Below are 72,089 nucleotides of genomic sequence, written 5' to 3'. Positions count from 1 at the left end.
ACACACACACACACACACACACACACACACACACACACACACACAAATGAATGCACACAAGCAATCCATGTAATGTCCCACCTATGTCCAGGGATAAGGCAAACAACTTAGCCAAGACAGAACCCCAGACACTGAAGGCTTCTCTGGGAGTGGACCCTGAGGTGCTCTTCTGATCTTTTGTTAGAAGAACATACTCTATCCCATGGTAGACACACAGAACAGCCATTCCCATTTCCCCCACTGGTATTTAGACCTCAGTGCATCTCTGGCTGCACAGTTCCACCCTATTTCAATTCTGTTCCAATTGCTGCACGTCACGACCAACCGTTTTGTTTTGTTTTGGTTTTTGTTGTTGTTTCTCTCTTTGTCTGTTGTCCCCTCGGGACATAATGAAACTTGCAAGGTTCAACAAAATTGAAATCATTCTGGAACCTCCCAAAAGTTAAAAGGGTCACAAGACCCTTGCCATGGTTGCCAAAGGAACAAACAGTTGCTGGGAGAAGAGGCTCTTCAATCAACCTGCAAGTTCACAAGGAGCTTTCAGGAGGCAGCTTTCAAGAGTGGTTGACCATATTGAGGTGAGCTTCTCAGTGATGAGCTACCTTTGAAACACCTGTGTGCCATAAGTAATCCCTCATCAATACTCCCATAGCTAACCCAATAGCTCACTGGTTTGCCAACCTAACATCAGTAGAAAAATTTCATTAGTCTGGGAGAGCTGAGGTAGCATTTTTCATAGGTTTGTAGGGTAATAGTAGTGATGATGTCAAGGAAAATTTAGAGAGCATGGCTTCTTCTTCTCCACAGTTGTCCTGAATTTTTAACAATTTCCCTAGAGTCTTCTCAAATAATGTTCAATGGGTATAAAATCCATATACTTACGATAGTAAATCCATATTGGAGACAAGTCTCCATATCCTCCTAGAAGCTGGGGAGCCACCTCCAAGCAACAAGAAGGGTTTTGTTATCAGGGAGACCTGGGTTCAAATTATATATCTGCTTTCTAGTCTACACATTAAAGCCACACACAAATGAAACAGAATGGCCTAGTGTTCACATCTAATATCAAATACAATGATAAGGTTGGTTTTCTTCTCCAAGTCAAGAAGACACCAGAAACTTTAATCAGCCAATGGGCAAGGCAGACAGATGCTAGGAAATTGTCAGTTCTGAGTCCACAATGGGCTTCTAACAAGGAGTGGGTTATTCAGAATTCTAAAACCAGAACCAAGAAGCCCATGTTCCATCAGGAGGGCTGGTCCTGGAAAGGCCAATAGTGGTGTGGAGAAAATCTTGAAGTTGTCATCCGGATGATGCAGAACAGCTGTTTGCCATTTCCCACAAAGCAGCGGGAAATTGGTTTAAACTGCAAGGATTAGAGTTCAACATAAGGAAAAAATTCCTGAGAGTAAGGATGGTCAAGCAATGAAATGATTTAGCATGATGTAGAATGGATTGCCCAGGGCTCTTTGGACATTGTTCCCCACTTGTCAAGAGGGGGGATGGGGTAGAACCTTCCTATTGGATACCTCCAAGGATAATTTCCAGGTCTCCGCTTTTTAATTAGTTCAGCATGCTTTTGCATTAATAGCATTATAATCCTGGTTGCAACTGATTAAAAAACAAAAATCAATTTCCCACTCAAATCCCCCCCAAACAAGGTGTCTCTTGCTCTCCCATGCACAACAAAAGCCATGCTCTGCACATTTTCATTCATGTGCTTCTAATTTCTTCAACGAAGTTTTCAAACCAAGATTACCATAAACCAAAGTGTAGTCCAGGAACACACTGAATTATAAACTGGTGGAAATGCTGAATAGAGATATACAATAGCAACACTAATGGGGCGTTAGCGACGCTGCCAATAGTATGTCACCACAATGCAACGAAATCATGTGAAAGTAGCTGCTATTGTAGATAAGGGGGTGCTGCTCTTAATAATGGAATTTCCCTGCATTTCTTCTGTGCTTTTAACATTTTTTCCATCATGAACAGTGACCTTGGAATAATGCTAAGAACCATATTTTGTATTTAACCTAAATACCAAATTTAAAGACTTAAATAGATAATACAAAGGGCTTGGCTCCATGCTGCTGAAGATTGAGCAAGGTCATAGAATGTGGCTACAAGACTCATATGTAATGGAAGTAAATCTTTTTATTGAAAATATGCAATGCATAACTACATTCTTCTAACAAAGGCAGGAATATTCTATGAGAAGAAAAAAAAGTGAAATAATATTGGCAGGTAGATACAGTATAGGTCCCAAAGAGAGGTGGGGATGGGCTCTAGCCTCCTCATGTCAGCTCCTAGCTGCACTCTCCAAGGCCTCAAGATGTCTGAGGTAAGAACAGTCTTTGCCATTGACCTGCCAAATTCCCCTAGTCAGTCTTTCAGACAGGATGATGTGCTGGTTGCTTCTCTGCCAGGATGTGCTCACACTGTTACAAGTCTTAGTCTTTCCTCTCAGAAACATGATACCAGCCAATGGGCCAGATTGATTCCCCTGCCTGCAGAGTAGCAGGAAAGAGCTATGCCAGTGAAGACCTGGTGCCCTGAACATGGCCTCCTGGTGTTAAATTTTCTTGCTTCACCTCCCATCCTTGTGCACTGCCAATGACCAGAGCAATGGTCATTAGCCTCTGTGCTTTCTTTCCCCCACCTAGAAAGTGCAGATGACAATAACACCATCTGGAAAATCAAGTGGGTGAGTGCCCCTAAAACTAGACCACTGCAAGCCAAGAGTAAGCATATGACAATGCCAGCCTGTGATCTGGTACCAACAGTGAGGACCTTGGCCTTGGCTTCTCCACAGTTTGGGGCACACTGGCCAGATGTGCAACCTGAGGCATAAAGCCAGATGTGATATTTGAGATATTGGGCCACAAAAAAGAAGAGACCCATTTCTTTGCCAATGAAAATATGTAAAGATATGTAGATTTGTAGTGTGTGTGTGTGTGTGTGTGTGTGTGTGTGTGTTAGTGAATGCAGACAAGAAACATCTTGATTGAAAAAAATTCGTTAGCCAAACTCTTCCATAAAAATAAGGCTCTGGTCTGCAGTGGTTTGGACAAGCTGCCAGCTTCATTGAACTTACTTAGAAAACAGAGGCAGTCCTGGGCATAGGGCTTTCAAAGGAGAGGTCTTAAGTAAAAGACTTTATATCAAAGTGACTTTGATTCTGAATTCTATTCTGCTGTTACTAGCTCCCCATTCTCTCATTTATAGTTCAGGTGAAATTATCTTTTACAAAATGATCATGTTTACTTCCTGGTCTAATCATTTTTATACATCCTTCTGAAAGGCCTACCTCCTGTCTTAAAAAAAAGGGGGTTGGAAAAGCTTCCTTTGCCTGCTCTGGCATTCATGGTGTGCCGACCTCATGTCCGCCCATTTCATCTTCCTGTTCTTGAGAAAGAAGAGTCCACTTCCTCCACACCACTCAGTCACATCTCTCAATATTGCCTCATGGATTTGGTTTCCTCTCAAACGAAATTATCTGAAGAAATTACCAGGGAAAGCTTTCCATTTGTCTTATAAGATGCTACCTCCTCTTCCCTGACTATCCCAAACACTATCTGGCTTATAGAAAAAGCAAAACCACGCATTCCCACCAGGACTTTCATGAAAATACCTTCATGGAACCATCACTTCAAAGCTCAAGAGGTGTTGTGAGAATCTGCTAGTTCTTCTAACCTCACGGTTGCCACTAGGCTCCCTCTGCACGGGTCTAGAGAAGAGATGCTAGTCTGAGTCCAAAAGTGGCTTTATTCCTGAGCTTTTGTTCTGGTCTCCTCCTCTCACCTGGTCAACATATAAAAGAAGACTATCACAGACAGAAGAGAGAGGCATCAGGTCAAAGAAAACCACAACCACCAACCTAAGAAGACACAGGTTCTGGGGAAAGTCTACAACTCTCTGACACCCCCTGGTTCTCTAGAATATAGATCACCCAACTCAATTCCAAACAGAGACCCCTACATCATCTGTAAAGTCAAGCCAAAGTATCACTAGGATGATGTGGAATGTCCTTCTGTAGGCTGCCAGTATGTGTTTCTTTTGCTCTTATTGGTTGACAAATAAAGCTGCTTTATCCTGTAGCAGGGCACAAAATAGCTAGGTGGGAAAGCCAAACTAAATACAGGGAGAAAGAAGGTGTAGTCAAGAGTGCCAGAGCACTATGGGTAAGCCACAAGCCACTTGATGATATACAAATTAATAGAAATGGGTTAATTTATATATAAGAGCTAGCCAGTAATAAGCCTGAACCATTGATCAAATAATTACAGTTAATATTAAGCCTCTGAATGACTATTTTATAAGCAGCAGCAGGACCAGGCAGAACGCAAAAAAAAGCTCCAGCTACCCTAGGGTGATACAGAATAATAAAAGATGAGCGGTGGCAGGAGAGAATGGTGGGCACAAAGTGGCAGGATACGGAGGCAAAAAGAAAGAAAACAAAACACAAGGAGGATACGGCAGTTGCACTAATTGAGAATTTTCTATGTGCTAAACATTGTCTCCTTATAATACTCAAGCAAAGGAAAGCTTGTTTTTCTAATATCCAGGGAAGAAACTGAAGCCCAGAGAGCAGAACCTTATTCTCAGGTTGCCAACCTTCTGGTGATAAATTATCTCCCCAAACACAAAGTAAACAAATAGATATTTATCCCCTAAATAGCAATTACATCTGTATATGGGCTATGCAGCTGTTGGGAATGGCAAAGTCCTTGTGATTACAATGTTGACTGTTCTCAAACTCTGCTACTCTTCATAGGAATAAAAACCTCAGCTGGGTAGCTGTACCTATTCAGTATTTTTAACAGGTTTAACACTTTGAAATGAACTTTAGCTCCCTTTATTTTGTGTTTCTGGCAGAGCAGAGTCAGGGAGAAGAATTTTCCTTGACCCTTTGTGTTTGTATCCAATAAAAAAGAAATTCTATTCCTTTGGTTCATGATATCAAGGTTCTTACATCACAGGTTTTCATTCCATCTATGCTAAATTCTTTCTCAGCTCAGAGTTTTCTTGGGCTAGAAGTCTTCCCCAAGTTCAGATTCAACCTTCTGTGTTCCAACACCTGCTCCTCTATGGACCACATCTCCCCTGAACTCCTGTGTAACCACACCACCAGCTTACAGCGATGCAATTGTGTGGTGCCAAAGCATCAATCAATCAACAATCCTAGCCCAGAATTCCCCAGGCTTCAGTCCTATCCATTCCCTCCAAACACTTATTTTCTTTGCCTACTTTAGTCAATATTTTTTGTACTAGAGACTTTGAATCCTATGTCTGTGTTGGACTTTTCTTTGCACTCCCAGCACCCTGAGGTACAATGAATCCTAAACTTTGGAGAACTGGACGAAAGCTAGCTCCTGGCATCTCTTCCCTCTCCGTTCACCACCTCCCAGCTGTTTCTTCCCTTCCATGTCTGACTGCCTTCAGATATCTTGACATGTTGCTTAGAGCAGACAAATTGAGCATATCCCAGCACCCCGTGTCAACGTAGATTCACATAAAAACCAAAGAGCAAGTAAATGGAAAAGACAGGGGTTTTGATTTTCCAATACATCTGCTATCTGATCATATTTTAATTCTAGACATGTGTTTTCCATTGTTATTTCCTGGCTCAATTAGGTTACTGGAATTACAAGGTACACTTGGTGGATGAAAACTCCAGTGTCCAGGTGTTTCTGTGAGATGAAGATTCTAAACAGTGGGTCCCAGGAATTTCTACCACCCTTAAGAAAGAATTGATTAACATGCAATCCCATCAGATTTAGATACACGTATGAATCCAGGAATCCATTTCCTTCCTGCTTAGTGTATCATATAGTTCAGAGACCACTTTGGTGGAAAATGAACCAACAAAGCTCATCAAACCCAGATATTGCGTTTGGCCTAATTGCCTGCCTCCTTTTAGGAGGTCTGTTCTCTCAGACGCTAGAGTGTGCTTTGACTACACAGAAGGGGTCAAGGTGCGAAGAGACAGCTGTGTTAATGTAGGTGTCACATAAATGCATTAGCTGGGTGGACCAAATAAGGGGAAATATTTTGATGAGAAAATGGCATTTAGAAGCGTTAGTGCATTTAAAACATTTTCCCACTGTGGTTACATTAGCAGCCCTAAACAATCAGGGGCCAGGAGGTGTTGCTGCAGGGATTGTGAGCTTAAAAAGTTACCCTTGTTCCGACACCTATTAATAACCACCTCTGGAAAATTATAAAGTATGGTGAAAAGAGAATTGTGTGATTGTGCCTTGAGAGTCTCCGTAACTGTGGTTCATACAGATGGAAAGATCTATATGGCATGATATATGTCTGATTCTCTGCTGAACAGAAAGCTTTTGGCTAAAAATCTATTGTTACTTCTAGATCTGATGGTACTTGGGACCTTTTCCGGATATTTCCTACTTAAGGAACATATTGTATAATTGTCACCAGGAAAAAAATAAAGAGAACTTATTCCAGATTTGAAAAAAATTCAGTCCTTTGGCTAAAGCAAACATTAACATACAGGGAAAAGAGAACTTCTATCATCCTTGACTTTTTCCTTCCCTTATTTATTGCAATAAATTCTGGAAACCTCCAGGATGCACTGTGATGTGTCTGATTGCAAGAAGAAAAAGAGCATCTGTAAAAGGGAGAGAAGTCACTTGGGGTGTTGCCCAGGATGGGTACCAAATGCCAAAAGCTGACTTATTGCACATCTGCATCTACAGATGCATAGATCCATAAGAAGAGGAGGTTTAAAGAGTTTTCCTCGCCCACTGGTGAGCATTGACACGCACTGTGACATCTCCGCCCACTGCTACTGCAAAGCTTAGATATTTTATAAGAAAGCTTGCATTTGGCAGTACCAGTAGAGGCTGTGATACACTTGCTGTCATAATATTTAACAGATAACTAAAAGGGATTAAAGAGAGTGGAAATATGTTAGTGTAAATTCAGCTCTGAAGCCAGACTCTGACTCCACTGGGCAAACCAAACCATTTGTAGACACATTCTCACATCAGAGGGACAGTTTGGTATAAGGCACAGATCTTTCGGGAGGTGAACATTGGCAAAACCCACTTTACAAGGGGTACCTTGGCTTACGGGACTTACAATGGTTCTTTCTTTGTCCTAGATAATCACAGTGTAGCACTGAATCTTAAAACCCTACAAGGTGAGGCTCCAGGTGATTCGGGGAGACATGTTTTTTAGTTCCTTGCAGCCTGGACATTTAGATCCCACTACCACATCATCAGCAACTTCAGCTGCAGCACTCCTGCGTCATGACCACTATCAGAAGACCAACTGAAGAGCCATTGTGCTCTGTCCACCTTGAACATTAATCTTCTCTCCCATGCTGTCCCATGGGTATTATTAATTCATTTCATTTGTGAGAAAGCAGAAAATCAAAGTCATGCTAAATCTAGAAGAGCTGGAATTCTGGGATCTTAGTTAAGTACTCCCAAGTACACATGAGTGTCCACTTGAATCTTGCAGTAGTACTAAGGAACACCCTACCATCCAAAGAAAATGTAGCGTGCTTTTCATTGGGAAGCCTTGAAAGCATCTGGAGACTGATGTGGGATGCACTTCTGTATGCTGCAAATAGGTGTTGCTTTTATTGGTTGATGAATAAAGCTTCTTTGGCCTGTGGCACAGCAGATTATAACTAGACAGGAAATCCAAGCAGAGATACAGGGAAAAAGAAGACATAGTCGAGGGAGGTGCCAGCAGCTGCCGGAGAAGCAAAATGTGTGGTAACAAAGCCACAAGCCTGGTGGTAAAATATAAACTAGTAGAATTGGGTTAGTTTTAAATGTAGGAGCTAGAAAGTAATAAGCCTGAGCCATCAGTCAAGCATTCACAATTAATATTAAGCCTCAGAGTGTTTATTTGGGAACTGGCTACAGGAGACATCAAGTGTATCTCTTTCTGGAAATCCTCTTTCCTTTCAGCTAAATTTTGGTGCCTCCCCTCTTATGCTTCAGCATTTCCTGTGGTGATGGTGTGATATACTCTGAAGTGATGCTATTCCATAGCAGAACCCATTTCTTATTCATCTTCTGCTCTCAGGACCTGGCACTATACCTTGCACCAAGTGGGTTTTCTTTTATGTTCTAAGGGATGTACATGTTCAGCAAACTTTGAACATCCTGAGTGTTCGTCTTTCAAGTTTGGCAGCTTTTCCAAACTCTTCACACACAGTTTGAAGTCAAAATGAAGTTCACAATCCTTGGACATTTTTGCTTTTAAGGTCGCTAACACACATCTGGGTGATACACAGAAGAGCATTCAGAGTCTGAGGGCCTGCTCAACTTGCAGACTGATCCCCAAAACCTAGGAAATATGCTCCTAAGTCTTGGTCTATGCACTTAACTCAAGTTGTATAAGACGAGTAGTTTTCAGACACAATTCTTGTGCTTTGCCCCACTAATTACAGGGTGAGACTGCAATCTAGTGTTAGAGGATATTTTGGGATTATGATGCCTACTGTGAGCAACAGCTGTTATACTTTCTGGATTTTTTTTGTTCTGGAATTTGGGGAAATTCCAGAACTTAGCCCTGATCTTTTGTAACTTTTTATGATTTTTAATGCTTATTAGCCTACAAAGATGAAGTTTTCGTTGCTGCAATTTTTCATACAAAGTTTGATTTTGTTGTTTCTCTCTACCATCCTTCTTCCCTATGTCCTTCTCTCTCTTATGTCCTCCTACACCCTGTAGACTGTTTTACATTTTCTTGTCACTTATTACATTCTCTCTTCTTGCCATCTCTTGTGTCCTTTTCCGGGTGTCCTATTTCATTTCATAGGCTATACCTAGTCTCACAGCCCCTTATTGGCATACATATAAACATTAAAAGTTACCATCTCCATATGAAACAGAATATATATGTGTGTGTGTGTGTGTGTGTGTGATAGTTTTTTCATTAACTATTCGTCTGTTGATGGTCATACAGGCTGGTTCTATTTCCTTGCTATTATGACAAGTAATAAACACAGATGTGCAAATATTTCAGTGGTGGGATTTAGAACCCTTGGTGATACGCCCAGGAGGAGTATAACTGAATCATCTGTTAGTTGTGTGTTTAATTTGTGGGGAACCTTCCACATTGGCTTTCATAGTAGTTACACTAGTTTGCACTCTCACCATCAGTGAATAAGGGTTCTTCCTATCCTTCAGTATTTGTCAGCACTTGTCATTTGTTTTCTTGATCATTTTGATCAGGGTGAGATGGAATCTCAAAGTGATTTCAATTTGCATTTCCCTAATGGCTAAGGGTGTTGAACAATTTGTTAACAGTTAGCGAACATTTGTGTTTCTTCTTTTGAGAACTACCTGTTCATTCCATTGGCCTGTTTATTAATTGTCAGTTTTACACTTCGGGTGTATAATGTTTAAATCTTTATATATTTTGGATATCAACCCTCTGTCTGAGGATCTAGCTAATATTGTTTAATAATTGCCTCTTAGAATAAAACCTTCCACCTTGGAGGAAAACTTCTTGAGACTTAGAATGTAAAAGTAAAAATGAAACAATGGGATATTTTTAAGACAGGCTGTTTATAGGGAGACAAAACAATATTATATAAGAAGAAGCAGACCAGCAGGGAAGCTCATTAAGAAAGAAACAACTCACTCAAAACAGCTTCAGGAAGTCCCAGAAACTGACCAGATTCACTTGACTTCCTCAAGGGAATATAAGCAATAAAGACTGCCGAGTGTTGATCTCAGACAAGCTGAGCTTCCTAAAAGGCTCAGATCAGATCAGATGCCTAGAAGCAGAGATTATTCAAACATCATGGAAGAGCAGAGGCAAATGAATCTCTATGAGTTCCAAGCCAATCTGGTCTACATAGCAAGTTCTAGGCCAGACATGGCTACATAGTACAACTGCCTCAAAGACAACAACAAAAAAAGTATAAAGAAAGAGAGTAAGTGGTGGCCATAGCGGTAGATTTATTGCTGGTCCTTTGACCAATATGTCTGCTTTGTTTCAGTATCAGGAGGTTTTTATCCCTGTTACTTGAGTCCAGGCCTTATTCTTTATGCTTATGATTGCTTCAGCTATGCATGTTTGCTTTGCAGAACACCCACAGCTGATTTCCCTTTCAAACACTTCCCCACAAAGTGAAATCCATTAGTTTTTATTCCTACCAGCAAATGCTATTCAGCCCACATCTTAGAATCAATCCTGATTCTTCAAGGAGTTTTGTACCCAGGACCTAAGGATCAGGTCATCCAGTCATTCAGTTTTAATCACCCCATCTCTGATTAACTTCCTGTATAGTCCATTAATCACAAGAGAGTAAGAGTTGTTCAGTTAAGGTGGGGTTTCCTGAGGGAACAAGAAAGTCCCTAGAGCTGTCAGTATCCCATGGAAAGTCGTTGCACACTTGAGCAGAAGAGCAGAGTCCACTCCTGGACTGATCTGTTCCAGGTAATAACATTGCAGTCTCAACTACATACATCGAAGTAAGTAAGAAAGGGGTCTGAGGGAACTCAAACCTACCCTCTCATGATTCCTCCTGGAAATCTGTCTCCTTACTTCCTACCAGATTAGTGATTAGAATGAGAAGCCCCCACTGTTAGCGCTGCAAACCTCTTGTGTCCCTTCCATGGGAAAATGACACAGAAACTAGATGATCCTGGAGGACTGTCACTGCCGAAGCTGTTGGTTTGCATTTCTTCTTTCTCTCAGTGACTAAACCATTTACACTGACAAAGACTTTGCTTCTCTGTTGCTTCCAATTTGTTTTAGAATTGCTTCTTTTTTTATTTCTGGCAGGCTCAGAAAAGTCCCCTCCCAAGTGTATCCATAGAAAGTAGCAGAAAAACAATGCAAAACATCATTCCAGAATAGCAGACTTCGGTTGTTTGTGTGTCTAGTTTGGACAGCTACAGCTCAGACCGTGTCATCCGTCTAACTGCTAGCTCATATTCCATACATGCTGATGGCATCCTCAGCCCCAACTGCTAGGCAGTGAGAGCACCAGACTCTCATTATCACAAAGCATGTCCCAGGGCAGAGAGAGAGTGGGCAGTCTGATTCTCCCATACCTCAAGGAACGGTGTCTCGTTGTTTCTGATTGATGAGATGGATCAAGGGCACATTCTTGAGCCAATTGCTGTCACATAAGATTTAATGGTTTGATTGGCCACCTGGGTCACATGGTATTTCCTAACTCCAGATGTGGGTCTCTTTTGGAGCCATGTGCAAGTGGAGTAGGGATAAATTAAATCCTCAGATGGAGGTGGGCTTGCCCATAAAGGAGGGCATTTGTTCTTTTAACCCTCAGACATTGCTTGCTAACTACCACTAAGCTTCCAAGTACTCAACACCCAGAGAAGAGTTTGTTCTGTGCATTTCCTGGCATCCTTTGCTGTAAGCTTTGTCTTGTCCTCCTTTAGGATCCAAAGGTGCACTTCATTCCAGATCAAAAGGCCCCAGGTCCAACCTTCCTCACAACAAAAACCATGCGAGGCTTGAGCTGTCTTCCCCACTAGACCAATGGATTAAAAAGTGCTTTGTGCAATCTTCCTAGAGACTGTATCTTCAACGTGAATAACCATAGTTCTTTACACAGCACTCTTAGCATCAAATAACCTGGGTTTGTCAGATTGCTCAGTGGGTAGAGGTTCCTGCCCATTAAGCCTGATGACTTGAGTTTGATCCTCCCAGAACCAACACTGTCAAAAGAGAGAAATGAGAAGCGACCAGGAGCCTGCAGAGAGAGCTGGTCCACTTCTGCCCACACTCAGGGCAGAGGGCAGAGGTGAGGACCCAGTCATCATCTTAGACCTGAATTCCTCCCTCTGGCCCTCTCAGATCTCCTGGCTTCGACTGCAGCCAGGTCTACTCGCCCCTGACAAACAACCAAGTGACCAGGAGCCTGAGAGACAGCTGGTACACTTCTGCCCATACTCAGAGCAGAGGGCAGAGGACAGAGAGCAGAAGCCAGACAGTATTGGATTTGCTTGCACCCACCAAAAGAGAACCCTGGTCGCCTACACATGACAAGAGGAAGAGACTCTTTCTACACCCACCGGAAGATGTGATGGAGAAGAGGCAATATAAGAACACACTCAGCAACAGAAAAACATATATAACACCACCAGTCTAGATGGGTAAGACCTGAACACCCAATGTGGTGGATGAAGCAGAAGAGAATGACCTTAAAACACCTTTATGAAAATGATAGAGGCCCTCAAAGAGGATATGAGAAAATACCTTAAAGAAATTGAAAAAAACAAAAAATGCAAGAAATAGAAGAAAAAAACAAACCAAAAAATCCAACAAATGCAAGAAAGGAAGGAAAACATGAAGCAAAAATTAAAAGAAACAATTCAAACAGTGCAAGCGTTGAAAGCTGAGGGAATGCTGGAAATAGAAAAACTGGGGAAATGGTCAGGTACTACAGATGCAAGCATAACCAACAGAATACAAGAGATGGAAGAGAGAATCTCAGGTGTTGAAGACACACTAGGAGAAATAGATTCATCAATCAAAGAAAATCTTAAGTTCAATAAATTCCTAACACAAAATATTCAGAAAATATGGGACACCGTGAAAAGACCAAACCTAAGAATAATACGTATAGAAGAAGGTGAAGAAACCCAACTCAAAGGGACAGAAAACATATTTAACAAAATCATAGAAGAAAACTTTACCAACCTAAAGAAAGACATGCCAATGAAGGTACAAGAAGCTTACAGAACACCAAATAGAGCAGACTACAAAAAAAAGTCCCCTTGCCACATAATAATCAAGACCCCAAGCATACAGAATAAAGAAAGAATACTCTTTAGAGCAGCTAAGGAAAAAGGTTAAATAACATATAAAGGCAAACCTATAAGAATTAAACCTGACTTCTTCATGGAAACTCTGAAAGATGGAAGGTTCTGGATAAATATTTTATCAACACTAAGAGACCACAGATGCCAGCCCAGACTACTATAACCATCACAGCTTTCAATCACTATAAATGGAGAAAACAAGATATTCCATGATAAAACCAGATTTAAACAATACATATCCACTAACCCAGCCCTACATAAAGTTCTGGAAGGAAAAATCCAGTACAAGGAAGTTAACTACAACCAAAAAAACATAGGAAGTAGATAATCCCACTATACCAACACCCAAAAGAGAAAAGGGGTGGAAATCCACATACAATTCCACCAAGAACAACCATTCCAAAACAAATGAGAATGAGCAATCAAAGGTCATTAATACCCTCATTATTAATAGTCTTAACTCGCCCATAAAAAGGCACGGACTAACAGAATGGATTCAAAAACAGAACCCATCCTTCTGCTGCGTACAAGAAACACACCTCAGCTTCAAAGACAAATGTTACCTCATAGTTAAGGGTTGGAAAAAGATTTTCCAATCAAATGGTCCCCAGAAACAAGCAATTCTAATATCTAACAATCTAGACTTTAAACTGAAATCAATCAAAAGAGATGAAGGAGGTCATTTCATATTCATCACAGTAAAAATCCACCAAGATGAATTCTCGATTCTGAACATCTATGCCCCAAATACAAAGGCACCCACATTTGTAAAAGAAACATTGCTAAAACTCAAACCACACATAAAGCCTCACATACTTATAGTGGGAGACTTCAACACTCCACTGTCACCACTAGATCGGACTACCAGACAGAAACTTAACAAAGAAGCAAAGGAACTAATAGAAGTTATGAACTAATTGGTATTAACAGACATCTATAGAACATTCCACCCAAATAAAAAAGAATATACCTTCTTCTCAGCGCCACATGGAACCTTCTCAAAAATTTACCACATACTTGGCAACATAGCAAACCTCAACAGGTACAAAAAATTGGAATAACTCCATGCATCTTTATCATGTTTTAAAGTTAGAGTTCAACAACACCACAAATTGCAGAAACCCTACAAACTCATGGAAATTGAATAACATACAATTGTACCAGTCCTGGGTCAAACAAGAAATAAAAAAAAGAAATTAAAAACTCCCCAGAATTCAATGAGAAAGAAGACACAACGTACCCAAATTTATGGGACACTTTAAAGGCAGTGCTAAGAGGAAAGTTCATAGCACTAAGTGTCCACAAGAAGAAACTGGAGAATAGTTACACTAGAGAATTTACAGCACAACTGAAAGCTCTAGAACACAAAGAAGCAAACTTACCCAGGAGGAGTAGACACCAGGAAATAATCAAATTGAAGGCTGAAATCAGCAGAACTAGGAAAGCAATACAAAGAATCAATGTAACAAAGAGTTGGTTCTTTGAGAAAATCAACAAGATAGACAAACCTTTATCCAAACTCACCAAACTCCAGAATGTGAACATGCAAATTAACTAAATCAGAAATGAAAAGGGGGACATGACAACAGACACTGAGGAAATCCAGAGAATCATCAGGTCATACTTTGAAAACCTGTACTCCACAAAATTCAAAAATTTTAAGGAAATGGATGACTTCCTGGATAGATATCATTTGCCAAAATTAAATCAAGAACAGATAAAAACTTAAATAGACCTATAACACCTAAGGAAATAGAAGCAGTCATCAAAATTCTCCCAACCAAAAAAAGCCCAGGGCAAGATGGCTTCAGTGCAGAATTTTACCAGAAATTCAAAAAACAGCTTATACTAATTCTCCTCAAAGTATTCCATGCAATAGAAGTATAAGGGTCATTGCCAAACTCTTTTTACAAGGCTTCAATAACATTGATACCCAAGCCACACAAAGACATGACTAAGAAAGAGAACTTCAGACCAATTTCCCTCATGAACATTGATGCAAAAATACTCAATTAAATACTGGCAAATTGGATCCAAGAACACATCAGAAACCACATCCACCATGAGCAAGTAGGCTTCATTCCAGGGATGCAGGGATGGTTCAACATATGAAAATCTATCAATGTAATCCACCATATAAACAAGCTGAGAAACAAAAATCACATGATCATCTCACTAGATGCTGAAAAAGCCTTTGACAAAATCCAACTACCATTCATGATAAAGGTCTTGGAGAGATCTGGGATAACAGGAACATACCTAAACATAATAAAAGCTATATACAGCAAACCAACAACCAACATCAAACTGAATGGAGAGAAACTCAAGGCAATTCCTCTAAAATCAGGAACAAGACAAGGCTGTCCCCTCTCCCCATACCTCTTCAATATTGTACTCGAAGTTCTAGCTAGAGCAATAAGACAACAAAAGGAGATCAAGGGGATACAAAATGGAAAGGAAGAAGTAAAACTTTCACTATTTGCAGATGATATGATAGTTTACATAAGTGACCCAAAGAATTCTACCAGGAAACTCTTACAGCTGATTACCACCTTCAGCAAAGTGGCAGGATACATGATCAACTCAAGAAAATCAGTAGCCCTAATATATACAGAAGATAAGATGTCTGAGAAAGAAATCAGAGAAACATCACCCTTTACTATTGCCACACACAACATAAAATACCTTGGGGTAACACTAACCCAACAAGTGAAAGATCTGTATTGCAAGAATTTTGTGTCTTTAAAGAAAGAAATTAAAGAAGACACCAGAAAATGGAAAGATCTCCCATGCTCTTGGATAGGTAGGATCAATGTAGTAAAAATGGCAATCCTGCCAAAAGCAATCTACAGACTCAATGCAATCCCCATCAAAATTCCAGCACAATTCTTCACAGACCTTGAAAGAATAATTCTCAACTTTATATGGAAAAACAATAAACCCAGGATAGCCAAGACAACCCTGCTCAGCAAACAACATCTAGAGACATCACCTGATGCTGACTTCAAGCTCTGTTATAGAGCTATAGTCCTGAAAACAGCTTGGTATTGGCACAAAAATAGACAGGTAGACCAATGGAATCAAATTGAAGACCCTGATATTAACCCATGCATGTATGAACATCTGATCTTTGACAAAGAAGCTAAAATTATACAATGGAAAAAGACAGCATCTTTAACAATTGGTGCTGGCTTAACTGGATGCTAGCATGTAGAATAATGCAGATAGATCCATGTCTATTGCCAGGCACAAAAGAAAAGAAACAAGCATCCAAAGAATGATAAGAAAATAAAATACAACACCATAAAACAGAACAAAAACAAACCTGAATAGGACAAAAGGCACAAGCAAGAAATATGGCCAAAGAAAAGGCACAAGAAATGCATAGAGATACAGTGACACACAGGTTAACACACGCAGGGATCCCATAACACAATACTGGAAGCCATAATACATGTGCAACGGACCTGTAAAGGGGAAACAATGCTATGCTTTCACATGATGAGACAAAGACTATGGATGTCTGTTTTTTCCCCATCTGCTTCAGAAGGAAGCTTCTCTGATGGTGGCCGAGCAAGGCACTGATCTATGGGTATAGCAGAATGTCATTAGGAGTCATTTTATGGCTATGTTCCTTTAGCAAAACAGTAGTATTTGGTTTCCCCTAGGTCTGTGGGCTATTTATTCTCAGATTCCTGGCCCCCCAAGCAGTGTTGGGGATGGAGTCTATCTCACAGAGTATGTCTAAGCTCAAAATAGATGTTGGTTGGTTATTGTCACAAGTTTTACCCCATAATTGCACCAGCTTATCTTGCAAGCTTGTCACCTTTGTAGATATAAGGGTTTGTAGCAATGTTGGTCTTCCTCTTTTGGTAGCATGCAATGTACTTTCCAGCACCATGAGCACAGTGAAGGCTGTAGAGAGGCACCAGCTTGAGTTCTCGATATTCAATGAATTGTTTAGGTTTTGTCTTCAGCAATAGAGCCTTACCATCAGTTTGTGGAGAGCAACAAATAGCCTTGGAAATAACCTGGGTTGTTTGGGGGGTTCCTATGGGACCCCTTTGGCCAAGAAATCATTTAGATGTAAACCAAATGTGGTACTGAAAGCTTCCTTTGGTGACAAGATAGCCAGTTGGGTCTCTATCACTCCCATTATTTGGTGATTTCATTTAGACATCTTCAAATGTATATATATTTTAGGAGGCTTCAGTAGAAGCTTCAATGTGTATGTATTTTAGGAAGCTATGCTAGGTACAACCCCTAAAATGGCTCTGAGTTTTAGCTGTCCCTCCCTGTATTCTCTCCCCATCCATCTTCCCTTCCTCTCCCTACTGGGTCTTCCCATTTCAGTCCCCACCACATACGTCATCCCTCCACAACTATCCATTCTATTTCTCCTACCTAGAGAGTTCCATCCTTTCCTCCTAGTCCTTTACTCTCTACCTAGCCTCTGTGGTTATATGGATAGCATGAGCTTTCTTTATGGAAATCGGCTCCTTTCTCTCCTCCCATTGTGTGTTTTTTATAAGGAATTAGATGAGGAAGTAGAGGGGGAACTTGGGATAAAGCCTATGAGTGCCCACAGACCAGGCCTAGAATTTGAGGAAGAATGTCGTAAGTCAGTGTTAACGCAGTTGTTTTGTTTTGTTGTGTTTTTAATTATTGTTGCAAAGTAAATTTGCCCAACAGGTTGGAGGGATCACTATGTGGGTGGATGACTGAAAATTCTTCAAAAGAACGAATTTATCTGAAACTCTACACCCTAGGATTTGGTTTAGCTGGGCAGGACTGGCTGCCTTTCTTTCCATTTTCCTCTGTGGATATCTTTGCCTTTAAGAATTGGCCCAATTTCCATTTCACATTTAAAATCCCAACTAACTCAGCACAAGTTAATGAGAAAATCCACATCATGCCACCTTTTAGAGCTCAATTACACAAAAATCAGAGTGATATTGGGTGTATGTCTGGGAAAAATAGATTTCCAAATTGGTGTAAAGTGTACTTAATATTGATAGCTCTGTAATTTCCAGAAGAGTTCAGAAAGTGAGTGATGTAATTAGATTTTATTTGAAGTTTTTCTTTAGATTTAAAAGGGAAGAGAGGGAAGAAAATCAATATATTATCTTGCTATGAAGTAGAAGTAAGTGAATGGCCCATCTGTCTTAATTTATTGCATGAACTGAAGAGAATAATATTCACCTCTCTGAATCATATTTTATATCATAAATAGGTACTGCGCTAATTTTTAAAGGAAAAATTCAATATTTCCACAAAACAGAAAGATTGTCTTCCATGCCTAGCCCCAGTATAATTAAGTACAGAGATGGTGAATAAAATATGTAGGTAGCCTTTTGCCTCCACCCGTAATTTAACATTTCCTTCACTTTTTTGCCAGTCTCCATGTCATATTAAAACAAATACTGTTTTGCTGGTTTTCTTTGCTTGTGTGTGTGGTGTGTGTGTGTGTGTGTAATATATGTGTGTGGTACATGCACACACATGTGCATGGATTTGGTATGGAGGCTATATAAAGAACCAATCAGAGTTGGTGACATAGTTCAGTGGTAGAGCACTTGCCTGTTATGTATATGGACTTGGTTTAATTACCTAACACTGAATAAAAGTGTTGTTTTAAAATGTACATGGTGGACACTCAAAAAATTCAATGATGGTTATTACTAACTTTCTAATTATGTGATTAAGTGACCTTAAAATTACCAACATATTTCTCATGGTCTCCATCCCTTAGAGACCAGTATCACAATAACTTGGTGGCCATAAAGGAAATGATTCCTTGCCAACGAGGTACACCTGCTTGCTTGAAGTCCTGTCCGTAAGTGTTCTGAGTGTGTGATCAAGACACAGATTGAGGGGTTGTCAACTTGACTATATCTGGAGTGAACTATAATTCAGAAGCCTATATAAGAACAATGGAAAAAGGGAGGGTTCATTCTTCCCCTCCTGCCCTCACCTTGGCAGCACATCCATTTCTTCACTGGAATTGGAACCTGCTTCTTTTTTTCTATTTTTTTTAATTATAAACAAGCTTGTTTTACATGTCAATCCTAGCTCCCTCTCCCTCCCCTCCTTCCCTGGCTGCCACTGACCCCCTGACCCATCCCCTTTCTTCTCCCTGGGAAGGGTGAGGCCTTCCATGGGGGAACTTCAAAGTCTGTCATATGATTTGGAGCAGGGCCTAGACCCTCCCAAATGTATCTAAGCTGAGAGAGTATCTCTCTATGTGGAATGGGCTCCCAAAGTTTAGAAAAAAAAGAAGCAGGTTCCAATTCCAGTGAAGAAATGAATGTGCTGCCAAGGTGAGGGCAGGAGGGGAAGAACAAACCCTCCCTTCTTCCATTGTTCATTTGTATACCAGGAATAAAGACTGATCTAATACCAGAGGCGCCATAGATTGCCAAGGCCTCCTCACTGACACCCATGTTCAGGGGGTCTGGATCAGTCCTGTGCTGGCTTCCCAGCTATCAGTCTGGGGTCCATGAGCTCCCCCTTGTTCAGGTCAGCTGTTTCTGTGGGTTTCACCGGCCTGGTCTTGACCCCTTTGCCCATCACTCCTCCCTCTCTGCAACTGGATTCCAGAGTTCATCTCAGTCTTTAGCTATGGGTGTCTGCTTCTGCTTCCATCAGCTACTGGATGAAGGCTGTAAGATGACATTTAAGGCAGCCATCAATCTCAATATCGGGGAAGAGCATTTAAGGTAGCCTCTCCACTATTGCTTAGATTGTTAGTTGGTGTCATCCTTGTAGATCTCTGGACATTTCCCTAGTGCTATATTTCTCTTTAAACCTATAATGGCTCCCTCTATTATGGTATCTCTTATTTTGCTCTCCTCTATTCTTCCCCCGATTTGGAGACTACTTCTTTGGGATTCCAGTATATACAGAACACCAGCTAGGACACACGGCCTCATGGGACTGAGCAGCTACTAGATGCTTAGGGTTTCCATTCACAACTAGCTATCACTGGAATACAGCCTATGAGTCATTCCAATAAATTTTCATATGTATGTATGTATGTATAAAGAGAAAGGAGAGAGAGAGAGAGAGAGAGAGAGAGAGAGAGAGAGAGAGAGAGCTAGAGAACCCTGCTTACTAATACAAGGAGTATGGGTAGGATTGCCATATGTCAGATGTAAACGAAACAATGTTTCTGATTTCTAACCTGGTCTAGATGCACACAAGCAGGCTACTTTCCTTCACTTGGTTAGCTAGTGACATTGAACAAAGGCTTGGTAACACTGGGTAGTAATGTCCTAAGATTCAGAATCTGATGTTTGTGAGTTGAAATTTTACTGTGTGTGCTTGAAACTCTTTGTGGTACTGTTTGCTCGGGAAAAGTGTTAACTTGTGGAAATTATCTATAGGTTTGAAAGAAGAAGAACTCCATGTAGAATGTTTCTTGGGAAGGTGAAGGCGTCTCTGGTGCCCTGGTCAGTTCTCTCACTTCTCTAATGGGTATGCCTCTGAAAATCCCTGCTCCTCTCTCCTCTGTGAAGAGGCTCACCTCCATCTTCACAATCTCATCATAGCAAAAAAGTCTGGTTGAGTATGGCAGGGTAAGGAAGCAATCCCAGCACATGGCAGACTAGCACAGAAGGACAACAATTTCAAGGCCGTCTTAGAAGATATTATCAAGACCTTGTCTAGAAAAGAAAATGTAAAAAAAAAGTAGAAAGAAAATGAAAAGAGAAGTGGAGAAGAAATGGAAAAGAGAGAAGAGAGGGGAGGGGAGGGGAGGGGAGAGGAGGGGAGGGGAGGGGAGTTAGACAGAGACAGATCATCCAGGCTAGCAGCCCAACCAGTTGGACCTACTTGGACATCTCCAAAACAATGAGAAACTTTGTGCTGAAATAAGAAGGATGCTCTTTGAGGAATAACAAGAGGTTGTTTCCTGATATGCACATGTGTACATGCACACACACACACACACACACGAACACATACAGGCACAAATATATGCATATAGAATAAATGGTCTTATGTGTATTTTTTGCCTTTTACCTAACAGCAGTATACAAGCTGCATCTCATGGATGCTCAGAATATTGCCTTGCCAGGACATCATCACTGCTCAACAAATAACTATTAAATACAAGATGAACTCTGGGAGGTGAGTTGGTACCTGCTGGACATGAGCAGTTTGCATGGTAAAACTCAACATAATGGGTGAACATGAATGTTCAAGATCTCTGTGAAATAAGATGACAATTGTAGGACCAACAAGATTCCTGGAGGTAAAAGGCACTTGTTCCCAAGCCTCAATACCTGCGTTTGATCCACGGGATCCACATTGTAGAATGAGAGAACCAATGCCCGCAAGTATTCTCTGACCTCCACCTTACCCACACACATACAGCACACATATACACACATAACTGTGTAACACAAATTAAATAAGTAAATATTGTAACATCAGGTATCTATACCTCATGAAGACAATGAAGATTCCAAAACTCCCACTCCCAGAGAGGGAGGGGTGGGAGTCCAGATAGATTCCCCTAAGGTCAAAACTCAAACCTGACCACGTTGGAGTAACTTCCTCCGCTAAAGAATTGGGAGGAGACCCGTAGTTGTGAGTCCTGAGAAAGTCCTGGACGGACTGTTAGAGCAGCCAGTATGCTTTCTCTGTGAGCTCACACTCAGCCTCTGGGTTCCTGGTCAGGGAGAAGGAACTGGTAATGATGACTGTCCCCTTAGAGGAACTAAACCCAGCATGTGAGAAGAGGCTCTGGCATACAATAAGCACTCAGGAAAACTTGAAGCTTTCCGTTTCCTTTCAGTGAACTGTATCCATTAAGATGTTTTAGGCCACAAGTGGACTCCTGACAGAAGAGAGTTTAAGTAAGAGGAGCTCTCACTTCTTCCAGCAGTGAGAGGTCAGAGGAAATGGAAGCAGTGCCCATCAGCCCCAAGTAGACCAGGGAGAGGCTCTCTCCACCTCCAGCCTCTACAAAATCATCTCGGCTCCACTCAAACCTCAAGTACGAAACGGTGAAGAAACAGGAGGATTCTTAGAGTTTTTCTCGTCTTTCGCTCTCCCTGTACCTCTGCTCCTGCCTCTCTCTCTCTCCCCCTTTCTCTCTCTCTCTTTCTCACTTTCTTCCTCCCTCTCTCCCTCTCCCCTAATTACTTCTTTCCTCTCTTCCCCTTTCTCTTTTCTTCCCTCTCCCCATCAAGTTCACAAATTTTCCTCTTACTTCTTCAGTGTCCATCCTTATCTTCCTTGATCGAGGCAGACTTCCTTGGAAGTCTGTTTTCCACTGGTCTTGGGTTGCCTCTGTGCTGGGTCGTATCCAGCAAGAAAGACCATGGCTTGCTCCAGGGTGCCTCTGGCAGCTCAGCTCGGTTTCCCCTGGCTCTGGAACCCACTTCCTGTCTCAGTCCCAGTGTGATAATGACTCCCCACCAGCTGTAGTGAGACCCTCACCAGCCTTTGTAGGCCTCCTATAACCTCACCCAGACCTTTGTAAATAGTCGTTTTATTAAATTCTCCCTTAATTACCCTGTTAGAGTGAGCCATCTGTTTCCTGCTGGGACACTGACTGATACAAGAAAATTCTTACTCAAGAGTTATGCAACACACCCATCTCTCCTTCTGCCATTTCCTACCCTCTGCCTCTGCCAAAGGAGAAAAGACAGGAAAATCTTTTTTTGGCAATACTTGGAATTGAACCTAGGGCCTCAAGCATGCTGGGCAAATGCTCTACTTGTGAGATATATTCCTGGCCCGCTTTTTACCTTTTTTTTTTTTTGAGACAGGATCTCACTGAGTTGCTCACAATGCTCTTGAATGTGTGGTCCTCCTGCCTCATACTCCAAGTCACTGAGATTACATGCCTAGACCACCAGGCCCAAGAAAATAGCAAAACTTTCCTTGGAGTTTCCATGAGAAGCCTGTGTAAAAACTTCTGGGAAAGTAAAGGATCTGATATTTCAAAAGATGAGACAATAACTGATGACAACCAATAGTGTCCTCCATGGGGGTACTACAAAGAGAAAAATGCCTAATGTGCTGTCGTATAGGACTACAGTTCCAGCTACTTGGGAGACTGCCGGAAAGGACATTTCTTGAGGCTAAGAGTTCAAGGCCACCATGAGCAATGGTAGAAAAATATAATAACAACAGAAACAATATAATAATAATAATAATAGCTTTCATAGAATGTGAAAACTGCCTGTAGCATTATTCTAGAGAGAGACCAAACAGGTGCCTACCCCTCCTATTCTCTGGAAATAAGCTTAATAATGGCAGTGGCCTGCAATCATCATAGGCAGGGTGGCAGTATATAGGAAGACGTCTGAGACTCTAGTTCTCAACCTGTGGGTTATGACCCCTTTGGAAGGTCTAATGACCATTTCATAGGAGTCACCTAAGACCATAGGAAAACACAGATAGTTACATTACGATTCACAGCAATAGCAAAATTGTGGTTATGAAGTAGCAACAAAAACAATATTATGGTAGGGAGAGTCACCACAGCACAAGGAACTGTATTAAAGGGCCAGGGCCTTAGGAAGGTTGAGAAGCACTATGCCAGAGGAAATATGGGCTGGAAAAGGCTGGACCAATGCAAGAAGAGCCCTTGGGTAGAAAATTGCCAAGAATTTCCTTCAAACCGAAACCCTAAGGGAATGCCATATGTACAGTTGAATACCAGCCCTGAGAAGGTGGCTTCCGTACCTAGATCTTCCAGCATCAATTAACCTTATCAAGAGGTCCCTCCCAGACATGGTCAGAGGATTAACTAGGTGATTCTAGATCCTGTGGAGTTGACCATAACATTAGTCTTTCTTCTCAGAGGGAGTTAAAACTATTGACTGACATCACCACTCTACCTAACAAACCCTCAAGAAAGAAAACTTACCATACTTTAGCCACAAGAAACATGAAGTAAAGCATTTTAATACAGCAGTAAGTATCCAGTAAGAAGAAGGGAGAAATAGACAGGTCCTTCTCTACCACCGATAACCAGACACAGGGGCAGAAAAACAGGGCACACACACTCTCCCCTTCAGATAGTATGTTCCACTGGATTGTTCACAGTTTACAATTATTGCCTAGTGTTCTCCTCCTCAGATGCAATCTCTTTGTCTAGTATCTAAAATCTTCCTTGGGGCCAATTGCATAGTCCAAATCTGCATGACAGCTGACACTCACAGATGGGTTTGTTGGCTACAGGATCCCAACCTCCCTTTACCAAGACCTATTGGTGAATTTAAAAACTGAAATCTCCTTTTAGTACATCAGAATGTTTCAAGTTCTCTAGACTCATGATTCTTTCACAGTCAAAACAAAAATTTCAACACTCAGAGTTTTTATTTATGTGGTTCTATCTGCCTGTCTTAATCATATTAGAAATTGAAATTGAGGGCTAAAGAGATTGCCCAGAGGTTAAGAGCTCTTGCTGGTCTTCCAGAGAACCTGAGTTCAATTCCCACACCCATGTTGGGTGGCTCCCAACTACCTGATTCTCAAGCTCCAGGCAATCCAATGCCCTGGCCTCTGTAGGCAATTAGACTGTGTGTGTGTGTGTGTGTGTGTGTGTGTGTGTGTGTGTGTGTGTGTGTTGCACGTGGGCACGTGTGCTTGTGCATGCGTGCATGCACATCCACAATCAGAAATAAAAATAAATTCAGAAGTGTTTAAAATGTCTATTTCTTGATTTATTTTTAGATAACAAAAAACACAATAATGTAAGTTAACACAAATGGCACACACTTATAAAAAATGGTTATCTTCCGGAGGAGAAAAGATAATGAGAAGAGTGGGACTGGGTTGTACTTTTACAAATCCGTTTAATGTTTGGCTTCGCAAAATCCAGCTGGATTCTCATAACTGCTTCTGCATTTTATCCGATGTGATGTCATGCAGCTTGTATGGGAAAGAAAAAGGCTTTTAAATAATCGCGTTATGATTCATCTTGACCATTTCCAAACTTCTTCTCTTGAGCTTGCTGTCCGTGGTTTTCAAGTTTACCTGAACCACTGCATGTATCATTTGACTGTACCGGGGCTCATCAAGCAGCAAGGTCTTGCTGGAACAGTCTTCGAGCTTTGCACACCACGCCCTTTGTTTCTGTATCTACTCCTCAACCCTTCCAGACCTGCAGGGAGCATGCTATGATGCTCTAGAACCAGAAGAGCACAGTGGGAAAGCAGAGGGGTTGTACTTTGGACGTTCATCCAGATTCTTCTGACTTATGTTCATCTCCAATGGCATTAATTCTAAATTTTTGTTACATTTTATTTATTCCTTTATTATGGATGTATATGAATGCAGATTTCCACATAGAATGTGGAACAGTAGGTACCATTATCTATCAGTCTTTTGACACCACTGATGTTAATTTAAGTTTAAAATGAGTAACAACCATTTAGCCATGCCTGGTGGTATAGATCTATAATCCCTAATACTTAGGAAAATGAGAGAAAAGGATTACAAGCCCAATATCAGCCATAACTACATAATGAGTGCACTGCCAATCTGGTAACTTAATAAGACACTGTATCAAAATTAATATGAAGAGAGGATTATGTTAAAAAAAAGAAGAAGAAAAAAGTCACCAACAGTCTTACCAAGCTGTGAAGAACCCAGTGAAATATAACAAAGAGTATCCCTATCCCGGGCAACAATGTGCCAATAGCACCAATGTTATAGGGAGAGCTAATTACATTTAAGGCCCACTCCACACAAGGAAAACATGCACAATACTTTAAATCTTACAAGAATTCTTTGCTAATCTGGCATAGTATCAAACTACCCTCTAAATTTCCATCTCTATGCCCGTGGCTTACAGCTGCTCTCCATCAAAGAAGAGTTTGGAGTTTCTGTTGCTGTTTTGCAGTGGATGGTGGGTAACACACAAACTCATAACAACCCAAAGTGCCCAGATTAAGTATGAGTGGCAAAGCAGCTGTAAGCACTTCCTAATCCTGCAGAGGACTCTGGCTCAATTCCCAGCACTCATACAGAAGCTCACAACTGCCAGTAACTCCAATTCTAGGGAACCCGATACCCTCTTCTGACCTCCACAGGCTCTGGCACACATGTGAATATAAAATCATACAAGCAATCACACTTACACATAAATAAATCTTTTTTTGAGATTTATTCATTTATTACGTATACAGTGTTCTGCCTACATGCCAGAAGAGGGCACCAGATTGAATTGTAAATGGTTGTAAGCCACCATGTGGTTGCTGGGAATTGAACTCAGGACCTCTGGCAGAGCAGTCAGTGCTCTTAACCTCTGAGCCACCTCTCCAACCCCATAAATAAATCTTTATTTTTAAAAATGTATCAGTGGAGTGCTCAGCCACAAATGGTGCATCTATGTCACACACACACACACACACACACACACACACAGAGACATACACACACACTCTCTCTCTCTCACACACACACACACACACACACACACACACACACACACACACACACACACACACACACTACGGTTTAAGGATTATAGTGAATGAGAGGGAAGAAAGATTGTAAAAGCCACAGGTCAGAGAGGACCAGAATGAAGCAGCATCTTCTCGGCCTGACTGAACCACTGCACTCATGAACTCGTAGTAGCTGTGGTGTCCTGTACAAGATCAAACCAGTCAACATCTTATCGTGAGTCTCTACCAGTAGCAGAGAAGTTGCTTACTAACAGTTGGTGGGGAAAGTCAGATTTCCTGAAGGTTGTGGCCTCTGGTAGGTCAATCAGGCTCCGGTGGATAACCTCACACCCAGGACTATGTGGGCAGCATGAACTGTACTTAGTGAACTATTTTTCACACAATGAGGAGTGAATGGAAAGATAGGAGTGGATCTTGGAGAAGTTACCTAGGGGAATGTAGTTAAATATGATTAAAACACACAGTATGACATTCTCAAAGAATTAATAAAATACATTTTTAAAAAGAGAACTGAGGCTGTAGCTCAGTGACTTGATGGTAGAGTGTTTGCCTAGCATGCATGAGGCTCTGGGTTTAATCTTCAGTACCAAATAAAGAACTTCGAAATGCTAATCCTATGGCAGTCCCCAGCTTAAGAGTTCTGTATTTATCATTTCAATCAATCTTCAGAACAACCCTGTGAGACTAATAACATCTCCATCGTTAGATGAAGAATGGGGGACTCAGACAGCTGGAAGAATTCGACTCAAGGATGCAGCTGCCTAGATCTTATCTGCTCTAACACCTGCTCACATTAAAGCTGCTTCCCACTCCACTGAAAACACTGCTGTGGAAGCAAGGGTGCAGACTGAGAAGATCGCAGGGAGCCAATAGGAATGAGGTCCATGGAGGTTGTGTAGGAAGCCACTGACTCCGAAAGGAAACAGGAAAAGGAAACAGGAGCCAGCTGAACATGCGTGCTATGATAGAAAAAGACCCCGAAGCGATAGACTGAGGAAGTCATGTGGTTTAAACCAGAGGCCACACTGTGAGGACATTATTCTGACTGCATACTGGGCATTTAAGACTATCCCCTAGACTTGTGTTACATTCAAATAACCCCCATCTCAACGGTGTCAACATTGTGATGGACCAGTTGACATCCCAGTGAACTGACAGCACATCAAAGGTTCTGATTTGTCTCACTTTGCTTTTCATACTCAGAAGGAAATACAAATATAGTGAATAGATTAAAACCTGGATCATAAGACTAACATGACAGAACCACACATATCCTAAACTACACATACATTGAGTCATATATTACGAAAAATGCACATATACTGACACACATATGTACTTAACTACAGGTGTACTGAAATACACATGTACTGAACTCCAGGTGTACTACACTATACATGTACTAAACCACACATATATTAACATACACAAGTATTGAACAACATGTATAAAACACATACATCATAAATTTCACATGTACTGAACCCTATATGTAGTGATACACACATACTGAACCACACATGCACTACACAACATATATACTAGCACACATATATATTGAGCCATATGTATATTGAATCACACATATGCTGAACTCCACATGCTGAACTACAGATGTACTGAACAGCAATGTGGACTGAATAACACATGTCTGAGCTACATGAACACACACATTCACGATAACAATGACAACAATGTTAATAATGAAAAGACTTTTAAAAGATAATCTCAACAAATGGTACTATAACAACTGGAGAGCCATATGTGAGAAATGAACCATAGACAATATTGAAAAAACTAACTAAAGTAGATCTAATTAGAACTAAACAAGAAATAGGATAGAGGCAAAAACTATTTTTTTAATATCAATTAGATATCATGGGAAATGTTTAAATGTTCTTCAAGAGAATAAAGAAGCCAAAAGGCAAATATTAAAAATAGTTGAGCCAATATTTTGGTAGTGTATAATATTTTTTGAACTATAATTGAACATGGAACTTGTACCACATGGGTGTAGGAACTTTTCCATACAATTTAAACTACATTCAAAACCTAACTGAAGACCTTTATGGAACAAGCCCATGAAAAGATGTCAAACATCATAAGTCACAGGATAATGTGTGTCTAAACCACAATACCATGCATTTGGATGGGAGTAATTTAAAATGCTGGCAAAACCACACATTAGCAGGAAGGTGACAAGCCAGGAAACACTGACTACTGCTGGTGTAACATAAAACAATTTTGCCATTGAAGGGTGAAGTGGCATTTTCTTGTAACTTGCGCACATGCTAATCCTATGATGTGCCAGCCATAAGAAATTATAAAAAGAACAAAGTGATAGTAACAGAAACTATTCTAGCCAGCAGGAGAAATGCATAGGAAAACCACATGAGGCTACAGCTGTAGCAATAGGATAGGGACATTCAAAAAGACAAGAGATAAGAAGGGCTGATGAAAAAAAAAAAGAAGGGCTGATGAAGGAACAGAGAAAGAATGTGGGTGAACAAGCATTTTGGTAAAACTATTGTAGAAAATAGGATGGAGATTACTCAAAAATAAATATAGGTTAAACTATCATTTGACCAGACAGTGCTCATGTGAGTATACCCCAAAGAAAAGGAGAACTGCACTACAGACAGACCTCTGCATTCCTCATTCTCTGCAGTATCATTCTCAGAACAAGGACATGGAAACAACATGTGTCCCTTGCCAGGTGACTATGTAAGAAACTGGCATACACATGTAACAGAGTACTATGCTGTCTTTATAGAGGAAAATCTGTCTTTTGAAATCACTGAGGAAACAGAGTTTGTGCTGTGAAATAGCTAAGATTCAAAAATAAAAAAACAGTGTATGACATCTCTTATATGTGACATCTTTTTCAATATCAAACATATAGAAATAAAGAGTAGAATAGGCAGCCAAGTGTGGTTGGACAGACCTTTAATCCCAGCACTCAGGAGGCAGAGACAGGTAGATCTCTGTGAGAGTGAAGTCAGGCTGGTCTATAGAGTGGGATCCAGGGCAGCCAGAGCTAAATAATGACACACTGTCTCAAGAGAAAAAAAGAAACGTAGACTAGGAGCTAGGAAGGTTGCTCTGCAAACATGAGGACTCAAGCTAACTCCAGAGCACCCAGGTAAAAAGCCAGGTGCGGCTCGTCTGCCTGTAGATTGAGCACTGAAAGTCAGACACAGGAGGATCCCAAGAGCTTGCTGGTCAACCAGACTAAAGGAAATAGTGAGAGACAATAGCTCAAGGCAATTAGGAGGAGATCAGAAGAGGAAGTGAGCCAGTGTCTTGCTGGGCTGTGCATGTGCACATGGGCACAGTCACGCACATGCACACATGTGCACAGACACACACACACACACACACACACACACACACACAAGTAGCGGCAAAAGAGGAAGGTCACAGGGCATGAATGTGCTGTTATAACTGGCAAAAGTTCAACAGCTCCAATAAGCAGCATAAGAACTATAATATTGTATTGTACACTGGAAATTTGCCAAGGGTAGATTTTAGCGCTCTTTTACAATCTCCACCAATTTTTTAAAGGCAAGTAACTACATGAGGTGATGGATAAATAAACTTGTTTGGCCACAGTATTCATGCAAGTATACATGCAAATACCAAAAGATCATGTTACATACCTTAAATATATGTCATACAAATACAAAAACAAAACAATGTTTTAAAAATACACCAGTGGTTGTCACTGTCTAAGAGCCTAGGAGAATGGTGACATTGGAGCCTGGGGGGATTTTCTTAGTGTGATGGGATGTTCTAAGTCCTAATTTTCTCCTAGTGGCCATGTGAATGCAAGCTTTGTCACAACTCATCAAGTTATCTCCTAAAAGGGTTTCAATAGTTGTCTGGAAATATGTAAATTATACTTTAAAAAGTTTATTAAAATGCTTTCAAGAAACAAATTTTATACCTGCATATGCATGCACACCAGACCACATATACCAAATACACTCACACATAGGCTTCTTGCAGTAGAGTTTTGTACTCATGAAGAATTGTAAATTGCCTCCAAATAATACAAGAGACTTAAAAAACAAATGTTTGATAAAGTCTGTGTGCATATCTACCGCCCACCCCTGGATACAGTGTAATCTAAAGTTACAGAGTACAGACCCATATGGTTCCTGTATATTTTGTTTATGTCAATAGCATATAAAATGAGTTTTTATGACAATCCACCTATACCCTTATTCTCACTTCCTCCTTATGTTAGCTGTAGTAGCCATTTCCTTAGATTCATTTCTTAGAAGACAAAGCTAGACTGTAGTCAGTAAGAAACTAGCCTCTATCCATACCCACACACCATTTATCAGACTATTTCATCTGGCAACGTGTGAAGAGGCTTTCCATCTGTTTGATTAACTGTCTTCTAAAGAAAACCTCAAAGCCACTGAGTCCCTCGTTGGATTGTAACAGGCACTTGCTATTTTTCTTACAAGGTACTGGAAAAGATTCAAGGTTAGGGATAGAATACCAAAGATCCCTCCATGAGCAATTGTAAAGGTAAAAGAACCTTGAGTTGGGCTTATTATATTACGTCAACTAAAACTGACCTTCAACGTAGGAAGCATGCAGTAAACAAATAAATATCTAAGCTTGAGTCTTTTATTAGAATCACAAACAGTAATTAGCATAGATGCTTCAAGGCCATAATCTGTCTTTTGATTCAAGCTACAGATAGAGGAGGAACCGAAGTCAGTGAGGTACTACAAGCCAACGTGATCTTTGTTCCTTCCAAACACAAAATTATGCACTCAGGGATCCCATTCTGGCACTCTCTAAAATTATCAAGGGTTATCATATTTATCCTGTTAACAGGGTGGATTTATTGTTTGTGTATAATAATTTGGGGCAGAACTGCCTTGATATGTTTTATGGCATGTAGTCAACTCCGATATATTGCTGGTCTATAACGGCGCCATAAACTACAGATGCCATCATCGAAATGAATGAGCCAGAGTACATACTGAACTGCTTTTAATTATATGTTTATCTTTCCTCATTCCTTTGACTTACATTTTATTTATACCACATGTGGTATAGAAGCAATTTTCAGGGGTTTTGGAAAACCCTAAGCAATCATCTTATTTTACTCGGCAAAGCCACATTACTTACATTGACAGCAATTATATCTCTATATTTCATAACATTCACAAGATTTCTGGTCTTTTCTAACCACACTATTTCCATCTAAAACTCTCCTGAGGACAGAAGACTTTCAAACAAAACCTATTCTCCAGTTCTGAAGGTTTTAATTACTCTCTTAATTGTATTTGCAGTTATAACTAAGACAGAATATCTAAATACAATTATTTAATTAGTGTGTCATGGTACATTTAAAAATCATAAATATTTAGTGAACATTTTAAATTAACATAGGCAATAGTCACCTGTAGATCCAATTTAAGCATCTATGTTGATTAACACATTTTCTCTATATACCTATTACCATTGGTTTGTCTGGAAATGGCTCTGACACCTAGATCAGACTAAAAGTATCCCACTGCCCAGTGCCAGAGATTCCATAGGGGAGACTACCTGTTCATGCATCCATCCTCAGCCCATGGTGCCACCTGGCTAGATCTTGCATCCCTTGGCCTGCATTTCAGCTAGAGTAAACTGATGGCCTTGTTCTGCATCTTCCTGCTAACTAGGGGTCCAGTTCAGCACCAGGCTTTCCTCACCACAGTTCTAAACATTGGGACTCCAAGAAGAATAGCAGTCCTGGGAGGCTGGAGAAGTGACTCAGTGGTTAAGAGTACCTCTGCTATTCCAGAGGATCACAGTTCAATTTCCAGCACCTACAGGAAAACATGTAAGTGTCTGTAACTCCAGTTCCTGGGGATCCCTGTACATCATCTGAAGGTACCAATTACACATGTTGTGCACAGACATACATGCAGGCATAACACCTATACATATAAAACATCAAATTAAAATGAAGAGTTCCAGTTGTGCGTTTGCCTGTCCTGACAGTAATCAGCCTTGTCTTTCCTCTGGTCCCAGCCTCCTCTGGCTGAAATCCCCCACTACAAACACTGCAGAGACAATATCCTTGCCATGTTTTGCATGTGGTCTGCTGCCCGTGTACACTCCAACTTCCTGCTTCTCTCAAAGGGGCTTGCTTTCAAGCCCACCCTGCCTTTGACAACTGGCTTTGTATTTCCATTTTGCTACAGCCACATTTCTTTTACTTAAGTAGTTACTATCACAGGTATGTTGTTTCCTAGATTTGTCTTACTGCTCAGTGTCATGAATAGAATATCAGAATGTCTGGAAGTTCGGTTCATGGACACACCACTTGCTTAGCATTGTCAAGGTCTCAAGTTTGATCTCTAGTAAATGGAAGATAATATAAAAAGGAATAGAAATAAAACATAATGTCACTTGAATGATGATTTTAGTTGAGTTCCTGTTGCTGTAAAGAGACACATGATCACAGAAACCTTTTTTTTTACTTTAGTGTTTTACTCTTATTTATTTTTCCCTTTTTTTATTTAAATAGAAATAAGTTCCCTCTCCATCCCCTCCTCCCCTGCCACCACCTACCCCCTATCCCTTCCATGGGGAATCCTCAAAGTCTGTCATATCATTTGGAGCAGGGCCTAACCCTCCCCCATGTGTCTAGACAGAGAGTATCCTTTATGTGGAATGGGCTCCCAAAGTCCATTCACATACTAGGGATAAATACTGATCCACTACCAGAGGTCCCATAGATTAACCAGACCTCCAACCTCTGACATCCTCATTCAGGGGGTCTGGATAAGTCCTATGCTAGTTTCCCAGCTATCAGTCTGGGGTCCATGTGCTCCATCTTGTTCAGGTCAACTGTCTCTGGGTTTCTCCAGCCTTGTCTTGACCCCTTTTCTCATCACTCCTCCCTCTCTGCAACTGGAGAGTTCACCTCAGTGTTTAGCTGTGCGTGTCTGCCTCTGCTTCCATCAGCTACTGGATGAAGGCTCTAGAATGGCATGTAAGGTAGTCATCAATCTCATTATTGGAGAAGGGCACTTAAGGTAGCCTCCAGATTATTGCTTAGATTGTTAGTTGGTGTCATCCTTGTAGATCTCTGGACATTTCCCTAGTGCCAGATTTCTCTTTAAACCTATAATGGCTCCCTCTATTATGGTGTCTCTTTTCTTTCTCTGACTCTGATCTTCCTGCTCTCTCATGTCCTCCTCTCCCCTCCTCTTCTCCCTTTCCCTTTCTGCTAACTCCCTCTCCCTTCCCGCCATGCTCCAGGACAAGATCTCCACAGAAACTCTTATAAAGGAAAACATTTTCAGAGGTTCAGTCCATTCTCATTATGGTGCTGCATGGGGGCATGCAGGTATATGTGATGCTGGAGAGGCAACTAGGAGTCCTACATTTTGATACACAGGCAACAGGAAGTGGTCTAAGACAATAGGATGTATCTGGAGCATAAGAGACCTTAAAGCCCACCCCCACAGTGACACAATCCCTCCAACAAAGTCACACCTACATTAACAAGGCCACATCTTCTCACAGTGCCACCCTTTGGGGGAGGGTATTTTGTTTCAAACCACCACATGTAACTTCATTACAAAAGGAAGGGGGGCTTGTTGTCTTCACAGCTCAGACTGGTCCAATAGAGAATCTGATTCAAGAGATCTTTGAGACTGATTATTATCATTCAGACTGAGTGCCTTAAAAAAATCTTAAAAATTGTCTGAAGATCACTGAGATTAGACAAGAGAGCGGAGACATTCAGAATAATCACCACTATAAAAACCCATTTACACAATTGGCACTTTCAACAAGCAAAGTCTAAGAGCTTGCCAAACACTGGTGTCCAGTGTGTCCAGACAGCTTGACACAGTCACCCTCCTGTGTGTGATCTGGTCTCTGTCGGGTCACCTGCCACTGGCACTCATTGTACCACCTCAAGATCTGTCCACCTCGGGTAACCTGTTATTAATCCAGTCATAGCAATGGAAACACACAGGTTGATGACTACAAATCTCAAAAGGCATTGGCAGTTGGATTGTTCAAAGCAAGGCAAACAGCAGTTCAGCCCTACATTTTGTTCTGTTTCTTAAGAATTCAGTGAGTGTATACATCTGAATGTATCTTTCTCTGCATATGGTTTTTGAAATAATACACAGTGCCTCTCATTGTTCAGAACATTTCTTTTTTCTGTTTTTTTATTTAAATTAGAAACAAGCTTGCTTCACATGTCAATCCCAGCTCCCTCTTCCTCCCCTCCTCCCCCACTCCCACCATCCCTCCACCCAGTCCCCACTCTGTTACCCAGAGAGGGTGAGGCCCTCCACGGGGATCTCCAAAGTCTGTCATTTCATCTGGGGCAGGGCCTAGGCCCTCCCCCATGTGTCCAGGCTGAACGAGCATACCTTGATGTAGGATGGACTCCCAAAATCCATTTGTATGGCAGGGATAAATACTGATCTACTACCCAAGGCCCCATAGATTGTCAAGGCCTCCTCACTGACACCCAAATTTGGGGGTCTGGATCAGTCCCATGCTGGCCTCTCAGCCATCAGTCAGGGATCCAAGAGCTCCCGCTTGTTCAGGTCAGCTGTCTCTATGGGTTTCACCAGCCCAGTCTTGACCCCTTTGCTCATCACTCCTCCCTCTCTGCAACTGGATTCCAGGAGTTCAGTTCAGTGTTTAGCTGTGGGTGTCTGCCTCTGCTTCCATCAGCCACTGGATGAAAGCTATAGGATGGCATATAAGGTAGTCATCAATCTCATTATTGAGGAAGGGCATTTAAGGTAGCCTCTCCACTATTGCTTAGTTTGCCACTTGGTGCCATCCTTGTCGATCTCTGGAAATCTCACTAGTGTCAGATCTCTCCTCAAACCTATAATGACTCCCTCTATCATGATTTCTCTCATCCTGCTCTCCTCTATTCTTCCCCAGACTCAACCTTCCTGTTCCCCCATGTTCTCCTCTCCCCTTTTGTTCTCCCCCTCTCTTTTTCCCAGCTCCCTCTCCCCTCTCCACATGCTCACAATCTCCTCAGGAGATTCTGTCCCATTCCCCTTCTCTGGAGTACCATACATATCTCTCTTAGGGTCCTCCCTATATCCCAGACTCTCTGGCAATGGAATTGTAGGCTAGCATTCCCCTGATTCATGTCTAAAATCCATATATGAGTGAGTACATACCGTGTTTGTCTTTTTTGTGACTGGGTTACCTCACTCAGGATGGTTTCTTTTAGTGCCATCCATTTATTTACCTGCAAATTTCAAGATTCCACTGTTTTGGTTTTTTCCTGCTGAGTAGTACTCCATTGTGTAAATGTACCACATTTTCTCTATTCAATCTTCAGTTGAGGGGCATCTAGGTTGCTTCCAGGTTCTGGCTATTACAAACAATGTAGCTATGAACATAGTAGAGCAGACCAGAGCATTTCTTTAGATGATAGAGTGTATTTGTGAGCAGGTACTCATGTGTGTACATGTTTATGTGTGTACAAATGTGCATATGCATATGCATGTAGACAGGCTAGAGGACAACCAAGTGACATCCATCTTGTGTTTTGAGAGTCTCTCACTGGCCTGGAGATCACTGATTTTGCTAGGCTCAAGGTGCTACCTGTCCCCACATCACCAGTACTGAGATTACAAGCACATGCCATCACCTTCCACTGTTTTACATGAGTTGTAGGCATCAAACTTAGGTGTCCATGATTTCAAGGGAAGCACTGCCCTGCCTGAGCTATTTTCTAGCCCTGACTAAAGCATTTCGTGAGAGCTAGTGTCAATCTTAGAAAAGGTGGCTTAAATTAGCTTAGAGATCCATCCATTCCTTTGTTCCCTGAGCACTCCTCTGTTCCTGCAAAGAGTAAATAGCAGACACTAAGGACGCTACCGGCGTACTAAACACGTTAGCTGTCCTCTTCTGGCTATATACATTGTGGGAGGGGAAAGTAACGACCAAGTAAAGGGTTAATCACGGAAAGTATGGTGGCTGGTGATATGTCTCATAAAAGAATGAGAAGTGGCAGACTGGAGGAGCCATATCACAACACTACAGTGAGCAGAGTTGGGAAAGGCCTCTGGGGGACTGACAATTGAACAGAGAGTCCAGGTCTAAGAAGTGACCCTGATAAAAGCCAGAAAGAAGTTGTCCAGCAAGGAAACAGGAGGTTGGAAGGCCTTGGGGTAGGGAAAATAGCTTCTGTCTGTTCAAGGAGCAGCAAGCGGTCAGAGAGCCTGCAGCAGAGGCAGCAAGAAAAGAGGGTTCATCACCTCCAGCACGCTGAGCTCACATCACATTAAACATTGTTTTCCACAGCACGCCCAGTGATGCTGCTTTGAATCAAGACCTTCTTTTCCTTTCCATTCTAACCCCCAACCTGACTGAGAAATCACCTTTGTGTGAATTAATTATTTAATCACTTTCATCACACATGACTTCAAGAACTGCCTGGCGTTTAATTCAAGACAGTTGCCTCTCCCTTTGAAGACAGATTAAACACGGAGTGGCAGAATAGGGAGGTAGCATTAGAAGCTTAGCGCTGCTTCAGAACAGGGCAGTGGGGGGGGGGGGTGTGATGCTTCTCTTTGATTTGCAAGAGCTGGCCCAACACTGTCCATGATGAGTTCCTAATTTATTAAGTGACGAGATGCACTTCACAGAGAGGGGACAAGGACCCCTAATATAGACAGACATACAGACAGATAGATTATAGATGACAGATAGGGAGCTAGATGATAGATAGATAGATAGATAGATAGATAGATAGATAGATAGATAGATAGATAGATAGATGCAGGCAGACAGGAAGATGCATGAAAAATAAATGGATGAAATATTGAAGATAAACAGATGATGATGAGAGAGAGAGTGTGAGTGAGTGAGTGAGTGAGTGAGTGAGTGAGTGAGTGAGTGAGCGAGCGAGTGAGCGAGCTCAAAAGCTTACTAGATACGTGAATTACACTTGACAGCTTCCTGTATTAAGGATTTAAGGTTGTGAAGATGGAGAGTGGGCAGTGTCAAGCCCCGTGAGAGTCTAGCAAACCTCATCACTGGGCCTCCTTTGCAATCTAGCTTATGGTCTGCCCACAACACTGTCTGCTTTATCTGATTCCTTCTTATCAGACAGCTGTGATCTTCTTCTTTCAAAACCTTGTCACCACCGTTTGCAGGTACACAAATGATATGATTAGGGACTGTGGCATCTTGTATTATCGGTCATAATCACCATCTGAGGGTTTTGGGATGTACACTGCTTCCTCGGGTACCGCTAGAACAGGTGTACTCAGTGACAAGACTATGCATATCTCCATAAGTAAGGGTTGGCACCTCACTGCCAGGACACTGCCTGAAACCTTCAAGACTGATTCAGATGGAGACCCACTGGAAAGGGTCTCCAGGTCTCTAAGACATCCAGTTTAGGAATTCCGAATCTCGTACTCATTTGATGCAATTTTTGTCCTTACTTCCACCAGGTTGTTCTGTTTTTCAGATAGCTGAAGAATTTACATTTCAGGTTTCACCTTTGAATGATTTTTTTTCAAACCTACTTGTGCTTCCTTCTTAACTACATTTTACTTATTGAGCAGGGGGCACCTAAGTGTCTCAGAACACATGTGGAGGTCAGAGGTCAGCAAGTGCCAGTCACTTATTGCTTTCCATCACGTGGGTCCTGCCGGTTTGACACAGGTTCTCAGGCTTGCCAGCAACCACTTTTTGCTGAGCTGTCTTTCCAGACCCCCAAAACCTCTTTAAACTGTTCATGACTTAATGTCTCAAACCTATCTCTTTTCTTTAAAATAAGTAGAGGGTTGTTAAGCATTACCTTGAGGTTGAAAGGTATTCATTTCCTATTATTAAGTGGCATACGGACATTTCCCCAGGAATTTTGCAGTCCTTAACCTGCTTCTCCTTCCAAACACCCTGCAGGAAACATCCAACCTGGGACCTGGCTCTGCCACCCCTCTGGCTCTGTCATCTCTCTCTCTCTGAGTGTCACTTTTCTGCTCAAAGCAATGCACATGGGTAGATATGCCTCTTGGAGCCGGCAGAAGCATTTGATCGAGTCGTGAGTCTTAACTGCAAGTCAGACAAGGTGATGGGATAATTAATTAGCGATGAATGTTTGAAAAGAGACCTGGTAACTCGTGGAATGCAAGAAATTGTGGGAAACTGGGAAAGGAAAGCAAAATCAACCCAGAAGTTAGGCTACAAAGGACCCAGAATCAGGGTCCAGTCAGTTAGATGTCTCTGGGAGCACCACAGCCAGACTGCTATTGATGTCATACCCATGAGACACAGGAGATTTCAAAACCATTGGCATTTGTCTGCATCGCCGTGTCATTGCATACGGAAAGGACACCTGGTTGACAAAGAGTGAAGGAAGCAAAGTGGGTCAGTGTTCTTCCTGGAGAACAGGGTTCAGCTTCTCCAAAGAAGGAGTTCAGATGTCAGGGAGACAATATGCCTACTGAATATCATATGAGGAGGCACACAAAGACCTTCTCATGGTGCCCGGTACGTGATAAGTACTCAAAAAATCCCCTCTCAGGTCCTCGGATTTCTTCTTGGCTTATTGGTTTCCATTAACCTTCACCTCACAAGGCCTTTCCATACACAACTAAAATTTCTGTAACAGCAACTAGAACTAGCAACCTAGTAATCCCCCAGATAACCAGACTGGTTAAAACTATATATAAACTAAAACAGCCAGGTTCTCAGTGAGAAGTAAAATTTCCAAAGAGATAAACAAATAAAAGAAAAAAGGAGGAACTTGTCATATCTTATAACATGCAAATATGCTATTGTGTGATACTAAATTTAGAATCTTGTTTTTGGGGAGTTAGCCTGTGCTTTTAGTAAATGTCAAACAAGAGATGCTCTCATCCATTGGAGACGGTTTAGCTATAATATATAGCTACAGTATGCAGCTATAGTATAGCTCAGGCTGGTTTAATTTCAGTGATTCCCTATATTTATATAGAGTTCACCTAGACCCTTGTCATCCTGCAGTTTCAATCCACATAGATACTGTGTCTCCAGGTCAATCCCCCTAAAGTTCACTCTCTGTTTAACAACTCTATGTAAACCAGATTTCTGCTGCTGTGACATGATATCTGAGAAAAAAATTTAAAAGAAAGAAAATGTATTTTTATTCATAGTTGCAAGAGTTTCAGTTCATGGGTGAGCGGCTCTATTAATTTTAGACCTATGTAGAGGCAGAACATCATGACATGTGGCAGAGGAAGGCTCATTGTTGCCTGACAGCCAGGAAGCAGAGAGAGAAAAAGGAAGAAATACAGCCTTTGTAAACATGCACATACATCCCCCAATAATCCCATCTAATAGCTCATAAAGCTATCCGATGATCAATAGAATGATCCATTGATGAGGTTAGCACCTTGATGATCCAGTCTCTACATCTCTCCATAAAGCCACCAACTGGTGAACCAAACCTTCCACAAATGAGCTTTTGAGGACATTTTATATCTTAGCAAGACTCAGATCAATAAGAGCCCTATCTCAAAACTGAATAAATAAATAAAAAGTTGATGACAGCTGAGGAGCAATTCTGGAGTTGTCCTCTGGACTCTACACACATGTATAAATATAAACGTATGCTACACACATAAGAGGAACTAGTTCCTTTGATTTAGCTGAAGTCATGATCGGAACTTATCCCAAGGACCCGTGAGTTTGGCAGATGGGAAGGACCTGGCAGAACTGGTTCCCATGCTCTCACTTTTTCTGATGAGGAAGCAGGTTAACTGCATTTTTTTTATGGTCCTGCAGGATGGAAGTGTCAGAGCAAGACAAAATCTATAGTTCTTATTCTATCATCTTTTGCCTACTTAGGTTATGACCTTGCTCAAGCAGGGCCCAAAGACCTCACTTGCCCTAATGCTGTTCTAGCTGCCTCAACAGCCCTTATTTTATTTCTCTTCTTAACTAAATCAATCCAAAGCCATAATAGGACTTCCTCCTCCTACAAATCCATCCTAGTGTTTCATTCTGCATGCTACTCCCCCAACTCCTGGTTTTCATATCTGAATTTCTTATTTCACCATCAAATCATATTTTTTTCTGATGTGAATTCCTACTATAGACTTTGTTTCCATTGTGAGATTGTATGGGCTTTCTCGGGTAACGGCCAATCCTGACTGAGAGCTTCCTAACACTGTTGGTCCCAGAAGTCACATAGGGAACAAGCCAGGTGCTTCATAAATCCATGTTAAATTTTGGTGAATAAGCATTAAACTAACAAATATCCTCCTTCAATCATCAATAATGAATGCTTTGAGCCTCTGTTGTCATGTGTTTTCACTTGTATCTACAGCTGGGAACTTCTCGGTATATTGAAAGATAATGTAAACTTAAGAGTCGGTGCTCTCCCTGTGTGGATGACCAGAAGGCCAGCCTGTTTTCTTCAGTTATCAACCTACAATTGTTTTAAACTATGGATGCTGCTTCACTTTCAAATACCAGTACAGTATTTTTGTATCACTTCCAAGATGGGTGGTTTCAAATGCACTTTTCTGACTTGAGTTGATTCAGGTCAAAGCTTGAAAGAAAGCTATGTGTGTGGATAAATAGAGACGAACTTTGTAAACCATCCAGCCTTTGCAAATGGGCTGTTGTTGTTGTTGTTGTTTTTCTTCCCTTCTGAGTTCTCTATTTTTCAGCACAATACCTTGAGGAAATCTTTAACATCTAGATAGACAAGTGCAACTGGTCAATTAGAGTAAGAAAATAAGGTAATAATTTGCATTATTAATTAGTTAGCAGATAACATTGAATAAAGAAACAACAAACTCAGAGACGAAATTCTATATTCCTCTGTACACAAAGTATCAGTTGCTTTATCTGTCTACTTAGACAATAGCTTGCTTCCTTGCTGTGTGTGTTTCCAGCTCTTCCCAAAGAGGGATTAACTACCTGCCTCAAGCATGTATGAAGAAATTAACATAAGATATTTTCATTTGACTGTGATCACAGGACGGTCGCTCTAATTTCATTTGGCACATTACCCACCAGATTTATGGAAATTCTCCATGAACCCTGGCCCTGAAATGTACCGGTTGCATAAAACAGTATGTAATATGTGGCTGGGCCATGCACAAGGAATCCCCTTGACCTTGACTACTGGCTGAGTCCTTGCCTGGATCTACTAGACACCCTGGAATCCAAAAATGAAGGAATGATGAAACAGCCCTCCAAACACATGGTATGGGCTGATTAGGAGGCAGAATTGTAAAAAGGAATTAGTAATGAGGGGAATAAAGATAGCCAGAAACTGCAACCAGCAGGGAGCCTATTTCCACAGAAGTTGAAAATAAAGTAACAATAGAAATGGTAGTCATCTAATTAAATAATAATTTTTCCTCTTTAATGATGTCCATACTAGTTAATGTCATGACTTCTTCAATCAATGAGGCTGCAATATAAGCAAGGCTATCAAAAAAAGTTGTGAAACTTTAAAAGAAGCCCATGACATAACCACCGGTAAATCTTACAAATGGAGAAAATAACCCTGAAGCATCAAGGTACACCATAACAACAGGATAGGATTTTGAAATCCTGTTGAAGGCTTCAAACCAAACATGATTCTTTTTAACTTCATCATCTTCCGTTTCTGCGTAAATTAAACCACTTATACCTAGAATGTATTAAAGAAAAAAGTTTTAGGACAAAAATAGACTGAGAAATGCAGCACAAATAATTATGAAGTTCTTTCAAATAGAGCAGCGTTGTCTGAAGTGGGTGTGTAATTATGTTTGGAATCTAATATATATTATCAAAGATCCACCTCTTGGAGACTACAAGTTATACAGTTCAGAGAACAAAGCCAGTGTTCCTACTTCAGAAGCCCCTTTTGCTTGTGTCCCTCGGAGCATTGCTTAACCTCTCTAGGCCTTAATTTTTTTTAATCTCATACAGTCTCAGGGTGTGCATGAAGACTAAAAGTAAATAATTTATAAAAAGTACTGGGCACTGGGCATGGAATGTAGTTAGTGCTCAATATATTGTTGGTTTCCTCCTCCCCTCTTCCTTCTCCTCCTTCCCATATTCACCTTTGTTTTAAAACCTGGACATTGCTTCCCGACTCTCTTCCAATGTGTGCCTAAATAATACAGCCAATATAACCACTACTTTACATTCTTATTTACTTTTTTGCTGTTGTTGCTGTTGCTTTTGGACAGGGTCATATGTAGTCTAGGCTGCCCTCCAACTCACTTGTTAGTCAACAATGACCTAGAACTCCTGGCATTCTTGCTTCTGCCTTCTAAGGGATGCTGGGGTGACAGGAATGTACTACTATGCCTGGCTTTGTTCCGTTGTTTTTATGGAATTTTTCAGAGACCTTTAGAACCATTCCTAGTTATTATAAGAAAACCAATTTCTTTCCATCTTATGCACAAGCTATTACTCAAAAACGAGATGGGGTAAAGTTTTCTTTTTAACTAAAAGGTTTACCCAGTTAGCGATTATTCATTACTGTTTTGTAAAGTAGGAAAACACATCATTCAAGCCTAAATATTGTATCAAGTCTGCCATCACTAACCATTCACTATCTGTTTTTCTCTGAAATTCTGAGGATCTCCTAGTCTACAAAAAGTACCTGATTAGCTCTAGGGAGATAGCTTAGTTTGCAAGCACTTGCTTCACAAGCATAAATATTAAAAGTTCAAATACCTGAAACCTTATAAAAATCTGGGTGTTGTGGTTCAAGCTTGTGATTCCAGCAATGGGAAGAACCAAGATGAAGACAGCCCAATCCCTGGAGATGCTGGCCAATTAGTCCAGCCTACATGACAACGTTTCAGCCCAATGAAAGATCCTGTCTCAAACAAATGGGGCATGGTACTTGAGAACCAATAACCTTGACCTCTATACACATGTGCACACCTGTACACACATATGTACTCACACATAAGAACACACACATACACATGCACACACAGGCATAAATAGATATAAATGTAGATCACTTATTGAGCAAATACTATGAGTAGTCTTACAAATCTTATTGTATTGTTTCGGGATGTTTTATGGCAAAAGAGAAGAAACAGTATTCACCATCTCTACTTTCATTTCACCTATGTTTTATGATTCCCACCCTCCCTAAATGCATCCCTCCACCAATGGCTTATTTCTAGTTTCCTTGACTTCAAATGTATTCCATGTTAAAGACACAAAACAAGAAAAATGAAGCTAGGCCCCTTATATGAGAACATGAAAATTTTTTCTTTCTGAATCTGGGTATCCTTACTCAGTATAATTTTTTCCTTTAATATGTTCACCCATGAATTTCATAGTTTCATTTTTCTTTATGGCTGAATAATGTTCCACTGTGTGACATTTTCATTATCTATTCATCAGTTTATTAGCTGATTCCATTTCCTAGTTTTTATGAACAGGGTAACAATGAACATGGAAGAACAAGTGTCTCTGTGGTAAAATGTAAAACCCTTTTGGTATATGTGCAGGAGTGATATAGCTGGGTCACAGGGCAATTCTATTTGTAGTATTTTGGGAAACTTCCAGATTGGCTTCAGAAATGGCTGCCCTAGTTTACACTCCCACCAACAGTGCATAAGGGTTCCCCCAGCTCCACACCAGCAATTTCTGTCATTTGTGTTCTGACTAGTGTGAGATGGAATCTTGATTAAGTTAGCTCTGTGTTTTCCTGATAGCTAAAAATGTTTGGCAGTTCTTGTGTGTTTCCTAGCCATTTATATTTCTTGTTTTAAGGATATTCTGTTAAGTTCCATAGCCCATTATAAAGTGATTGTTCATTTTCTTGGTGTTCAGTTTTTTTAGTTCTTTGCATAATATGGACACTAATCCTCTATCAAATGTATAGCTCCCAAATATTTTCTCCCATTCCCTAGTCTGCATCTTCACTTTGTTAACCATTTTTTTCTCTGCTTACTGAGAAGCCATTTGTCAATTGTTGATCTTTTCTCTTGAACTACCACAGTCCTATTCATAAAGCCCTTAAAAAGTGTCTGGAAGTTGAAGTGTACTCTCTACTATTTCTTCTAGCAGTTTCAAAATATCAGGTCTTATGTTAAGATCCTTAATCCTCTTGGAGTGGTGGAGTGTGTGAAGTGAGAATTAGAAACTCACTTTCATTTTTATTTGTGATGAAATCCAAGATCCCCAGCACCATTTGTTGAATAGACTGTCTTTTCCCCGGTGTATATTTTTGATCAAGGCTAAGGAAGTCATCGGCCCTTAGATAAATCCTGTTGATGTTGTTTTTCCAAATGACCATGTCGTCAAAGTGCCTCCAAATTAATTGTGTTTATAACTATAGATTTGTGCTGTTGCCAGCCTTGGTCAGAGGGGCTTCTTATGGCAGTGAATGCTTGGTTAATAGAGAGATACATTGCTGTTCAAAGTGAATATGGAGCTCAGCTGAGATGGACCATCTTCACCAAGCTCCCTACCTGAGTCTCTGGGAACAGCATAGAAGAGGAAGCAGAAATAACCTCAGAGTCTGAATATGGAGAGAGTGTTATGCAATGCTGTCCTCTGAACACGATATGGCTGCTGCATATCTAAACAAGATCAAGAGAGTAGACCATTCCAGGAAGGGAAGGGGGCTCCTGAAGCCCCAGCTCCAGCTGAGAAACTATTGGCAGTTGATAGCCTCTAGGAGAGGAACATAACTCTCTCTAGGAATGAGGCAACTAATTAGACTCAGTGGGGTAAAAATATTAATTGATTAATTAAAAATTATAAAAGGAGGAAATAAAATTGGGAGGGAAATATAATGAAAGGTCCTGGGGACAGGGGGATTAGAAATGGGGAAATAATGAATATGACCAAAAATAGTATATACATGTTTGAAGAAAATAGAGGAAAATGAAAAATGGACATTGTTTTAAAAAACACAGAAGACCCATGGTTGTTGGATTCAGCATCAGATCCATGCTGTTTTACGATTCTTAAAGAAAAATATTTATTATTTTTCTTAATACTCTAACACATTTTACACAATTTAAAACAAAATTTAATGAAGTTTTAATTAAAAAAGAAATTGTATCTCCTTATAAGACATTGTGGTGAAATCTTGCTTGTACAAATAAAGCCTATCTGAGTGTCAGAGAATGGAGCTTGCCACTCGCTAACCATAGAGGTCTGGAAGTCTGTACAGACAGACAGGAAGTGAGGTAGCTGTGCAGAAACAGGATATAAGCAGGGAGAAACAGGAAATTGCTCTTTTGTCTGCTGAGACCCTAAGGAGGTAAGGCATGCTGTGACTTGCTCCTTGTCTCTGATCTCTCAGGATTTCCCTCTATATCTGACTCCAGCATTTTGTTATCTAGACTAATTAATAACTCCATTTGCAAGCCCTATCCTGAAAGAAGGAAGAACCATAATGAAGACTCACATCACCTCCCAGGACAGCATGGTCAGAGCTGGGTTTGCTACATCCTGATTATTTATACTCCTTTTTAGCTGTTTTATTATTCAACCTGCCATTCTAGATTCATAAATTATAGAACACTATACACCATCCACTTGAATATTAGAGATCATTGTAAATACAGGGAGTTGATGGGGCTAGGACTATCAGCAATGATGACAGTAGTACAGTATATTGAATATCAACTCAGAGAGAGACTGAGTGTATTCTTTAAAAGAAGAAGGAAACTTTCTAACAGTGCTAAACTTGTCACCTGGCTCAGTGCTTCTCATGAAAGTCTCTATAAGGTTCCCTAACTTGGAAACCACACCATGAAGGAACGAGCTTGCAGGAAGACTCATGAAATTTCAAAAAGTAATTATCAGCCATTACCAGTGCAAAGGGTCCAAAAGTAGAGTCAAGGGCACAGTGGGGTAGGACCCAGAAGTGGGTTCCTAGAAGCCGTTCAATCTTGAGTGGATGACCTTAAGCAGAGATGGCCTTGGAGCTCTATACCATGTAGCATTATAGTCTAGAAGGATACTTCTTGATGAAGTAGTTATTCAGCAACTGATCAACATTTAATAAAACAGTAATTGGAAAAACAACATTGTTCTGTATTCACCTCTAATACTGTAACATAAAAGTAAGGATTCCAGTTTATCTGGTAACTAAGCAGGAACTAATTTCAGGTGTTAGGATGTTCAACATATACCTTCATGTTTCATAATGGTAGAATCCATGAGGATAAAGCCTATCAAAATAATTTATTACAGGTTCATACACGTGTCATCATACTTTACTCTTATTCACACTTGCCTATCTTTTCTTCTGACAGGTTCCTTATCTTCCCCCAAACTGTTCTCTAATTGCTTTCATCGACTGTGTATGTACATGGACTATTCATTTCATTTAACTCACATTCCTTTATAAAATCCTGGATCCATGTAAGTGGCTATGCTCATTGGAGTTTTATGTCTCTTAAAATCATTGTTTTCCTTTCAGAGAAACACACTGATTGAAAAACAAACAGATTTTATTTTAGTAGAAAGGAAGTCACTGTACAATTAAAATATTAAGATCAAGAAAAAGTCAGTGAGGCACTCATTGATCATAGTAAGAAGTCAGAAGTTCCCTGTTGTTTTTACAGTAGCCTATTGTCTTACTCAAAATCTTTAAGGTAGGATACTAAGGCCAGTAGACAGGCCAACCAGTCTTTATGGTAAACTTGGGTAGCTGAAGAAACCCAGTAGCTCAGACAGAACTGATTGGAGTACCCAATATTCTAATTCCTTAGTAGAGCTAAAAATGAAAGAAGTGTAACAAAGGTATTTATGATGAGTCAATTTTATATGCACTTTGAACTTCTGAGCTAAACATGCTTGTGCAGGTTAAAATTTTACAACCAATATATTTTAATTGTATCATTTGAAAAGGACTATAATGATATGGAAAATACTTTATAAATTATGTCATGAGTGACTTACATATTTTAGAAAACACATGCTGTGCCAAACGTGGAACAAACCATGGACATACAAAAGTAAGCATGACCAAACTGTTATTTCCCAGACTTTCCTTTTAATATTTTTAATATTATGTGTCTTATCATGTTTTGGGGGAAATCATGTCTAAAAATAAATCCACAGTCCCTGATAGCATGCATAGAACCTTCCATCACTATGAGAAATAGCCAGCAGAGATGAGGCTCCCAGGCTGATACTAGCTTATTGTCTGTGTTTCATGAGTCCATTGTGTGATGTCTCCTGCAATAGAGGCTTACCATCAAGTTATGGAGAAGAAGCACTAGCAACAAAAATAGCTTGCAATGTTTAGGGGTTTAGACCTGCCATCAGTCACCCTCCCTGGGGAGTGGATGGGGGATGGGATAGGGGTTGGTGGGAGCCTTGGGAGGATGGGAGGGAGAGAGAACTGAGATTGATATGTAAAATAAGGTTGTTTCTAATTTAAATAAAATTTATGTATAAAAAAAGAACTTGCCATCAGGAATGCTGATAAACCCCAGCAGTTTTATTCTTGTTCTGGATTGTTTGGGCTGTCTTGAATCTCCTGTACTTCCACGTGAATTTTAATTGTTTTTCAATTTCTGTAAGAACTGTGTTAAAATGTAAGATACATTTATTGTCTTTTAACCCTGTGTAGATGCGGAATGCAAATGACTGCAGGTGCCGACAGAGGACAGAGGCATCAGATCCCCTGGAGTTGGAGTTGCAGGAGTTTTCAATCACCCCATGTAGGTGATAGGAACTCGATTCCTCTGAAAGAGCAGTATGTGCTCTTTACTGCTGAGCTGTCTCTCCAGCCCCCAGAATTGGAATTTTGCTGGAGAATCTGTAAGTTCCTTTTGTAAGATGGCAGTTTTTTTGCAGTATTGATCCTACCTAGCTATCTGTGTATGAGATTCTTCCATCTTTGATAACTTCTTCAACTTCCTTCCCCAGAGACCTGAAGCTTCCATCATAGAGTTTTTTCCCCCTATTTATTCCAAAAGGGTTTTGGGCTTGGTGTTTGTTGATTTTGGTTGGGTTTTGTTTGGGGTTTATTTGGGTTTTTGTTTTTTGTCTTTTGTTTTTGTTTTTGTTTTGTTTGGGGTTTTTTTTGGTTTTTGTTTTGTTTTTAGTAAAGGATAGGAGTAAATGATATATGGTTTAGAGAAACAGTTTGGGAAAAGTAAACTGGGTTTTGCAGGGTAGGAAAGAGAATTCCAGGAAATGTGGCAGAATTGGCACCTGAGCAGAATCTGGCACTGCTTTGCAGGACACAGAAAGAATGCCACCAGACTAGGGCACAGAACTCCCCAGGCAATCATTGCAACAGGAACCTGGAAAGATTAGCATGGGCCAGGGTCTCATCCTAAAGCATATTCTGCCATTGGTCCAAAAGCTGAGAAGTAGCTCAATACATTTTGCGTACTTAAAGGTTCATGCCTGTCTGTAAAGAAAGTATTACATGCATCAGAGGCAAACCTGGAAAACAAGGCCAAAGAACCACTCTGGCTCAGCTCTGACAGCAAGCACTTTGATGGCCAATTCTGGGTTTATTGTACAGGAAGAGTGAATAGGAGTAATCAATGGGTTAGCTGTGGGGAAGTGAGAGAGGGAAGGGAAAACTTAAAGTTGTTTTGAGGTGCTCATTGATAGCTCTGGAAAAACAGAAATACACGGATGTATTTTTAACTGCTATGACCTCAACATACTTGGAGGACCAAAGGACCAGATGCCCATCTTAAATCAGATGCTTTCTTCTTATTGAAGCTACCTACTTCAGACTTTATGAATGCAAATATAAAAAGCATTGACTAGATCAGGCCATAAGAGTTAATAATTGTCATTCAGCCTCATAATTGTCCCCAAATTATTCAAAGGTGATATATATGTATATATATATATTATGTGTATATGTGTGGAAAGTTCTTTTAATTATTTAAAGGGAACAGAAAGCTAAACAGGATAGCTTATGTTTTGACAGCATGGCATGATATGGATATCAAGTTTGAATAAAGATGGCTGATGATGGACATCTGGGGAATATCAGCAAAAATAGCTGACACCAGATGTCTGGGATGCCCAAAGGTCAGCAGCGATGTGGTCTTTTATGTAGTTATTGCTGGCAAAATATTTCTTTTCTATAAATATGACCAGGGGATAAAAGAGCAGTACCTTTACTTCACAGTTTGCCTTTGTCAGACAGCCTACTAGGCCAGTGCATGGCTGCCTGCAGTGGATGTGTGACAGTCTGCATGTGTACCTATGCCCACCTGGGTATGGCCAACATGGACTGATGTGCGTCTGTGTGCGCGCTGTCTCTGCCTGCCTGGTAGTCCGTGCCAGTGAATCAGCTATGTCTTATCTGCCTCTGTGTGCGCGCTGTGTCTGCCTGCCTGGTAGTCTCTGTGCCAGTGAATCAGCTATGTCTTATCTGCCTCTGATTTTTCTCACTCTCTTCAACTTTCCATCGTCCTGTGAGCCTCCTCCATTCCTGACTTTGGAGTTTAAACTGCAGGCAACCACTGTTGAGATCTTATTAGCAGTTTTTACAGGGAGTTGGTGGTTTGTATCATGGTACTTCTTAAATAGTGTTGAGAAACTGAGTATGGTGCAGTATACCAACACGCAGGTGATTTTGAGTTTAATGCCAGCCAGGGAAACTTGGTAAGACTCTGTCTCAAGGTTTAAAAAGATATGTTGAGAGGATACGTATGAATGTTTGTTTGAAAACTGGGTATGCCTGGGGCCTACCACATTTCTTTTTGGAACAAGAAAGGAGTTGGTGGCCACAGTCTGGGGTCCGGGATAACCTGTGCTGGGTGGGGACAGAGGGTGACTACTGAGCCATGGCCAGCACAGTGTAGCAGATTGACCACTGCTGCTGCAGGGGCTTGTGTTTTATAAGCCATGAAGCAAGCAACACCTGAAGTAAAACAAGTTTCTGAAAGCGTCCCAAATCCGCCTTCGGTGGAAGCTATAACACAAGCGGTTTTGAACCCCAAATGACACAATGGGAAGGGGCTTAAAAACTAGGAGTACCCTACTGACTGTAAACATAAGAGGAGAGAGGGACACCAACAAGTACTGTCCTTAGAGTACCCCAGGGAGGGACTCCCCATGGCAACCAAAATCAACAAAGCTTACCACTCATGCTAAAAGATAAATGTATAATGGATTTTAGGTTCGTATTAGTCTATGCATATGGGTGACAATTTTTGTAATAAAATGCCTCAGTGCTACAATTTGTGAAAAAATGGCTTGACCTAAGCTTAAATACAAAATGAATATGGTAGACCAGGGTATCTTTCTTGGGTCTTTTGTTTTTAATTGAAAACTGGGCGTGAAGTTTAACTTCCAATTCATGGTTAGTCGCAGACGGTGCCCAAGTCTTGCATCTTCTCTAACTCACTGCATTTTTATTCTAGGTGTCCACAGAAAGCAGCTGGCTGCCTCAGGGACACAGTTTAGAGTTGGGATGGAAAATTAAGACTGAGTTATTTTAAGCACTTTACTTAAACTCTGAGCATCCCCTACAAGTATAGCCATGCTGTTGCCTCCCTCACAGGATGAACAGGAGAGAAATGAAATGATGGTTGTAAGATTCAAGCCATAAGACAGACCTCTGTAGACCCTGCCCATGAACAGCATGACCAGAGATATGGTGGTGGTCATGATTCATTCAAGGCACATGCTTAGGCTCTGGAAAAACACAGCCTCTGGTGAGAGTCACATGTGTGAAAGCCTCAAAGAATGAATTGAATAAAAATCATAATTTTCAAAAAAAAGTGTATCCAAAGCTTAGAAATAGTTTCTGGAATGTTATTAATACATGAAACCTTTCTTTAAATCTATAGTAGGTGATATGAACTTTTAATTAATTAAAAACTTCACTGTGTATTTACAATGCCTTGTGGTTTGATTAATGGAACTAGATTAGAAAACAATGTTTCCTAGTACTAGGGGTGCATTGGATTGTACAACCAGAGAGAGAGGAAATGACACAGGACATGGTCTAAACAAAAAATCAGCCGCTACTAATGAGGCTTGTTAGTGATGCTAATCTATGTAAATGTTATTAATTGAGAACATCTATCTTTTATCTGCAACTGTTTAGTAATCAGGCAATTAAAAAACAATGACATTCCCAGTGGTTGTTCTTCCTGGGTTGATTTTTTTAAAATGATCAAAGAGTTTAAAATAAGAAGAAAAAGTCCCTTATCAAGAGGTAGGCTTTGCCTTGGGCTACTCGGCCTCATTAAAGGCAGAAAAGCTCTGTTGATCACCAATTAACCTGATTTGTAGAAACTCTGATACAGACCTTGAACAAGACTTTTCTTGTGGTGGTCAAAGACACTGCTCGTTGGCAAAAATAAAGGTGACTCACTGAAAACTAAAAGAAGACGTTAAAGGATCCTCTGGGATGCAAAAGTTCATTTCACACAGTCCTATAGCTATTGGAAGAACTTTCACCAAAGGGGCAGTCTCACCTTTGTCAGGTTGAACTAGTCCCCAGATAGCAAATATCGTCCAATTTCTTCCTCTGCCCTCAGTTGCAAAGAGCCATGGATATTACCAATGCTATGAGGAGTGGCTAGGCCTGTGGGCTATACCATACCCTGAAATGACAGCATTTGAGTCCTAGGGTTCAAATTTCAAAATGCTTGATTTTTCTAATCATATGCATATGAAATGTAATATGTGTATCACTAAGTGTAGAAGTGACACTAAACATTTTGAGAGATATTGGCACTGATGACATTCATGACTACAGGCACTGTGCAAGGCATCATTCTCATTGATCTTCACAATAATCCTACCACTTACATAGCATTGCTGAGATGGACTGATGGGTGGGTGGAGAGGCAGGAGGGGGGGAGAGAAGGAGCAGGAGAGGGAAAGGTAGGGAGGAAGAGGGATTGCATTGTAGTATAATTTTTAATGCATTTCCATTTCCAAATGTTGGTGCTTAAATATAAAGTTGCCATGTGTTAGAGAAAGTTAAAATATTTGATGGAGAATATTTCATCTCTTTCATTTGATGGTCAAGGGTGGAGTTTCAGAACTGAAAGAAAGAGACCTACTAAAAAAAAGAAACCTACTCAAAAGCTGGACTGGATTCAAACCAACTTTGATTGTATTTCTGTGATTTGTTGAATGATTGAAACTGAACTAATATTTAGGCATAAAATTGACTCCCTCCAGCCTTAGTGACTGGAAATGGAAGGAAGCTGGCATAGGTGTGCACTAAGTGTGCAGCAGGGTTGATGGTGGGGATGAGGGTGGCATCTTCTCTCTTGATCAGAGACTTAGTTAGCAGAGCAGCTGGGTCCTGAATGAAATTTAGAACAAAGGGGTTTCCAATTCAGAAGGCAATACTTCTCAAGCTCACCTGAAAACCTTCTGGAAACCTGACAAATTTTACTACTCAGAATACCCTGCATTTTAACAGGAAACTCCTTCCATGCACACAGGTAAGCACACATGCACATATGCATACACATGTAATGTGTACACACAGGCACACACCCATGAATACACATATGTACATACACATGCACATACACATGCACACACGAAGAGAGAAGAGAGGCAGAGGGAGTGTGTTCCTCCAAATAGGCCTCTCAGTGTAACGCAAGGGAGAGGTTAAAAGGCTACTTTTACCTTACCCAAATTACATGTGTTTTGAACATTTAGTACTTATGATGGAAAGTGTCTGGGGATTCTGGAAGCCCCAAGATATGGAAAATTCATTTTTTTCTTTCACTCTTACCTGGGGATAATTGGGAAATAAACTCCAAACAGGGGGCTTGGTGACCCATTGTAAATTGTATTTGGTAACAAGAAGACTCCATCTCAGGAAATCTGAATTTGTGGAAAATAACAGTTTGGCTCCTTCTTGACATATTTTGCAAAAAGAAATTAATCACATTAGCCCCCACATCCAGTGTATTGAAATCGATTTCCATTTTAAGGCCTTACTTAGTAATACTAAGGAAACATATGGAAGAAAAAAGAGAAGACAATTGATTTATTGATTAATGATTTGGGAGAACCACTAAGCGACCTGGATTGTGTGCAAAGAATACAAATGACATCCTTGGTTGTTTTTAAAGTCTCTTCCTCTTGGGTCATCTTAATATGGTTTGTGGGGAAACCATCCCTTAACACCTGCCTGGGGACTTTGGCTTTGTCAGGTCAACAAACTGATTCTATAGCGATGTGCTGCAGTAAGTGACGCGAGGTTTGTTGGGGTTTTAAACACTCAGTCAATGGGAGGCTGGAGTCAGATGGGCATAATCAAGAATGTGTTATATGATAGGTAAAAGCTGGCTGGGCTCAGAAGAGGGAGGGTGTAACAAGGGTGGCTTGGCCAAGACAATTCTGTCAGTCACAAAGGGAGCAGGAAGGGGAGAGATTAAAAGTGACATAAAAAAGGATTGCCTGACTAAAGGTCTTGAAACCAATAGGTAACAATTTGAATATGACCCAGAAGCTAATGGGAAACCATTTGAGGGTCTTGGGAAAGGGAGAATGAATAGAAACAGCAGGCATGAAAGATTATCTGAGCTGCAGAAGATTGGACCAGTTGGAGAGATGAGAGGCTGAGAACTAAGGAAGGCAGGCAGGGAACCCCAGATCACAGGGCTGGTCTACAGGAGACAGGACTTGGTGATTACAATGAGGAAGCCATGCCAGACAAGTTAAGTGCCTTGTCGAGGCCATACTTCTAATAGCTTTGCTTGCTTATTGGTGTCCTTTATGTACTTATGTAAGCATGCTGTAATTAATGCATAGTTTGCTTACTGTGTAAAACTACCACGACCATTTCTAAAATGAAGTCATAAACCAGAATTCAACCAAATCAGAATTCCTGAAAGTAATAGCAAACTTCAATACTATTTTTGTTTTGATTTGTTTTGGTTTGCTTTTGCAGATGCTAATGTGAGTTTGGGGTTACAAACCAATTTCCCAGCTGTAGCAAAGGGAACGCAAGCTCTTATGTCCCAAGGATGCTCAGCATCAGCAGATGGTAGACAGTGGTTCCAGCCACTCCTGACCAATCAAGTACACTGGATGGGTGTTCTTTTCTACTAAAAGAAACAGTTTCCTGTAATGAAACTTCTTTCTAATAAATTCAAGTCAGAAAGGTGGACACTGTCTTTGCATGAGGGTCTTAGGAGAAAGTTATTGATGTCAACCACATTTTGAAAATCTGCACAAACATTTTGTGACTGTGCTGATACACAGAAGAAGGCATTACCCCAGGAATGCTGCTTCTGAAGCAGCCTGACATTCTAGATGTATATGAAATGTTTGAGCAAACCTCTAGCAGATGTTGAATTGCCAAGAACTCATGAAATAACTCTTGAATAAGAACCCAGAGTAAAGAGCGCCTGCAATTTTATTTACGCTGAAAAGCATATGCTGCAATCAGTAGACACGACGAAGGGAAATGTTATTAATCTCTGAGAATGAGTTTTAAAAGCAAGTTGAAGGATTTTCCCTTTAAGTTTGGGGGGAGCCTCCCCTCAATTACAGCACAACAAATACAAAGATCTCTGTTTGGGGAAATGGAATGTTTTCATTTGAACTCAGGTACCATTCTTTTCCATGAACATACCTGGCTGGCAATGAAATCTGAAGATCTTCAATTGCATAACTATAACTAACCTAGAAATCCATCCAGGGCTGTCACCTTCACAGGCATCATTCAGGACTTTGTGTCCCCTTCACAGGCCCCACCTGCCTTCCTGCCTGTACTTTGCTGTCACGTGTTAGGATTAGACCTGCAACATAAATACAGGGAAGGAAGAAAAGAAAACTAGAGACAAGATTTGATTGTAGTGTGGAGGGCAAAAATAGACAATGAGGAAGGATGTAAGGTTGAAAACTGCCTGTGTTTATCCAAGACTAAATGGAAAATAACTCCAAGAAAGTCAGCAATGTGATCCCTTTGCTTGATTTACAAAAACTAAACATCTGGTCACATGGGACATCTAGGAGATTGTAAGAGTTCTTAATGTTTCATATTAGAATCAAGTTTTTTTTAACTTGAGCAGACTGACAGTAAAATACCTAAGAAGAAGAAATAAATTGACTTAATTGTCAGAATCCAATCATTCCATTGATAAGGCAAGAAAATTTAAATCTAAATAGGATCTCTCTAGTTCGATCTGGGTCAACAGCAAATATGCCACTAAGAATCCTAAACAATGCACAGCAGTGATTATGGCCACACGAAAGGACATGAATTAAAAGTACAACAGCAAACTTGAGAAGATGTCCCCCAATATAGTGAGATTGCTGGAGTTGCATGCAGACCCCTTCATTATTATGATTGACGTGGGTTTCAAAACAAAGCTGGGAAGCTGTGGTGGCTCCAAGGACACACATATGAGAGAAAGGATAAAGACAGCTTCCCCAGAAGAAAACCACTCAAAGATGAAGCCCCTGAGCTTCTCATGGCAGAACGAATCAATAACATCTTGGTTTTATCTACATTAGGTTTAATAAAGTTTGATGACATCTGTGATTAAAGATCACATCCACAATTATGGAAACATCAAAGGTATCCTAGAGTGTGTGCTCAGCCTGGAAAGTATTCCAGTCAGAGCCTAAATGTATATGTCACTGCCCACTCTCCATGAGAACACAGAGCCCTGGAAAGGGCTTGCTAAGCATTTCTGCCTTTTCTATTCACACAGCCAGCCTGCATCCTACCCTTTCCTCTTCCCACTGCTTACTGAGCATGAGATTTTCAAAGAATAACTAAAAGAGTGTGTCCAGAGTGGTCATTTCCCACTGTCTAAGTAAACAAACAGAAAGGTCCTCCCTTGATGACTCTTTTCCTCATCTTTTTCTGTGGAGCCTCCACCCACCCCCCAAAAAAATCTAGACCATTTCCAAGCAGACTCCAGGGTAAAGCTGATAAAAAAAATTGCCTATTCCTTTGTAAGAAAAAAAAATTAAAAGAAGTGGGAAGAGCTTGGGAATGAGATCTTTGTTGTCAAATTTCACAGAGTTCTACAGAACAAAAGAAGAAAACGAGACTTGCAATTATCTCAGATTTAGGACTCAGTGTAAATCTTTTAAATCCATTGGACTTTGTACCACTGTCATATTTTATTTTCTGTTCAACAGGTATACAAATTGTCTGGACTGGAACTAAAAACAGCATTCAGGCCCAAGCCCAGTGTTTAGCTGCTTAGTTGCTGTTGACTGGTTTCTACTTTCATTCTTTCTATCCCTTCTTTCCTTTCTTTTCTTCCCTCCTTCCTTTGGTTTTTCTTTCTTGTGTGTGTGCACATAAGTTTCTGTTTCTGTTTCTGTTTAGTTTTTCAAGACAGGGTTTCTTTGTGTACCCCTGACAGTCTTGGAACTCACACTGAAGACCAGGCCAGCCTCAAACTCAGATGTGTATGTTACCAGGAACTGGGTACATGGCTTTATCAGTAAAGGGCTTGCTGAACAAGCATGAAGACATAACTATCCCCTAGCATCTACATAAAAGTCTGAACACAGAGGCACATGTCTGTAATCTCGATCCTCAGAGGGAGAGGTAGCTTTCTAGCCAGCCAGTCTAGCCAAATAGGCAAGCACCTGGTTCACTGACAAGAAAGATCCTGTCACACAAAATGATGATGATGATAACAATAATAATGTGGAGAATGACTGAAGAAGATATCTGACATTGACTTTTGACCTTTGGCCTCTACACATGTGCACCTGCACACACACACACACACACACACACACACAGCATGGTCTTTGATAAGCAATAAAGGCTGCTTTAGTAAACCCACCAACTCCTTCAAGCTACCACAACAGGGATCCACATCAGCTTTCCTGTCTTTTGATTTGCTTAATCATTAACTCCGGCTTACTATTGAAACAATAGATGGTCAAATATTAAGGATAGCTCTTGTGTCTAAAAATGCCAAGAATAACTCTGAGACACAGAGTTAATTCTCCATATTCTTTGTCTGTCCCAAGTTTCCTCCTTTCCTATGGGCCTATTGTCATTGCTGACTGTCCCTTGACCTTTAATCCCAGCACTAGGGAGGCAGAAGCAGGAAGATCTCTATGAGATTGAGGCCAGCCACAGTTACATAGCGAGTTCCAGGACAATCATGACTAGGCATGTCTCAAAAAACGTACATACACACACACAAACACATACACACACGTATATATATGCACATATGTTTCTAATATATGTATATCTTGTATATATATAACAAATATATGTATATTTTGTGTGTTTATATAATTTTCCTCACAAAAGTGACCCTATATGTATATATGTATATTTTGTATATATCACTAATATTTTATTTCATATACATATATAAATCTATATGTACAATGTATAATATATATCACTCTATATACAATCTATATGTATACATATATATCACTAATTTTTCTCACTAAAGGATATCTAATAAGTGAGCATTCCCTGATTTTGTGTCAGAGTTCTAAACCAACTCTTATGTTTTAATTCACTTCTCAAACCTAAGTTGGTATTCAATGTCAGGAAGTTTAAAGGTCTCTTATGCCTCTTATAAGTCAGGTGCCTAAGTGTGAAGTAACATCACACATATGGAAGTGAAATTTTGTTTTTATTGTTGTTGTTTTTCCATCGTTTTTTAATTTATTTTACATACCAACCACAGTTTCCCCTCCCTCCTCCCTTCCCCTCCCTCCTTTTACCCCCCATCCACTCCTCCTCCATCTCCATTCAGATGAGGTAAGACTTCCCATGAATCAACAAAGCATGGCATATCAAGTTGAGGCAGGCCCTAATTGTTTTGCTTTTAATTTTTATTAAGTTGTAGAACATTCCAAATGGTAATAAAGCCAATAAAAAACAAAGTAAAGCTATGCTCCTGGTGGAAACAGATGCAGAGACCCACAGCCAGACATTGTGCAGAGAGTCTAATGGGAGTTCCCCATCAACCCCTCCCCTCAGTGCTCAGGAAATCCTGCAGGAGAGGAGGCAGAAAGAGTATAAGAGTCAGATGAGGATGGAAGACAACAAGGCCCTCTGAATCAACTTAACAAGGCTCATATGAGCCCACAGAGGCTGAATCAACAAGCACAAGGTCTGCAGGGCTCTACACCAGTTTAGCGTTTTTATGGGACTGCTGACTGTGAGAACAAGTGGGTCTCTGATTCCTGTGCCTATTATTGGAACTCTTTTCTTCCTGCTGATTGTTGTGCCCAGCTTCATCTTACTGTATTTTATTTTGTCATGTTTGGTTGTTGTCTCTTAGAAACCTGTTTTTTTCTAATGAGAGACAGGAAGGGAGTAGAACTTGGGTGGGTGGATGGGTTGTCGGGAGGAACTGGGAGGATTAAAGGGAGGGGAAGCTATAATTAGGATATATTGCATAGGAGCAGAATCTACTTTTAATAAAAGAAAGAAGGAGAAAGCTATGCTCCTAAAAGCAGCATTTTCCTAACCTTTTGGATTGGAACCATTTTTATATCATAAATTAAAGCAGAGAAATTTTCTGGACGATGATGGGAGAGATCCTTCTGTGTATATGTTTCTCTTATTGGTTGATGAATAAAACGCTTTTGGCCAACAAGGCAGGAAGATAGGCAGGACTAGGAGATGAGGAGAATTCTGGGAAAGGTAGGCAAGAGAGCCCTCCAGAACAGACGTCATATGAGACTGGGAAGGTAGGACTCACTGAACCCTTTCTCCGGTAAGATAAGACCACGTGGAAACACTTAGATTAATAAATGGGTTAATAATTAAGACAAAGCTAGCCAGGGAAGCCCAAGCCACTGGCCAACAGTTTCATAATTAATATAGTGTCTGTGTGTTTATTTGGGGCTCGAGGGCAGCGGGACCTGATGGGCCAGAAAACTCGTGTTTACAGGACAAAAATGAAGCACTTTTGTTTACGAGCAGCATCCTTAATTTCGTGACTGCCTACATAGATTATTCTGGCCCCAAGGGAATGGCTACGTCTGTGCTATTGAAGTCCAAAAACCTAACTTCCATTCCCACAACCTGTGTAAGAAAGCAGGTGTTGTGGCTCATGCCAGCAATCCCAACACCAGGGAGGCAAGAACAAGACCATCCGTAGGCTTTTTGGACAGTCAAGCTAGCCTACTTAGTGAGAACCAGGCCAGTGAGAGATGCTGTCTAAAAAAAAACAAGTCAGACAGTTACTGAAAAATGACACCTAGGGTTGTTCTCTGGCCTCCAAATTCATCTGCATTCAAACACACAAGAATTTATAAACACACATGCATAGACACACGTGTACACACACCCAAATGTGTGCTCTCTGAAGTAAAACTTTAGACCCAAAAGCCATGCTATATCACACAACACCGCTGCTATTTTTTTTAAATCAGTACAACACAATATTTCAAAAACGCTTGATATTTGGAACTAATGCTATGCTATTTTCTACTACTTAATAGAAACTTTCTGAGATGACTCAAGCACCAGAGTCAAGGGACCTACTCAGAGCAGCACAGAGTAAACTGTCAAGCATTTGTGTCATTGCAGGCTCCTTGGTGTGACTAGCCTTGAAAGTACCTTAACAGGTGAAGTTAGTAAGTTGGGCATCACTTTGGAAGAAGCGGGTCATGGTGTGATGGATCACCCTGAAGAACACTGCTGCCAAATTGAGGGCTGTATCACCAAGACAGAGCTCTCCATCCTCACAGTTGACACCTTACACCTCCTCGTCATGTTTGTAGACACTGTATGCTGGGCTGGCTGGAGCCTCCGTCCCCAGTGAAGAGCCATGTTATTAGTTCTGATTGACCAGGCCTGACAGTAAGAGAGTGAGAGTTCATGCTACATGAATTACACAGAGTGTGTATCAAGATGAAAATAAGAGCGGCAATGTGCAGACAGAAGGGGTGAAGGGTCCATTGAAAATCAGAGAGATTAGCGACTCATCACATTATTTGTGGGTTATCAGGAGACAGAGGTAATGAAAGTGAGACCTATATCCTTGATCAATAAGAGTTTGACTGCATTTTGAGTTCATTTTCCCCTGCCGAGAGAGAGACAGCAGGCTTACTATTGATCACCGTGTTAATCCATAACCAGACTGGGCCTTAGCCTGGTGGAGCAGGCAGGAAAAATAAGATAATAAGCAGGAACTCTTGATCTTTTATTATGGTGTGTTAGATAAAGAGAGTGTGGGGGTTCAAGGTAGTGCAGTTTATGGTTAACCCTTCCCTTCCCTATTAATTTGGAATGCATGAGGAGAATTGAGGCCCACCTTAGTCTGACTTCTATTTGACCTAATTTTGCCAGTTTCCTAAGTAGAGTGTATCCAGGGTCCTCTATAACGATTAGAGACAGATAGATACTGGGTCAAGCAACAGTCAACAATGACAGTAGGCTCCCGGGGCAGGAAGATGCCCCTACAAATGCAACTCAGGACAGTCAAAGGAACATGGAGAATTAATGGCATTTGCATGTGAGTCACTTTCAGAATCTTTAAATATGAGGGCCATCTTTAACACTAGATTGTCTACTGTTTTAACAGTGAGTGCCAGTGAGTTTGTGGTTAATCAAAGAAAAAGATGGGAAAAGGTGACTGAAATTCAGAGGAGTCTGTAGGCTCACAAAAGCAGCCATTATCACTGACCAAGGACCATCTAGGGACAGTAGGTCATCAATTATTTTGAAACTTCCAGATTTAGCAAATTTTGTCTCATCTAAACTCTCACTATGAATTACCTAGGAAAGTTTAGCTCTTTGGGATGGTGAGATGGCTAAGTGGGTAAAGACACTTGCTGCCAATCCTGAATTCAGTACTTATATGGTGAAGGTGAAAACTGACTCCCCCAAGTTGTCCTCTGGACTCTACATGCTGCTATAGTACACACAGAGAGAGAGAGAGAGAGAGAGAGAGAGAGAGAGAGAGAGAGAGAGAGAGAGAGAGAGAGAGAGAGAGAGAGGCAGAAACAGAGGCAGAGGCAGAGACAGAGACAGAGGTGGGGAGCCACAAAGACCAACCAGGCAGGGTGTACTTGAGTATATCAGTATGTGAACAAACATGTAAACATGTATGTGACTTTGGAAACATGTCATCCAGGTTGTCCCAATTATAACAATTGGAAGAGCTACAAAGAAACAATGGATTTTTAAAAAGCATCCGTAAATAAAATGTGTTTTTAACTAACCCATTTAAACACAAATATTTAATAGGCTTACAGGGTAACATGGGATGCTTTGATATACATGTACACTGGGTAGCTCAAACATTTATTATCGCTTTATCAGGAAGCATGAAAAATCCTTTCTTCTAGCCTTTTGAGATAATCCATATGCACTCCACATCTGTGGTCACCTACTGCACAATGGCACACCAGAATTTCTTACTGCTATCTATCAGCAGCTCATTCCCCATTGCTCAAGTGAGTTGTCATTAAATGACACCTCTATATACTAAGCAATTTTTAATGAAATACCTTCCGATCATTTAGCACTTCATCACTGGATAACCAGGGAAGTTAAAACAGTTTGAACAAGTCCATATCGTTATTATGTGGGAGAAACTGGGCCCCAGTTCAAACTTCTGAAGCTAAGAGTAATCAAAATAATTTCCATAGAAGTCAGTTGAGAAAGTGCTAAAGCCAGTATCATCTACCAAGGAATTCATCTCAGAAAGGGCTAATACTACCTTTGAAGTTCCACTCCAGTCGATGAAAACTAACAGCAAGGCATGTGGTGACTACTGTCAAAGCTTACGTTTTTTTTTTAACCTAGGGGTGGGGAGGGGCTTGCTTTATAATTTACATTTTATGTGAGGAAAAGCTTGCTTAGGAAAAAGAACTTTCCTCACTTTAACATGATAAAAGTCAGCTCTTATTACCCAGAAGCCTCATGAAACAAATGAATCAAGTCAAGGAGTAACTTTTGAGGATGCAGCAATAGCAACACGAGAAACCCTTTCATGAGATGCAGGAGCTATGTGTTGTCTCAGTTGCAATAATGGATGATGATGGTCTAGCTCAACTGGGTTGACTGATGCCTACTTGAGGGTCCTTGACTGGCTTCTCTAAGTTTTCATGAGCTTCAAATCACTGAGACTTTGATGTTCTCTTGTCTGCTACAGGGACATGATCCTTGCAGCTTTCTTAGCATAGCTACAGACTCTGGGTAGCTATGGGTGCCACCAGAAGAAAATATGTCACCTTGTCTGGCGAAATGCTCTTAGGCTGATTTGGGTTTAATAGAGTTTAATAAGCAGTATGTATGGCACATACATACAATTAGGAGTAAATTATTTGAATGGACTTTTTTTAGTTATCCCTTTCTGGAAAAAATGGATGAGAAGATAACAGTGATTGCTTCACAAGCTTGTAGACCTAAGTTTGAACCATATATTGAACATCGAAAAAAAGTATATAAAAGCTCATTGTGGCATTTCTCATAACCGTATTCCCAGCATTGTGGGGAGCTGGCACAGGAGGATCTCTGGGTCTGGCTAGCCACTGGCCTAACTCCAGTTTCAGTGAGAGACTCTGTTACAAAATTTTACTTATTGCACAAAACACTGAACATTCCCCTCTTCTCGCCTAGTGCACATGCTCACATAGTACATATGTTTCTTTCTCTTTCTCTCTTATTTCTCTCTCACGCATGCACACACATACACACACACACACACACACACACGAGAGAAAGAGAAAGAGACAGAGACAGGGATGGGGACAGAGAGAGAGAGAGAGAGAGAGAGAGAGAGAGAGAGAGAGAGAGAAAGAGATTCATCTCTAATTTGATTATTAAAACTCAGATGCTTATTTAAAGTGAAAAGGAGTTCCAAATATTTCTATGACTTAGATGTTGGTATCCCCTCCTCAAATTCCTGCTGAAAATTAATCCTGGAAACATCACAATTAATAGGTGTAGCCTTTGGGCAAGAGACTAAGTCATGAGGTTTCTGGTCTTAGGGAGGGATTAATATCATTATCAAAGAGGCTTCAAAGACCTGCATGGCCTTTTCTTCTGCCCCAATAGGGATTCCCTGAACCAGGAGACATCTTGAAAGCAAAAATGAGCCCTAACCAGGCACTGACTTTGCCTCTGCCTTGACCTTGAACTTTCCAGACCTGTGAACTCTTAGAAACAAAGTTCAATATGATTCCATTACACAATCTGTAGTATTTTTGTTATTGTGGCAAAAACAGAATAAGACACAGACTGACTCATATATGTAATGTTGCCTTAATCATTTTCAAAAATTCCTTACAAAAAAGATCATTAGTCTAAAAATATACAGAAGCCAATTAGGGAGATGGCAGCAGAAAACAAAAAGAACACCTGTTGCACACATGTGATGACTAGAGTTTGGACTCTCAGAGCCAACAAAAGAGTTGGTCCTGCTTGGTAGACCCACTGACAATTCCTTATGCAGTGATAGTGTATCCCTGGATTAAGCCAATGATCTAGAGAAGCTGAATTGGTTAACTTGCAGTTCAGGGACAGACCCTGCTGAGAGTTTTTGCCTGAGTACATAGTGGGGAGAAACTGAAGGAGACCACTGAAGTCAACTTTTTGCCTCCACACACAAGTACACCCACACACATGCAAAAATACACATATATGCATGTATGTGCACCACACACACATACATGCACATATACACACAAAGAAAATAATTATAAAGGACAAATTAACCCATTGTTGATATTTTGCAATAGAAAATCAGCTGATTTTTAGTCTTTGAAAATTTCATACCATATAGTATCATATTCTTTCCTGTCCCTCCTTCAACCTCTCCCAAATCCTCCATTGTGACCCATCCAACTTCATTCTCTCTCTCTCTCTCTCTCTCTCTCTCTCTCTCTCTCTCTCTCTCTCTCTCTCTCTCTCTCTCTCTCTCTCTCTCATTAAAAAAAAAGTACAACTAAAAAAACATGTAATCAATTTGTTAGCCATCTCTCCTGATCATTGCGCCTGTCCTGGAGTTTGACTGATGTATCCAGTATCAATCCATTGATGAAAATTATTTTCTCTCTCTGCCAGCAGCTAATATTTGTCAATAGTTTCTTGGCTGAGGATGGGACTTTGTCTCACTTCCCTTTCTGCATGCTGGGATTTAGTCTGGCTTGAGCTTATGCACGCTGTCAGTCTCTGCAAAGCTCCTATGTCTATCTTCCCTGTTGTGTCTGGAGAAAACTATTTCCTTAAAAATCATCTATCACTTCTGGCTCTTAGAAGCTTTCTGCTGCTTCTTCCACATAGACTGCTGAGCACTGAGGGGAAGGGCCTTTCTTATAAAGACATCCCATTTAGAGTTGAGGATTCAAAAAATCTCTGATTCTCTGGATATTGTCCAGTTGTAGGTCTCTGTGTTGATTACCATCCCTGTCAAGAAGGTTCTGTGATGACAGTTGAGCAATTACACTGATCTATGAATATAGCAATATGTCATTAGGAGTCTTTTCATTACTGTATTTATTTAGCAGAATAATAGTAATAGGTTTTCCCTTAAGGCCTATGACTCATCTAGTCTCAGATTCTTGACCTGATTAACAGTGTCAGGGAAGGGTTTCATCTCAGCAGGCCTTAAGTCCAGTTTTAAAAAGTGATTGGTTGCTCTCCTATATCATGCCATTATTGCACCAGTGGGCACTGTTGTACCACACCACTGTTGCACCAGTCTAGGCAGGTCATTGTTATAGCTTTCAGGGCTCATAGCTGGGTGAGAATAATGGTTAATTTTCTCTGCCAGTAACATGTACAACACCTTCTAGCACTATGAATGCTAGCCAATAAGGGTGATGCTTCCAGCAGGGCACCAGTTAGATTTCTCCATGTTCTTTGCTATAAGCATGTGGTATCTTTAGTAATAGGGTCTTACCATCAAGTTGTGGAGAGTAACCAATAGCATTAGGAATAGACTTAGAAATTGGGGGCATCTATGCAACTCTTGACCCACATAAAGTTGATTTTTTGCATTAAGCTCTTGTTTCCTGATTATTAACAAAATTGAAATGATACTTTATATAATTATTAATTTTATTATTATACATGGTTACCTCTCCACATTTAAAATATTATTTAGAAATCTTCTTAAGTAGACTATCTCTTTTTGCATCAAAGTTAAAGTCTTTTTTTGTGTGTGTGTGTGTCTACAGATATATGATGCTGCTACTTCAAATTCAGAAACATATAAACAATTCACTTTCAAATAGTATTATTCATTATTTAGATCATTTACTAATTTAAAAATATCAGAGATAGTCAGTCAGTGGTGGCCTATGCCTTTAATCCCAGCACTCAGGAGACAGAGGCAGGTAGATCTCTGTGAGTTTGAGGCCACAAAGAAACCCTGTCTCAGAAAAAAAAAATGTGTGTGTGTGAGAGAGAGAGAGAGAGAGAGAGAGAGAGAGAGAGAGAGAAATCCAGAATCCAGAACTGGTGTTACAGGTAATTCTGTCTACTTGAAAGGCTGAAGCAGGAAGGCTGTAACTTTACTTGAGACTGTCTCAGAAGAATGAATACAAACATCTAGGGATGCAGCTCAGAGGCAAAGCACTTGCTTAGAATTATGGAGATTCTAGGTTCAACACCTGGTACCACAAAATGAAAGGGTAAATTAAAGTATCAAAGAAATGGTCATTTCCAATTCACTTTTATCTGACAATGTTTTTCAAACAATTTAATGTAACACAATAAAGATATCTCACACTGGGTAGAGTTCTCTTTCTATGAACAAAGTAATTGGGATTTTTGTTGTTTTTTATAGATTTTATTTAAATTAGAAACAATCTTATTTTACATATCAATCCCAGTTCCCTCTCCATCCCATCCTCCCATACCCCCCACAGCCACCCCATCCCACCCCCCATTCACCCCCCAGGGAGGGTGAGGCCTTCTAAGAGGTATCATCAAAATCTGTTAAGTAATTTGGGGCAGGGCCTAGGTCCTCCCTTGTGAATGTAGGCTAAGAGAGTATCCCTCCATGGGAAACGGGCTCTGGAAGTTCATTCGTGCACTAGAGATACATCCTGCTTCCACTGCCAAAGGGCCCATAGACTGCCCAGGGCTCCTAACTGACACCCATATTCAGGGGGCCTGGTTTGGTCCTATGTTGGTTCCCCAGCTATCAGACTGGGGTTCATGAGCTCCCACTTGCTCGGATCAGCTGTTTCTGTGGGTTTTCCCAGCGTGGTCTTGATCCCTTTGTTCATCACTCCTCCCTCTCTGAAACTGGATTCCAGGAGTTTGGCTCAGTGCTTGGCTGTGCTTCTGCTTCTATCAGCTACTGGATGAAGGCTCTAGGATGGCATACAAGGTTATCATCATTTGGTATGTGCTCACTCATATATGGATATTAGACATAGAGAAAAGGATTACCAACCTATAATCCACACCTCCAGAGAAGCTAGGAAACAAGGAGGACCATAAGAGAGACATACAGGATCCCCCAGCAAAGCGGAAAGGGACAATAGCCTCTGAACAAATAGGGAGCATGGGGGAAGGGGGAGGGAGGTAGGAGAAAGAGGAAGGGAGAAGAGGAGGGGGGGAGGAGAACATGAGGGACCAGGAAGATTGAGTGGGGAGAGGAATGGATCAGGACGATTCAGTGAGGAGAGGAATGGAGGAGAGCAAGAAAAGAACAATGTGATTTTTATTGCTTTAAGACCCCTTCAATCACATAAAATTACCCTTCTGTTTGATTTTCATCCTCCTTTTTTCTCTGTATTGTTTGGGAACTTGTCCTGGAACTCGCTCTGTAGACCAGGCTGGCCTTGAATTCGGAGAGATCCTCCTTTGCCGCCCAGTGCTGGGATTAAAGGCGTGTGCCACCAATGCCCGATTTTGATTTTTGTCCTCCCTTTTTAACCAGGCTTTTTCTCTTGGTATCAATATTTGTTTCTAGTTCCTGCATGATTTGGGGGTGGGGGTTGTTTTTACTACATCTTTTCAAAAACTATCTCAAGGCTAGTGAAATGTTGGCTTGTCACTTGGTGAAGACAGATCCTCCCCACCAACATCCCACTGTGCTCTGACAGCAGGCATCTTCCACCATGTTGCCCATTAAATTTGTGTTTTCAAGAGCAGTTCAGAGATCTTGACATCATATTCAGGCTCTAGTCAACAGATTCACAACAATGTTGGTGAGTGATGTTCTCTCGGTAGCCCACTAAGCAAGGAAGCAGAAACTCATGGAGTAGATTCACAAGAAAGTACATACTATCTTGAGGACAAATTCTCTCTCCTGACAAGGGTTGGTTACCTAACAGGCACTGGAGGTTTTAGTTTCTCTAGCTCTTCAAACAAATATTCAATGGAGGCAGAGCTAGTCCTATTTGATAGTAAGAAAACCTGATTAAAACACGCAATCCATAAAAAGGGAACAATTTTCATTCTTATATTTTACATGAAAGAAGAGGCTGATATCCAAAAATAGGAACACCTTGCTGATGATAATAACAGAAAGAATGGCCACCTGGCACATGGAACCTTATGGCTCTCACAGACAGCTTCCATTTGAATGTTCTCAAGGATGAGTCTGTAATAGTAGTCCACAGTCTCTACCTGTATCTGCCCTGGCATTGAAGTGGTTTATAGCACCTCAACACTCCACAGCAGCTTGATTTGATGTTTTCTATTTCAGCTCCTCCTACCCTGTATCTTCTGGAACCACAAATTCCTTTGTCAACAAGATGGTCAGCCCAGCTATCAGCAAACCTAGTCAGTGTCTAAGCCTTTGGCATCCCATCTGCTGCATTGTCTTTGAAAAAGGAACATTGTAAGCATATTTGTGAAGAGGAGGCATTGATGAGTCTGCAACTCCTATCTCCGTAGAGACGGTGGTGTTACTCCTAAGGCTGTATGTTTCTTCATGGTACTTCCAATTCCCCTTTTGCTTAGATCCGCGACTCAGAACAGCAACCCAAAGCCACAAGGTGCGTAAGTTCATAAACCATGGTTGTAAGATACAGGGAAGCCGGAAGTGGAACAATCTGTTCAATGGGTCATACAACCAACAGGGAACTGTCCAGGACTAGAAACATGGCTGAATTCATTGATGTCGCATCTTCTGAGTTCTTTTTTCTAAGGCAGGAAGTGGGAAGAAAGAACATGACCCAAAAAGTTTATACTCTGAAGTATTTTACAATGTCCTTAAGAAAAAAAATATTTGAATACACCTTTAACTTTATACCTGAACAATAAAAGGTTTACAATTATAATATAACAAAATTGCCATTGAAAAATAAGGGATTATTTTAATTCCTATGCAATCTCTTATGTGAACATATATGTATCTTTAATACATATAAGCCTACAATGGCAGGGAAAGTAGAAGAATTTATTAAAATGGTAGTATATTTCAGAAAGTGCCACTACAGTAAAATGGAGAACTAAATTCTCCTGGCCCTGACCGCTTTTTAAATATTGTGATGATGGGGCATGCCTATATATCTAGCACTTAGGAGGTTAAAACATTCAAGACTAGGCAAAGTGCTTTCTCAAAATAAGGAAGGCAGGAAGAGAAGAAAGAAGGAAGGGAAAAGAAGGGAGAGATAAAGGGGGGAGAGGAGTGGGAGGAAAGAGGAGGAGGGGGAAGGGCGAAAGGGAGGAAAGAGAAAAGATCTTTTAAATATTTCACAGGAAGTTATGTCACCCCAATATCATACTACAGAGTTTTTGTTTCCATCGCATGTCTATACATCGAACAAGTGTTTAAAAGGAATAAATGAATGAGAACTGTTTAGCTCAGCAAGGAAGTCTAATAATTCATATAAAAGTTTCTGTGATACCCACAACAGAAGAAATACTGAGCAGAGATCCAGAAACATCACACTTGTTGTCAGTAGATACCTGGGTGACATTGACAAATCACTGAACCTCTCTGCCTTTCCCCTTATTTTTTTCTTATAAAAATCATGAAGTTAAATTTATTAAGCTCTTTTGCCATGAGATATCAGGAACTTTAATGATAATGTATCTCATAACTTTCACTTGAGTCAAAAATACTAGTCTAAAGATCTCATGCATGATTGGAACAGAAAACCCAAAGGAGAAGAAATGTTTTCATCTTGTTCTGTCACCAAAATAACCTCCATAGAAATCGTATTATTAATGATTCCCCTCTACAAGATAGCAACCGCTGGCTTAAATTCAGATGGATGACTGTAGCTAATGTAAAATTTTCAGCATCATTTCACTTAAATTCAAAATTCAAATTCGACAAACACTTACTGTGCCAGAAGCTATTTCATGTACAGAATATAAAACAATGACCCTGTCCCCAAGAAGCTGACAGCATAGTTAAGTCGTTTTCTCACAGTAGGCTTTCAACATAGAATGGTTCCAGTGTAAAATAATAAAACAGTGTATAAAGACAGGAACTCCTCAATTTAAAAAGTAGCATTTCCAAGTGGTCTCTGAACTAAGGCTCACTTTTAGAAGTTTCTTGTGTGTTTTTCTTAATATTAATTTATTTGGCACATATTGTGACAAACGATTTGCTTTGTATATGCACGTGTGTATAGTATACAATGAAGTCTCAGTAGAAGTCTATATGAATTTTAATTTTTAGTTTAAGTTATGCTAAAATTAACTACACATATAATCATGCCTGAGTCATATTTCAAAATTAGCAGAGAAATGTGATTGACATTAGAATAGTCACATTAGAAAATATAATTACTTAATTTAAAAAATTAATTCCATATAATTAACTAATACAAGAATAATTAAGAAATATATAATTAAGTAAGTTATAGTCCCTGCCACTTAGGTATCTAATCATAAAAGGAGAGCATATTTTATAAACAAATGAAAAAAATATGAGATCTATTAATTAAATATGTGGTTGCAGCAAAGAATAAATACCAGAAATAAAAATTATCTATTTCCACAACCTGTGTAATCAGAAAACAGGTTTTATGGCAAAATACATAATTATTGCATCAGGATGGAGTAGCTGATACGGTTCAGTTCCTCAGTTTGAACAGCGGTTCTGCCAACTAAGGTGCCCAGCTTAACCTCTCCAAGCTTGGCAGCTTAAATAAGAAAATGTGTGGATAGCACTCACTCTACACTTTGACGCTCAAGTCATTTGCTAGTTTGGGAAATGGATAACTCGACATTAAATCAGAATCTGTGTTATCCTTTACACAAATGATCCCGTTCATCTCTGACCTCAAGTATGTAGGGGAGGGGACACGTAACAGCGGGAGCAGGAGAATTCTTCTATTGGCTGAAGTCCTGTAGAACCCTATCTAGTAACCTGCTGAGTCTTTCATCTCTTATAGATCATTAATGATTGCCGAAAGTTTCTGTCGGTCCTACTCACAAACTACTTCGGCAAAGTAGTTCTGAGAGCCATGAGCTCTACTTCAAACAACAGACTTTGTGCATGATCGGGGTTGGGGTGGATAGAGGGACTGCTGAAAAAAATAAATTATGTTAGCGAATGAAAAAAAACTCTGCTGGCAGAAACAGCTGACAAACACAAGAATGTCAGACTTGGGGAAAACAGAGCAAAGCAGAGATGACTCTGTGGGGAAGCGTGGAGTCCATGTGGATCACTCTAAGGCAGAAGGGAGCTTATCAGAAACAGTCCCTGTAGAAACCCTATCCCCTCCCCCAGCTGGTTATAAGGTGAGGACATGTGCTCATATCTATGCAGAAGCAGAGCAAAGAAACAACCAGCCCGCTGGATGGCTCTTCAGCCCTGAAGCTTGCACATGCGAATGCTTTTAGATATGGAAGTGGATACTGAGCAACTCCAGAATGTGAGGTTGCTACTCTCAAATACATGAACAATCTGTGCTATAGACAAGCTCCTTTGTTGAAAGCTATACTGGAAAGAGGTAGGAACTTTAAGAGTTAGGCATCACCAGAAGTCCTAGTGTCCTTGGGGTGATGCCCTCCATGAGGACTGTGGGACTCTGGGTCCAGCTTTGTTTTCACTTTCGCTTCCTGGACAAAAAGAGTGAATGGTTTTGCTCTGTCATGTTTCTTGCAACGGTGTGATGACTTGCACCAAACTCAGACAGGAGCTTCCAAAACTGTGAGCCAACTGTGAGAATTCTTCATAAGCTGATTACTTCAGCTCCCTGTGATTGGGATGGAAAGGTTATACACCACAGAGCTTCATGAAGTGTAAAAGAGACGCATTAATATCACTTGCTGAGGAATTATCCATATAAGCACCCACGAGGCAAACTTGACAAACTTTAAGAATTGTGACACATTTTAGCTTGAAAGAATACCATACCAATGAAATGGCATCATTAGTCAGTTGTATCACACCACCTGAGTGTAGAGGGAAGATTCTCTGCTTATACCTGTTAGAAATGTAGACACACTTACAGAAAAGTAATTGTAGATAAGACATTCTCTATCCGGTGTTCCTCTATCTGCCAGCCTGCTTCCTCTTGACAGTGTCATGTTTTAATCAGCAAAAATAGATTCACACACATTCAACATTATAAAACTATTCACAATGTAGCTTCCTTCCAGTGCTAATTGGCAGTGTTGAGGTAATGCAGAGACAAGAGTCCAAGCATGGGAAATGAGTTCTAACCAAGGTTGTCACGGGGACACTCATCAAGCTGGGATCCAGCAACATTCTGACTTTGGTGTTAGGAACACGCGCTTGTTTGCATCTGTGATGGTTCCGATGCTTAACTTTTCAACGCCAAGACTGTCAAATTCCCAGGAAATGTTTTATTCACTGTTTCCTTTGTCTACGAAATGAAGCTATCACGGAAATATTTCCAAGGAAATCCCAGTAGAGATCTTTCGAGACAGAGAGGTAATTGCATAGACAGAATGAATTGGCTCAAAGGCTTTGTGCATGTAGAGAGGCAGATAATATTCCAAGGAAACGGAAGTCAACAGATCTGGGGATTGAGATGCAAAAGTCCCTGCATAATGTGAAGAAGTTCTGTCAAGGGTAAGCTAAAACATATATTCTCAAGAAAGGTT

The sequence above is a fragment of the Mesocricetus auratus genome, unplaced genomic scaffold (assembly GCF_017639785.1).
Source record: "Mesocricetus auratus isolate SY011 unplaced genomic scaffold, BCM_Maur_2.0 Super-Scaffold_4256, whole genome shotgun sequence".
In the NCBI taxonomy this organism is placed as follows: Eukaryota; Metazoa; Chordata; class Mammalia; order Rodentia; family Cricetidae; genus Mesocricetus; species Mesocricetus auratus.
The sequence above is the reverse complement of the archived record's forward strand: the minus strand, read 5'-3'. Positions refer to the sequence as shown.